The 72,089-nt window shown below is 43.6% G+C and overlaps 1 protein-coding gene across 1 annotated transcript; it reads left to right on the top strand.

The window, feature by feature from the left end:
• Positions 1 to 27,957: 27,957 nt before the first annotated feature.
• On the top strand, positions 27,958 to 49,124 carry RGCC (regulator of cell cycle). The gene is made up of 5 exons (XM_063952876.1): positions 27,958 to 28,120; positions 31,046 to 31,219; positions 46,598 to 46,705; positions 47,815 to 47,877; positions 48,789 to 49,124. The coding sequence occupies exons 1-5, from the start codon at positions 28,087 to 28,089 to the stop codon at positions 48,794 to 48,796; spliced, it is 387 nt and encodes a 128-aa protein (XP_063808946.1). The 5' UTR covers positions 27,958 to 28,086; the 3' UTR covers positions 48,797 to 49,124.
• The last annotated feature ends 22,965 nt before the right edge of the window (positions 49,125 to 72,089 follow it).

Below are 72,089 nucleotides of genomic sequence, written 5' to 3'. Positions count from 1 at the left end.
CTTTTTTTTCATTTATATGAATATTTTCAATTTTGCTTTTTCCTTCACTTTTAATGTGTCTACAAGCCATGCAGTTGCCGCATCTGTAAAACCCCTGGGACACAATTCTAGACTGGGGTTTCATTGAGGGCATGGCACTGGAGACCAATTTATTTTTTAAATTGGGAGCCCTGCGATAGATATGAATGGGTCTATTTGGAACAAGGGGTCCAATCACTGGATCCTTCTTTAACAGACTCCAATGTCTCTTGAAGATTCTCTCGATTTCCTGATGACTATGATTGAACTGAGTAATAAAGGCCCATTCATATTTGTTGTCTGTAGTGGTCTTGGTCATGTTGTCATTCAGGAGATCCTTACGTGTAATGTTACTTACTTCAGAATGTGCCTTTTCAATGGTGTCCTTATTGTAACCACATGCCCTGAATTTTTCGTTCATTTCTTTTGCCTGAGCCTCAAAAACATTGTCCTCCGTACAATTCCTCCTGACCCTTTTCAGTTGGCTGGTGGGGATGGAATCCAGCCAGTTGTTGTGGTGGCAACTACTGGCTGCTATATATGATCTTGAATCGGTAGGTTTGGAATAGGTCATGGTGTGTAACTGACCCTCTTTAATATAGACAGTGATGTCAAGGAAATTTATAGATTTCCCACTTTTTTCAAATGACAAGACGATGTTCTTATCATTCGTATTGAGCAAAGTGCAGAAAGAGTTGAGTGTTTCGACTCCACCTCTCCATAAAAAGAAAATGTTGTCGATATACCGGGCATAGGACACCAGATTCGCTCCATAGTCATTATTTGACCAAACCGTGTTGAGTTCCCATAGACCAAGGAACAGGTTAGCATAACTAGGAGCGAATCTGGTGCCCATAGCTGTGCCCGTTTTCTGGATGTAGAATTGATTCTGAAATAAAAAGAAATTATTATTAAGGATAAACTTAATTCCCTCAACAACAAACTCCTTCAGATCCTTTGTGTGACTAGACTGATCCAGGAAATGGGTGACTGCCTCCACACCGTCATCATGATTGATAACGGTGTAGAGGGAGCTGACGTCTGCTGTCACTAGGATGTCTCCTTCCTCCCACTGTACAGATTCCAACAATTTAAGAAAATCCTTGGTATCTTTTAAGTGCGATTTATTTCCGGATACCAGGGGTTGCAAGATGTAGTCAATGAATTTTGACAAATTTGATGTCAAGGATTGAACTCCCGATATAATCGGCCTACCCGGGGGATCAGTTACACTTTTATGGACTTTGGGTAGTACATAAATTACAGGTATAGTTGAGTCTTCTATGATGATAAATTTGGCCTCCTTGGTACTAATAGTTCCCTTTTTCTCATATTTGTCTACAAGATTTTTTAGTTTGATTAAAGTGGTGTCAGATGGATCGTTCCTAAGTTTTTTATACGTTTCAGTGTCATTTAACTGTCTTAGGACCTCATTTACATAGTTTGCCAGATCCATTACAACAACTCCTCCCCCTTTATCGGAGGGTTTAATTACGATCTCCGTAAGTTGTTTTAGATTTTTTAGGGCGTTCCTTTCCTTGAAAGTGAGGTTCTGGGTTTTCCTTGGTTTTAATTGAAGTTTTTCTAAGTCCTCAAGTACCATAACCCCAAAGGTTTCAATTAATGGCCCCTGTATGTGTTTTGGGAAGAAAAGGGATTTAGGTTTAAATGGGGTGACTGCTGATACACATGAAAGTGCATCAGTTGTGACCGTGTCCTCCCTATTAGCAAAAAACTTCTTTATGGTTAGTTTTCTTATATATCGTTGTACATCTAAATATATTTCAAATGGATCGATTGAATTTGTGGGGGCATATTTCAGGCCCTTACACAGAACAGAAGTCTCACTCTCTGACAAAATATGGGAACTTAAATTGAAAATCTTCGTAGTAGGGATAATTTTTTCTACATTTTTTGAGGAACTGCTAGGTGTGGGGTTAACAGTTTCAGGGCTTATTAATCTCTTTTTACGTCTCCTTTTGCATTTACCTCTGTGGGATTTATGCACACCACCCCTCTTACCCCTCCGAGATCTTTTTAAAATTACCGGTGCCTGTTGGGGTAATATCTGTTCTCTAAAAAATGATGATTCTGTTCCGATTCATTCCCCCTTCTCAAAGGAGAGTAGCGATTCCTCGACCTTATCGGAATATTGTCATCATAGGAGTGCTTGTGTTTGGGGTTTCTCGGAGAGGCCCCCCTCCATTCGGGTGTTTTATCTCTATACCTTCTGTCTATCCTTCCAGTTTGTGAAAATCTGGCATGGTCATAGACAGATGTATAGTCCCTTTCATTCCTTTTAGTAGATTCCAAAGTCCGGTTGTTAAACGGTCTCCTCCTTTGAGGCTTACTGTGCTGAATGGTTTCATTATGTCGGGGAGGGGGATTGGTGTGACTGCCTGAAGCTTCCCCTACTGCTACCTCGTGATTTTTTGATTTGATCTGTTCAGATCTGTCCCTATTGAATTTCCGTAATTTTTTTTCTATAAGTAGCTTTTGGGTTCGTTTGAGTTTTATTTCAATCTCCTTTTCCAAAGTTCTGTATTCCTCAGACTCCGAAAAAGGAGCAGAAAGTGATTTATATTCTGAAATCTCTATATCCAGTCTGTTGAGTTCCTTTTTTCTTTCCTTAATGACCAATTTCATCAAAGACTGGGAGCAATGATTAATTGTATTGTCCCAGTCTTTTTTGAAATCCTCACTTGCCGTATTAAAAGAAGAATTTTTGTTGATTTTGAGCCCTCGTGGCACTAGTTCGAAAGAGGCATATTTTTCAAGTGTGGCTATCTCCCACCACACTTTACACTCTTTTAAGAGTGAATTTTCCAATTTCTGCATAGTTTCTTCTAGGTCAAAATCAACAAGGTCAGGATGTTCCTTATTTCCGCCAAAAGCCTTTTCAAACATATTCAAGCGTTCATCCCTTAGTGAAAACATTGCTATAAAAATACAATGCAGCCAATTATGAAACAACCTCCCAAATGGTGATATAGACTAGATAGAGAAAAAAAAGAGTAGGGAGGGTCTACAAATTTGGTGCACAGCAGCCCGTCAACTGATAGAATACCTATGTAAAAATCACAGATTTTACCAAAACAATATATGGAAGACACAAGGAATGGTATACATCTATGGCCAGGGCGCATAAAAAACTTAATAAAAATAATAATAAAACTTAACACTAGAGATGAGCGGGTTCGGTTTTACTCGGTTTTACTCGGTTCTCAAAACAGCATCTAATTGGCTCACGGATGTCACGTGTTTTGGATAGCCAATAAGATTCGGTTTTGAGAACCGAATAAAACCGAGTAAAACCGAATCCGCTCATCTCTACTTAACACATCCCTTATCAATAAACGTGAGAAATCTTCTTCAAATGGTGTTGGTCTATGGATTCTTTCATTCAGGCGAATCTTCTCAAAATAACTCCCAGTTCATATTGAAATAAAAAGGAAAAAAAGAGAAGAAATGTGTAACACCGTTTTCAACCGTCAGAATCGAAATTCCACACAATGAGAGTTTTAAGGGCGTACCCCACTCACACAATAACAGGTAAGTGGGTTCTCATAAAGGTATCTTTATTGCTTTTCCTTCCCAATCCCCTCGTAATTAGGCGTGCCTGAATCTCACCCCAGATGGGGTACCATACACATGTAAGGGTAGCGTCTAGGGCAATTTCAATGCGTACCCTAACTTACACAGAGCCAAGCTGGAACATTCATATAACGGTATCTTTATATTAAATAAGATTCCTCAGGTGCGTACCCCAACTCACTCAGTAAGAGATGATTAACTCCTATAAAGGTTTCTTTGCCCAGATTCACCGGTATCCCTCTGGTGGATCAGAAAGAGAAGGAAACACTCTTTCTCCACAATGCCAAGCCAAAATAGAGACAAAGTTCCTTCTTTCCAAAACGAGTGTTTTATTCCAGACACAGTCCAAATAATACAAAAAAATCACCACACTTGGCGACCACAAAAAATAAAATATTAAAAAACCAAATAAAAAAAAAAATTATTTTTCCACAAAAAAATCCAGAGCTAAAATTTGAAATGATAATCAGCGTGATTATCCTCCTGAACAAGAACTACTCACAGTACAGTCGTCCGACGCGTTTCGGTCTTAAATAGACCTTTATCGAGAACTGTCTGTACTGTGAGGAGTAAGCATATTTATGCTATGAATCTCCAATGAGTGAGTAGCCGGAAATGACATCATTAATTATATTGAATATTGATTTCGTCTAAAAATATGATTATTCATCACACAAATTGCAATGTACATGTACATAAAAACTAATGTGAAGTCTAGTAAGACATGCAGGCAGAAAAAACGCTATAAAACATGTTTAATTCCATAATTATAAAAGCGGAACTAGACTTCTGGGTATTGTAGTTTCCAAAATGAACTACTGTGTGCCCATATAAGGTGTTTCCGCCGGATGTTACGCAGCTCATAATGCTTTCCCCGAAGATATCCCTGGAAATCAGTTCCGTTCGAAATGAACCATGGCGGAAGTGACGTGTCGCCGCCTTCTGTTTCCGTTCTCGGGGATTCTGGGGTTTGTAGTGTAGAAGAAAGTCCGGCGCGGCCGTTTTTCATTGGCTAGGTGGCGCTCTGGGACGGTCACCATGGTAACCAGCCGTCTTTTTAGTTTGCATTCCATTTGTACATGCTTTGAATGACTAGTGCAAACATAATACAGAAAAAACAAGGATTAATACAGGATGGACTTTCTAAACAGATCCAATTAGTAGAAAAATTACATTAATCAAAGGGACCAGTAAAAAAACTCAGATATAGATTAGCACATTTAAACAACTCAGACATAAATTAGCATATTTAAAAAAAGAATGCATCAGTCAAGGAACCATTTCAGTTCAAAGTCACAGTTTAGACCCCCTGGACTTAAAGTGTTATACATGAAAATACATTTCATTTCTGACTTTGCTAGAAATGTATTTAGATCTTTCTTTCTTCCATTTCCTTTAACCTGTCTGATCCCATAAAAACCTAATATTTCTGTAACCAAACAATTATGTTTGCTTTTAAAGTGAGCAGACAAGGAATGGGTTAGGAGGCCTTTTTTTTATGTTCCTAATGTGCTCCCCCAGGCGAACCTTTAGGGGTCTAGAGGTCCGACCAATATAAAATAAATTGCAGCTGCATTTGATGGCATAGATGACATTTTTGCTGTCACAAGTAATGAAATCTGTAATATTCACTTTTTTTTCATTTATATGAATATTTTCAATTTTGCTTTTTCCTTCACTTTTAATGTGTCTACAAGCCATGCAGTTGCCGCATCTGTAAAACCCCTGGGACACAATTCTAGACTGGGGTTTCATTGAGGGCATGGCACTGGAGACCAATTTATTTTTTTAAATTGGGAGCCCTGCGATAGATATGAATGGGTCTATTTGGAACAAGGGGTCCAATCACTGGATCCTTCTTTAACAGACTCCAATGTCTCTTGAAGATTCTCTCGATTTCCTGATGACTATGATTGAACTGAGTAATAAAGGCCCATTCATATTTGTTGTCTGTAGTGGTCTTGGTCATGTTGTCATTCAGGAGATCCTTACGTGTAATGTTACTTACTTCAGAATGTGCCTTTTCAATGGTGTCCTTATTGTAACCACATGCCCTGAATTTTTCGTTCATTTCTTTTGCCTGAGCCTCAAAAACATTGTCCTCCGTACAATTCCTCCTGACCCTTTTCAGTTGGCTGGTGGGGATGGAATCCAGCCAGTTGTTGTGGTGGCAACTACTGGCTGCTATATATGATCTTGAATCGGTAGGTTTGGAATAGGTCATGGTGTGTAACTGACCCTCTTTAATATAGACAGTGATGTCAAGGAAATTTATAGATTTCCCACTTTTTTCAAATGACAAGACGATGTTCTTATCATTCGTATTGAGCAAAGTGCAGAAAGAGTTGAGTGTTTCGACTCCACCTCTCCATAAAAAGAAAATGTTGTCGATATACCGGGCATAGGACACCAGATTCGCTCCATAGTCATTATTTGACCAAACCGTGTTGAGTTCCCATAGACCAAGGAACAGGTTAGCATAACTAGGAGCGAATCTGGTGCCCATAGCTGTGCCCGTTTTCTGGATGTAGAATTGATTCTGAAATAAAAAGAAATTATTATTAAGGATAAACTTAATTCCCTCAACAACAAACTCCTTCAGATCCTTTGTGTGACTAGACTGATCCAGGAAATGGGTGACTGCCTCCACACCGTCATCATGATTGATAACGGTGTAGAGGGAGCTGACGTCTGCTGTCACTAGGATGTCTCCTTCCTCCCACTGTACAGATTCCAACAATTTAAGAAAATCCTTGGTATCTTTTAAGTGCGATTTATTTCCGGATACCAGGGGTTGCAAGATGTAGTCAATGAATTTTGACAAATTTGATGTCAAGGATTGAACTCCCGATATAATCGGCCTACCCGGGGGATCAGTTACACTTTTATGGACTTTGGGTAGTACATAAATTACAGGTATAGTTGAGTCTTCTATGATGATAAATTTGGCCTCCTTGGTACTAATAGTTCCCTTTTTCTCATATTTGTCTACAAGATTTTTTAGTTTGATTAAAGTGGTGTCAGATGGATCGTTCCTAAGTTTTTTATACGTTTCAGTGTCATTTAACTGTCTTAGGACCTCATTTACATAGTTTGCCAGATCCATTACAACAACTCCTCCCCCTTTATCGGAGGGTTTAATTACGATCTCCGTAAGTTGTTTTAGATTTTTTAGGGCGTTCCTTTCCTTGAAAGTGAGGTTCTGGGTTTTCCTTGGTTTTAATTGAAGTTTTTCTAAGTCCTCAAGTACCATAACCCCAAAGGTTTCAATTAATGGCCCCTGTATGTGTTTTGGGAAGAAAAGGGATTTAGGTTTAAATGGGGTGACTGCTGATACACATGAAAGTGCATCAGTTGTGACCGTGTCCTCCCTATTAGCAAAAAACTTCTTTATGGTTAGTTTTCTTATATATCGTTGTACATCTAAATATATTTCAAATGGATCGATTGAATTTGTGGGGGCATATTTCAGGCCCTTACACAGAACAGAAGTCTCACTCTCTGACAAAATATGGGAACTTAAATTGAAAATCTTCGTAGTAGGGATAATTTTTTCTACATTTTTTGAGGAACTGCTAGGTGTGGGGTTAACAGTTTCAGGGCTTATTAATCTCTTTTTACGTCTCCTTTTGCATTTACCTCTGTGGGATTTATGCACACCACCCCTCTTACCCCTCCGAGATCTTTTTAAAATTACCGGTGCCTGTTGGGGTAATATCTGTTCTCTAAAAAATGATGATTCTGTTCCGATTCATTCCCCCTTCTCAAAGGAGAGTAGCGATTCCTCGACCTTATCGGAATATTGTCATCATAGGAGTGCTTGTGTTTGGGGTTTCTCGGAGAGGCCCCCCTCCATTCGGGTGTTTTATCTCTATACCTTCTGTCTATCCTTCCAGTTTGTGAAAATCTGGCATGGTCATAGACAGATGTATAGTCCCTTTCATTCCTTTTAGTAGATTCCAAAGTCCGGTTGTTAAACGGTCTCCTCCTTTGAGGCTTACTGTGCTGAATGGTTTCATTATGTCGGGGAGGGGGATTGGTGTGACTGCCTGAAGCTTCCCCTACTGCTACCTCGTGATTTTTTGATTTGATCTGTTCAGATCTGTCCCTATTGAATTTCCGTAATTTTTTTTCTATAAGTAGCTTTTGGGTTCGTTTGAGTTTTATTTCAATCTCCTTTTCCAAAGTTCTGTATTCCTCAGACTCCGAAAAAGGAGCAGAAAGTGATTTATATTCTGAAATCTCTATATCCAGTCTGTTGAGTTCCTTTTTTCTTTCCTTAATGACCAATTTCATCAAAGACTGGGAGCAATGATTAATTGTATTGTCCCAGTCTTTTTTGAAATCCTCACTTGCCGTATTAAAAGAAGAATTTTTGTTGATTTTGAGCCCTCGTGGCACTAGTTCGAAAGAGGCATATTTTTCAAGTGTGGCTATCTCCCACCACACTTTACACTCTTTTAAGAGTGAATTTTCCAATTTCTGCATAGTTTCTTCTAGGTCAAAATCAACAAGGTCAGGATGTTCCTTATTTCCGCCAAAAGCCTTTTCAAACATATTCAAGCGTTCATCCCTTAGTGAAAACATTGCTATAAAAATACAATGCAGCCAATTATGAAACAACCTCCCAAATGGTGATATAGACTAGATAGAGAAAAAAAAGAGTAGGGAGGGTCTACAAATTTGGCGCACAGCAGCCCGTCAACTGATAGAATACCTATGTAAAAATCACCGATTTTACCAAAACAATATATGGAAGACACAAGGAATGGTATACATCTATGGCCAGGGCGCATAAAAAACTTAATAAAAATAATAATAAAACTTAACACATCCCTTATCAATAAACGTGAGGCACCGGTAATTTTAAAAAGATCTCGGAGGGGTAAGAGGGGTGGTGTGCATAAATCCCACAGAGGTAAATGCAAAAGGAGACGTAAAAAGAGATTAATAAGCCCTGAAACTGTTAACCCCACACCTAGCAGTTCCTCAAAAAATGTAGAAAAAATTATCCCTACTACGAAGATTTTCAATTTAAGTTCCCATATTTTGTCAGAGAGTGAGACTTCTGTTCTGTGTAAGGGCCTGAAATATGCCCCCACAAATTCAATCGATCCATTTGAAATATATTTAGATGTACAACGATATATAAGAAAACTAACCATAAAGAAGTTTTTTGCTAATAGGGAGGACACGGTCACAACTGATGCACTTTCATGTGTATCAGCAGTCACCCCATTTAAACCTAAATCCCTTTTCTTCCCAAAACACATACAGGGGCCATTAATTGAAACCTTTGGGGTTATGGTACTTGAGGACTTAGAAAAACTTCAATTTAAACCAAGGAAAACCCAGAACCTCACTTTCAAGGAAAGGAACGCCCTAAAAAATCTAAAACAACTTACGGAGATCGTAATTAAACCCTCCGATAAAGGGGGAGGAGTTGTTGTAATGGATCTGGCAAACTATGTAAATGAGGTCCTAAGACAGTTAAATGACACTGAAACGTATAAAAAAACTTAGGAACGATCCATCTGACACCACTTTAATCAAACTAAAAAATCTTGTAGACAAATATGAGAAAAAGGGAACTATTAGTACCAAGGAGGCCAAATTTATCATCATAGAAGACTCAACTATACCTGTAATTTATGTACTACCCAAAGTCCATAAAAGTGTAACTGATCCCCCGGGTAGGCCGATTATATCGGGAGTTCAATCCTTGACATCAAATTTGTCAAAATTCATTGACTACATCTTGCAACCCCTGGTATCCGGAAATATATCGCACTTAAAAGATACCAAGGATTTTCTTAAATTGTTGGAATCTGTACAGTGGGAGGAAGGAGACATCCTAGTGACAGCAGACGTCAGCTCCCTCTACACCGTTATCAATCATGATGACGGTGTGGAGGCAGTCACCCATTTCCTGGATCAGTCTAGTCACACAAAGGATCTGAAGGAGTTTGTTGTTGAGGGAATTAAGTTTATCCTTAATAATAATTTCTTTTTATTTCAGACTCAATTCTACATCCAGAAAACGGGCACAGCTATGGGCACCAGATTCGCTCCTAGTTATGCTAACCTGTTCCTTGGTCTATGGGAACTCAACACGGTTTGGTCAAATAATGACTATGGAGCGAATCTGGTGTCCTATGCCCGGTATATCGACGACATTTTCTTTTTATGGAGAGGTGGAGTCGAAACACTCAACTCTTTCTGCACTTTGCTCAATACGAATGATAAGAACATCGTCTTGTCATTTGAAAAAAGTGGGAAATCTATAAATTTCCTTGACATCACTGTCTATATTAAAGAGGGTCAGTTACACACCATGACCTATTCCAAACCTACCGATTCAAGATCATATATAGCAGCCAGTAGTTGCCACCACAACAACTGGCTGTATTCCATCCCCACCAGCCAACTGAAAAGGGTCAGGAGGAATTGTACGGAGGACAATGTTTTTGAGGCTCAGGCAAAAGAAATGAACGAAAAATTCAGGGCATGTGGTTACAATAAGGACACCATTGAAAAGGCACATTCTGAAGTAAGTAACACTACACGTAAGGATCTCCTGAATGACAACATGACCAAGACCACTACAGACAACAAATATGAATGGGCCTTTATTACTCAGTTCAATCATAGTCATCAGGAAATCGAGAGAATCTTCAAGAGACATTGGAGTCTGTTAAAGAAGGATCCAGTGATTGGACCCCTTGTTCCAAATAGACCCATTCATATCTATCGCAGGGCTCCCAATTTAAAAAATAAATTGGTCTCCAGTGCCATGCCCTCAATGAAACCCCAGTCTAGAATTGTGTCCCAGGGGTTTTACAGATGCGGCAACTGCATGGCTTGTAGACACATTAAAAGTGAAGGAAAAAGCAAAATTGAAAATATTCATATAAATGAAAAAAAAGTGAATATTACAGATTTCATTACTTGTGACAGCAAAAATGTCATCTATGCCATCAAATGCAGCTGCAATTTATTTTATATTGGATGGACCTCTAGACCCCTAAAGGTTCGCCTGGGGGAGCACATTAGGAACATAAAAAAAGGCCTCCTAACCCATTCCTTGTCTGCTCACTTTAAAAGCAAACATAATTGTTTGGTTACAGAAATATTAGGTTTTTATGGGATCAGACAGGTTAAAGGAAATGGAAGAAAGAAAGATCTAAATACATTTCTAGCAAAGTCAGAAATGAAATGTATTTTCATGTATAACACTTTAAGTCCAGGGGGTCTAAACTGTGACTTTGAACTGAAATGGTTCCTTGACTGATGCATTCTTTTTTTAAATATGCTAATTTATGTCTGAGTTGTTTAAATGTGCTAATCTATATCTGAGTTTTTTTACTGGTCCCTTTGATTAATGTAATTTTTCTACTAATTGGATCTGTTTAGAAAGTCCATTCTGTATTAATCCTTGTTTTTTCTGTATTATGTTTGCACTAGTCATTCAAAGCATGTACAAATGGAATGCAAACTAAAAAGACGGCTGGTTACCATGGTGACCGTCCCAGAGCGCCACCTAGCCAATGAAAAACGGCCGCGCCGGACTTTCTTCTACACTACAAACCCCAGAATCCCCGAGAACAGAAACAGAAGGCGGCGACACGTCACTTCCGCCATGGTTAATTTCGAACGGAACTGATTTCCAGGGATATCTTCGGGGAAAGCATTATGAGCTGCGTAACATCCGGCGGAAACACCTTATATGGGCACACAGTAGTTCATTTTGGAAACTACAATACCCAGAAGTCTAGTTCCGCTTTTATAATTATGGAATTAAACATGTTTTATAGCGTTTTTTCTGCCTGTATGTCTTACTAGACTTCACATTAGTTTTTATGTACATGTACATTGCAATTTGTGTGATGAATAATCATATTTTTAGACGAAATCAATATTCAATATAATTAATGATGTCATTTCCGGCTACTCACTCATTGGAGATTCATAGCATAAATATGCTTACTCCTCACAGTACAGACAGTTCTCGATAAAGGTCTATTTAAGACCGAAACGCGTCGGACGACTGTACTGTGAGTAGTTCTTGTTCAGGAGGATAATCACGCTGATTATCATTTCAAATTTTAGCTCTGGATTTTTTTGTGGAAAAATAATTTTTTTTTTATTTGGTTTTTTAATATTTTATTTTTTGTGGTCGCCAAGTGTGGTGATTTTTTTGTATTATTTGGACTGTGTCTGGAATAAAACACTCGTTTTGGAAAGAAGGAACTTTGTCTCTATTTTGGCTTGGCATTGTGGAGAAAGAGTGTTTCCTTCTCTTTCTGATCCACCAGAGGGATACCGGTGAATCTGGGCAAAGAAACCTTTATAGGAGTTAATCATCTCTTACTGAGTGAGTTGGGGTACGCACCTGAGGAATCTTATTTAATATAAAGATACCGTTATATGAATGTTCCAGCTTGGCTCTGTGTAAGTTAGGGTACGCATTGAAATTGCCCTAGACGCTACCCTTACATGTGTATGGTACCCCATCTGGGGTGAGATTCAGGCACGCCTAATTACGAGGGGATTGGGAAGGAAAAGCAATAAAGATACCTTTATGAGAACCCACTTACCTGTTATTGTGTGAGTGGGGTACGCCCTTAAAACTCTCATTGTGTGGAATTTCGATTCTGACGGTTGAAAACGGTGTTACACATTTCTTCTCTTTTTTTCCTTTTTATTTCAATATGAACTGGGAGTTATTTTGAGAAGATTCGCCTGAATGAAAGAATCCATAGACCAACACCATTTGAAGAAGATTTCTCACGTTTATTGATAAGGGATGTGTTAAGTTTTATTATTATTTTTATTAAGTTTTTTATGCGCCCTGGCCATAGATGTATACCATTCCTTGTGTCTTCCATATATTGTTTTGGTAAAATCGGTGATTTTTACATAGGTATTCTATCAGTTGACGGGCTGCTGTGCGCCAAATTTGTAGACCCTCCCTACTCTTTTTTTTTTTTCTCTTTTTTTTTTTCTCTATTAAATATTGCTGCCCAGGGCGCCCCCAGCAGCGCCCTGCACCCTCCGTGACCGCTTGGTGTGAAGTGTGTGACAACAATGGCGCACAGCTGCAGTGCTGTGCGCTACCTTCATGAAGACTGAAGAGCCTTCTGCCGCCTGTTTCCGGACCTTCAATCTTCAGCATCTGTAAGGGGGGTCGGCGGCGTGGCTCCGGGACGAACCCCAGGGTGAGACCTGTGTTCCGACTCCCTCTGGAGCTAATGGTGTCCAGTAGCCTAAGAATCCAATCCATCCTCACCACGCAGGTGAGTTGAAATTCTCTCCCCTAAGTCCCTCGATGCAGTGAGCCTGTTGCCAGCAGGACTCACTGAAAATAAAAAACCTAAAAACTTTTTCTAAGCAGCTCTTTAGGAGAGCCACCTAGATTGCACCCTGCTCGGACGGGCACAAAAACCTAACTGAGGCTTGGAGGGGGGTCATGGGGGGAGGAGCCAGTGCACACCACCTAATCCTAAAGCTTTATTTTTGTGCCCTGTCTCCTGCGGAGCCGCTGTTCCCCATGGTCCTGACGGAGTCCCCAGCATCCACTTAGGACGTTAGAGAAATAACTACGTGCTGTGTTCTGGTGGGGACTATGGCTATGTGCTTGGGGTACTACGGTTATTGCTTGGGGAGGTGGGGGCTATGGCTATTTACTGGGAGGGGACTTTGGCTATGTGCTGGGAGGGGGATGGGGACTATGACTATGTGCTGGGAGGGGAGAAATAACTACATGCTGTGTTCTGGTGGGGGCTATGGCTATGTGCTGAGGGGGGACTACAGCTATGTACATTTGAATAGGAGAGTTACGTAGTGCCAGTGCTGCAAGTATGGCGGTACTGCGTATCGGTAAGAAATTCCCAGCCGATACGAATTACCACCGGGCCGCCACTTTGCAGACACCGTGGAGAGAGGAGAGCGCAGCATGCGCCTCTCCTCACCTGCCCCCTTCAGTTCGTAGACCAGCGTTTTCTCCCCCCTTTGAGTCCAGCGGCTGTGGTAGCGTGTAGTCAAATGCCAGTTCGTAAGCCAAACAGAGCTTGGGGACCGGCAGCCAATTAGGAGCCGCGCTGCCGGACCACAAGCTCTGATTGGCTCGCGGACTGGCACCAGAATCTGAGCTACAGGACGCCGACGCAGGAGGAGACCGGACTGAGGGCGGGAGAGGCATGTGCTGCGCTCTCCTCTCCCCGACAGCAGCAGCAGACAGTGCCAGCCCCAGGCAGCAGCATCAACAACGGTGAGTTGCGCTGCTGGGAGCATATCTGGCACTGTGGAGCATATTTGGCACTGTGGGGGCATGTGTATCTGGCAATGTGGGGGCATATCTGGCAACATGCGGGGCATATCTGGCAATGTGGGGGAATATGTGTATCTGGCACCGTGGGAGCATATCTAGGACTGTGGGGCATGTGTTTCTGGCAATGTGAGGGCATATCTGGCACTGTGGGGGCATATGTATATCTGGCACTGTGGGGGCATATCTAGCACTGTGGAGGCATATCTGGCACTGTGGGGGCATATGTGTATCTGGCATTGTGGGGGCATATGTGTATGTGGCACCATTGGGGGCAGATGTGTATCTGGCACTGCACTATTGGGGTCATATGTGTATCATGCCCCCATTTTCATTGGCAACGCCCCATGTGGCTTGTGGCCACACCCAGATTTTTGCATGAGCGCGCTGAAGGCGCACGCACACAATGCAACTAAGAATTCTTTTCTACTTGCACCACTGGGTAGTGCGCTTCACTGCACTTCTTTGCACTACTATTTGATTATACTACCTGGCCTTGGGTGGCATTGCCTCCTCGGCCAGGCCAGGTACTGCTGATGTCTCCTCAGTGTTATAAGAATTACTGTGTGGGCATAATGTGTAAAGGGAACTGCTACTGTGTGGACATGATGTGTATAAGGGTTACTACTGTGTAGTGTAATTTGAATTGGGGGAACTATTGTATGGTCATGCCCCTCTCCCACAAGATCATATCCCTTTTTTGCACATGCACCTTACCTATTTCAAATATGGGGGGCGCCAGTCCCTTACTTTGCCAGGAGCGCCCGGACCCCTAGATACATCCCTGGTAGAGAGCATTATGTCCCTCCTGGAATGGGATGTATGGATTGTGTATATTAAATATAAACCAATGGTGTATATTAGATTTAAACTAAGTTTAATATGGCCTGGGTACTGTTTACATATGTTTTCCTGTAGTGGAACAAAGACAATCTAAACATCCTTAAAAGACACATAGAAAAATAAAATCTATAATTTATCTTGCTAAAATGCAGTAGCAGCAGTCTCTGTACTATTAACACACTGGAACAGGACTCAGGAGGATGCTCTGTGTGTGTCGTGACTGCTCTCATTAGATAACAGGTTACACAGGACCCTGACACTCAGGCGGGAGGAGGAGAAGCTGGGATCCCTGGGTCACTTACAGCTCTCTCCCCTCTGCTATCTCTCCTCTGGTCAGGAAGCTCCGTTGGTATCTCATGAAACCTGATACTCCTGTGTCTCTGCCTGAAATGCATACTGTCCTGCTCACATTCTGGCAGCCTGGTTCTGCTGCTGCATAAGAGGCAGAGGGGGGCCTAGGGTACAGTATGCCCTAAATCCCCCCCTTAATCTAGCTATTCCTGGTGCTAACTGCTTAGCAAAGGGATGCAGTGCAGGGAGGCGCCAGGCTGGAGAGGCGATCTCCCTGCTCTGCATCCCTTATGTCCTTGTCCCTACTCTCCCCTCCCCTCCCCTGTCACAGACTCACAGAGTGCAGTGCTCGGACCTAAAAGGAGGCGGATCTAAATGTGGGAAATGGGCGGAGCTACACAGGCCAGGCTGCAGCCTGCAACACATGAGGATGAGCTGGCAGACTTTCTTATGTAAGTGGCTGGAAAGAGAGTGAGTGAGTGAGTGAGTGAGTGAAAGTGTGTGTGTGTGTGTGTGTGTGTGTGTGTGTGTGTGTGTGTGTGTGTGTGTGTGTATGTGTGTGTATGTATACAGTATCTGTGTCTACGTATGTGTGTATGTATACAGTATCTGTGAAAATGTATTTGTGTGTATATGCGACTGTGTATGTGTGTACACATATATGTATATGTGTGATGTATGTACAGTATGTGTGTGTCTGTGTATGAGGTGTGTGTGTATGTGGTGTGTGTGTATGTGTGACCATGAGGCATATGTGTAAGCGTCACTGCTACAGGGGTGTCTTGTATAACCGTCACTGCTACAGGGGGTGTTACGTGTAAGCGTCACTGGTACAGGGGGCGTTACGTGTGCAAGCTTCACTGGTACAGGGGGTGTTACATCTGCAAGTGTCACTACTACAGGGGGCGTTACATGTGCAAGCATCACTACTACAGGGGGGCGTTACATGTGCAAACTTCACTACTAAAGGGGGCGTTACATTTGCAAACGTCACTACTACAGGGGGCGTTACGTGTTTAAGCGTCACTGGTACAGGTGCGTTATGTGAGTAAGCGTCACTGGTACAGGGTGCGTTACGTGTATAAGCGTCACTGGTACAGGGGGCGTTGCATATGTAAGTGTCACTGGTAGAGGGGGCGTTACGTGTGTAAGTGTCACTACTACAGGGGGCGTTACGTATGTAAGCGTTACTACAGGTTGCATTACATGTGTAAGTGTCACTGCTATTGGTGGCGTTACATATGCAAGTGTCTCTGCTACAGGGGGCAAGCGTCGCTACTACAGGGGGCGTTACACGTATAAGCGTCACTACTACAGGGTTTATTGCGTGTATAAGCAGCACTACTACAGGGAGCATTATGTGTATAAGCACCACTGGTACAGGGGGCGTTACATGTGCAAGCGTAACTGAAACAGGGGGTGTTATGTGTGTAAGCGTCACTGGTACAGGGGTCGTTACATGTGTAAGCGTCACTGCTACAAGGGGTATCTTGTATAAGCGTCACTGCTACAGGGGGTGTTACGTGTGTAAGCATCATGGTTACAGGGTGCGTTAAGTGTGTAAGCATCACTGCATCTTGTATAAGTGTCACAGGTACAGGGGCATTACGTGTGTAAACATCACTACTGCAGGGGGCATTACGTGTATAGGCGCCACTACTACAGGGGGCAGTGTGTATAAGTGGCACTACCACAGGGGGCAATGGGCCTAATTCAGACCTGATCGCAGCAGCAAATTGGAAAAACCTTGTGCACTGCAGGGGGGGGGGGGGGGGGCAGGCAGATATAACATTTGCAGGGAGAGTTAGGTTTGGGTGGGTTATATTGTTTCTGTGCAGGGTAAATACTGGCTGCTTTATTTTTACACCGCAATTTAGATTTCACCCCACTCAAATCTAACTCTCTCTGCACGTGTTATATCTGCCCCCCTGCAGTGCGCATGGTTTTGCCCATCTGCTAACAAATTTGCTGCTACGATCAGGTCTAAATTAGGCCCTTTGTGTGTAAGCGGCACTACTAGGGAGCATTATGTGTATAAGTGTCACTACAGGGGGATTTATATGCGCTGTCCCTTTGTAAAGTATGGGAGGGCGCAAATGTATAGTTTGCAGGGGGGCGCGGAACATCCTAGCACCGGCCCTAGTTGTACGCAAACACGTTTTTTGCAGTTGTAGGATTAATGGCCAGATGTGCATGCGTCTTAAGCCCCGTACACACTGGGTGACTTCAGCCCCATACACGACTAGCGCTATATCACAGAACGCTATGTCGTTCAGTAGTATAGTGCATACACACTGAACGATATCACTGATCGATATTGTTCAGTGATGTCATCACCCACACTCCCCAAACATGCAGCTCAACGATATAGATAAAGTTGAGCTGCATGTTCAGTAGATAATGCCTGAATGAGAATGACCCGCGGGTGCGCGCATCGTTCATCGTTCAGGCATACACACTAGACAGTATGAACAATATATCTTTAAAAAAGTTCATTATCGTTCATATCGTCTAGTGTATCACCCAGTGTGTATGGGGCTTAAATCGCACATATATACCACAATGGTCTGTGATTGGGATTCCTTACTCGGTAGAAAGGGCTCCAGCGTCTTACTGCCTGCAGCCGTGCTGCATGACCACAGGTATATATATATATATATATATATATATCAGTTTCTGCATATGACATAATTGGAAGGTATGAAACCAGGACTTCCCGCTGACAGTGTAAGCAGGCATCTGACCTCAGAACATCTACGGTATACAACAATCAATTTCTGATACTCTGTTGATGCACTTTGTCTGAAATGCATAAATGAGACATGCTATAGTTGCTGTATAAATGTTAGTGAATGGATCTGAACACACACGTGCAGCACGTGCTGACAAGTGTTGGTGTCTTGCCTGTGTCTTTAACACAACTGAGTCCCATGAGGATTGTTCACTAAGGTACACAGTATGTTATCAGTTTGATAAGTGTTAATTATGCACATCTAATGCTTTGTGAAGGACAAGGTTTATCTATGCTTATCTAGCTGTTCCATCGCCCATGTGCACAGGCCAAGGAAGATCTACTGAAAGTGTAAATGAACATGAGTACATGACATGTATAGTGTTTGGGTGGGGAGACTTTTATAGGTTTACACCCTCTTTATTTGAATGTCTTCATTGTTATAATTGTGGACAGGCAACAGTCAAAGGAACAGTTACAACAGATCTTCATTGACTTGTTAACTACAGGGAAATAAATTCCTAAACACATCGTCTATAATTGACTATGCTGAATTTAAATAGACTCTTACTATTAGCACAGTGCTAAGTGTTATCTAAATGTTTCTGTAACATGAAGCAGTGTTTCATATAGACCGGGCTACTGCCATTCAATACAGTCATCTACATGACTCTCAGGGCTAGGAGACAGATGTTTCTTATAGACCAGATTAATACTTTTCCAACATATATAGGCTTATGATAATTACCATACAATTAATGTGTTGTCTCTCCCCCCCCCCCCCCCCCCAATTCCTATCAAACTAATTGGGATACATCTACAGTACATAAGTATTACATTACATTATGCACTGCAGGTTTCTTTCACAAATCCTATTATACCCTTAGCAAAACAAACTGTACATAGAGTTTAAAGTGACTTATGCAGTATAATTACATGTTGTGATGTCATAGTTGGCTATTGCCAATTTTGAGCAATTTTTGCAACATAGTTATAGTATTTTAAAATACCAAATGTATAAAAATAAGCATATGCCTAGTGTCATCAAAGCCTACATAATGAAAAGTGATGTAGCTAGAGAGTGCAGAGAGTGTATGGTAATTTGATAAAAACTGCTAATGATGCCTTGCCAATTATATAATAATCTAACAAATTCCCCCAGCATACTATAATGGACCAGAAAAATAGAAATACACCCTACATGATAATAGTGATGCAGAGATCTCAGTTACATATATTTGCAAACATATGGCAAGACACCAGCCACAGCAAGGTGTCTCTGCTCTGGTGGGCCAACACTACATCATAATAGCTAATACAGGTTGAGTATCCCATATCCAAATATTCCGAAATACGGAATATTCCGAAATACGGACTTTTTTGAGTGAGAGTGAGATAGTGAAACCTTTGTTTTTTGATGGCTCAATGTACACAAACTTTGTTTAATGCACAAAGTTATTAAACATATTGTATTAAATGACCTTCAGGCTGTGTGTATAATGTGTATATCAAACATAAATGAATTGTGTGAATGTACACACACTTTGTTTAATGCACAAAGTTATAAAAAATATTGGCTAAAATGACCTTCAGGCTGTGTGTATAAGGTGTATATGGAACATAAATGCATTCTGTGCTTAGATTTAGGTCCCATCGCCATGATAACTCATTATGGTATGCAATTATTCCAAAATACAGAAAAATCCCATATCCAAAATACCTCTGGTCCCAAGCATTTTGGATAAGGGATACTCAACCTGTAACTGCAACTAGTAGCATCTCTAAATTCAAATAGGGGAGCCACACCAACTGCCAGTGAGTCCCGGTCAGTGATGTTTGGCAGCGCTTGGGGTGGCAGTTGGTGTGGCTCCCCTATTTGAATTTTGGACTGTGCTGCAGACCCACCTCTGGAGCCACCACTGATTGCAACAATATTGGCCAAATATATATGAGCAATAATGCGATTATTGCTAAATAGACCCCATGGAATATTTAAAGAATGTCATAGTGCTAGTCATGTGACATAGGGGGTCATTCCGAGTTGATCCCTCGCTAGCAGTTTTTAGCAGCCGTGCAAACGCATTGTTGCCGCCCACTGGGGAGTGTATTTTCGCTTTGCAGAAGGGCAAACGCTTGTACAGCAGAGCGCCTGCAAAATCTTTTTGTGCAAAACAAGACCAGCCCCGTAGTTACTCTTCTTGTGCATTGATTCTAACGATGGAGGGGCGGCTTTTGATGTCACACACCCGCCCAGCGAACGCCCAGCCACGCCTGCGTTTTTTCTGCCACACCTGCGTTTTTTCTGCCACGCCTGCATTTTTTTAAGCACTCCCTGAAAACGGTCAGTTGACACCCAGAAACGCCCACTTCATGTCAATCTTCCTGTGTTCGGCCGTGCAACTGGAATGTTCGTTACACTCTGTGAAAACCCACAATGCTCTTTGTACCCGTACTACGCGCCTGCGAATTGCGGTGCATACGCATGCGCAGAAAAGCAGATTTTTAGCCTGATCGCTGCATTACGAACAACGGCAGCTAGCGATCAACTCGGAATGACCGCCATAATCCAATGATTGCTGGGATTTCAGTGACAGAAGGGGGAATTCAATTGGGAGCAAGCTTTTGGTTGAGGTAAAAAAAAAACCTTGCTTACTTCGTGCCAAATTTTGGATTTCCATGGGTATGTGCTCTCCTGATACCCGTGGTATCTCCCCCAAAACATGGTTGCAGGGTTTCAGAGCTGTAAACCCTGTGGCGTGTAAAAAAAATAATTAACAAAAAATTGCACTCACCTGTCTGGAGGTCTTCAGCGGTCTCCCCTCCACTTTCTGACTGGGGAGGGGGCTGCTGGGAATGCCAGGGGCTGCTGGGAGCAGCAAGGGTTGCTTGGAGATGTAGTGGCCGGTTCCGGGGGGAGGGGTCAGACACACACAGGAAGTCACACACACACACACACACACACACACACACACACACACACACCGGTGTCACACTCATGCACACACACTCACACATACTTACATATGCTCACTCATACGCACTCACACAACACTACATACTCACCACTTTTGCAGAAGACCCTGAGTAAGTTCTGGTGATTTTTCCTTAAATTTGAGGAAATCTAAGAATTGCTCTGGAGGTTCGAGAAAAAAGAAGTGGTGATTTCACTGCATCTCATTTTCAGTTCTGTAATTGAATATCAAAACCCCGCAGCTGAGGGAAATCCCCCCCTCTGCGGGGTTTTATAAATTTCCCGCTGGCAGTTGAATTCCCCTGTAAGGGACTCTTACATGAAATACAACACATCAGGATGACACAGGAGTGATCAGCAGAATTGAGCTGTTCAGTGCTGAAAACACTACAGATTTTTTTCAATGTTTTATGGATAATTTTTGTAAATACATTCATCCTGAAAGCTATAACAGTAAAGAGTGTTCATTGATTAAATATAATTAAGCCTAATTTGTTTGACAGACCTTGAAATTAATGTCCTTAACCCTGTGCAGGCTTGTAGAACAATGAACTTACTATTTGGGACTACATATGCTCCTCAGTGTGCACTATATATTTTCTGGCCATCATATTGCCGCTATTATCAGTGGCATACACTGACCTTACATCATTCCTAATCTTTACGTTACATGCATAAGATGAATAAATGCTTATCACTCCTCAAGATAAACTGAATGTGTGTTTTATCAAGCTAAAGAAATTCATGTGTTCAAAGTATCAGACATCAAAGGATTATTTGGGTGGGATGAATAATATTCTGCAACTCATTAGCACCAAGTCATCATTTACATAGCTGCTTTATCATGTAATGGAATCTTTTAAATGTGTTGTCATTGTCTATTTCTATTTTGCTTTGGGGAATATAGGCATTTGAATGTACTTTAATGCATACTGTCAGTGTGTGTGTTATTTATATCAATAAAGATTTGTCTATTTTAATTATGCAAATAAAATATAATGTCATAAATATTTAGGATGATAGGAATATGGTAGAGAGTCAGAATTTGCTGTTGGTCTGAGGGAAAATCTGTGGGATTACTTTGAAAACAGATCTATAGATGATAAAAACTGATGATTTGCCATGTCATTAAGAATGGGTCAACATGATCATATTTTTGTAATGTAAAGTGGACTGACAAATGTTAAACTACTCTCAATATTGCAATATTATTATTTTAAATTTCCTTAATTATAAATTAATAACAACCATATGTGTAGACAATGATAAAAGACTTATAAAGAAAAGACTATATAATATAAAATCAAATAATTGAGCAGCTGAATATTTCTATGCTAAAGCCTGGAAGTTATCCACAGTTGATGCATCAGAAGTCAAACATTGGATGAACTGGATCATTATTAATGAAATGACTCAACAATTCAAACAATGGGGGTCATTCCGAGTTGTTTGCTCGCAAGCTGCTTTTAGCAGCTTTGCACACGCTAAGCCGCCGCCTACTGGGAGTGAATCTTAGCTTATCAAAATTGCGAACGAAAGATTAGCAGAATTGCGAATAGACACTTCTTAGCAGTTTCTGAGTAGCTCCAGACTTACTCGGCATCTGCGATCAGTTCAGTGCTTGTCGTTCCTGGTTTGACGTCACAAACACACCCAGCGTTCGCCCAGACACTCCTCCGTTTCTCCAGCCACTCCCACGTTTTTCCCAGAAATGGTAGCGTTTTCTCACACACTCCCATAAAACGGCCTGTTTCTGCCCAGAAACACCCACTTCCTGTCAATCACACTCCGATCACCAGAACTAAGAAAAAACCTCGTAATGCCATGAGTAAAATTCCTAACTGCATAGCAAATTTACTTGGCGCAGTCGCACTGCGGACATTGCGCATGCGCATTAGCGACTAATCGCTCCGTTGCGAGAAAAAAATAACGAGCGAACAACTCGGAATGACCCCCATTAATCTCTGGCTTAGATGCAAGTATTGTTTAATGTTTCCCAGTCTCAAAATGATTCAAGGCTCCCTCACCATTTCCCCTTATCCAGCTTCCTTTCTCCCCTCTTCTCGCTAGGTAAACCTCTGGAATCTTATCTATAAATTAAACAAACATAGTTTCTCTAACCTATGTTTATAAATAAGCTTTCCATCTCCTTATTTAAGGAGGTTATATATATCTTAATCTTGCCTTCTTATATTTGCCCAAGGTATGATTGTAAAGTAGAAAAATGAGGTTTGGATGAGAGGCATTTGCTGCATATCCCAGGATGTTACTCACATTTGATGCTGCTGCTTGGTACTGTGTGCTACTGCACGGCTTTCTATCGCTATCTACTAAGGGGCAGATGCAGTTACATGTGAGCAGTGTCACTTGTTGTGCGCTGCACACATAACAGCTATTATGGTAGCTCATTACTGCTCGCATGTTCAAGGGCTGTGAGAAGAAATGAAAGAGAGACGCATCCTGCATAGGCGTTCTGGTGGCAGTTAATAATTACATAATGTGTAATTAGCATTATTATTGCAATGTCCAAGTTGCATAACCTCAAATTTATCCTGAATAGACTTTACGGCATTGCATGTCCCAGTTTGATAGTTTGTGTAAATCTGTGTGTAGCAAGTAAGTAACTTTCCTGCTTTATATCAACCCTACATCGCTTAGTGTCATCAGTAAACATGGACACATTACCTTCTAAACTATCTATAAGGTCATTATTACTAAGGGCAGTATTCTATTAGCTGAAGTAATTTACTATGGCTAATTACTGTCCCCCAGGGCTATCCAATTAGCCCCAATGCTGGCACTTATCGGGGATTTGGATTCCCCACGATAAGCATGCTTTTTTTGCCAATCACAGCCGAGAAATTCCATAGGTACACAACTTTTCAGATAGAAAAAACAAGGGCTAATTGGATAGCCCGAAAATAAATTGGTGCAAAACCAAAAATGTTCAGGTCTAAATGGATGGATGCGCCCCTAAGACTGAAAATAACAGGGTATGATACTGTTCACAGGAATGCTGTACTACGACTTTAAGCCCCGTACACATGGGGAGAGATGTGTGCTGAGCGAAGGGAAGGGGGGGGGGGGGGGGGCGCTCATTTCACCCAGCGGGTGAAATGAGCGATGTGCTATATTGAGCCTGCATGCAGGCCAATCTAGCACCGACGATAGCGACATGCGGGGCTACGCATCGCTATCGCTGTAGGGCATACACATAAGAGATCCATGCTTATAATCTAAGCAATGTAGTCAGATTGCTTAGATTTTAAGAACGGATCTCTTCCTGTGTACCCCCCTTTAACCTCATCTTAAACTGTTCTGTTTTTTACTACCATTTGACATTTACCCTTTAAATAGATCACTACTTAGTTTTCTCCCCTATATCCAATATTCTCTTTCCATGTACCAGACGCTGTGCTGAGCTGTTTAAGGGATTTCCTAAAATCCTCATATTCCACATATCATTTATATTATTTCCTCATAAAAGCATATTTCTATTTCTTTCTGACATGACCAGTCCTTCATGAAACTATGCTGACTCTTTGTTATAAAATTCTTTTCTACAAAATATTTTAAAATCTCATTCCCTAGAACACCCTTACCAGGCTTACTGACATGTGAAGTTTGGCTTGCGGTGTACAGTGTTCCCCATGTTGTGGCTCCTTTTAAATATTAGTTCCATATCTGCATTTGCCAATCTTGTGACACTGATTTGACTATTAAGGAGCCCAAAAATGTAATAGGAGTGCACATAGGATGATGCAACCTGGGGTAGGTGCTTTATTGATTTCATCTTTGTGTGTGAGACATGTAACGGATTCAGTATCAGATCCCGACGGTCGGGATCCTGGAACTTCGGGCCCGGTAGTGAGCTTCGTGACCCGGTCGGGATTCCGACTGCCGGGATTCCCTTGGCTGTCTGGATTCCGGCGTCGGTATCCTGACCGCTGGGATCCCGACAGCCGGTAAAATAACTGCTTCCCCATGTAACATTTAATAAGATGCTTAGGCCAATAGATCTCAAACTGGGTGTTATTGGGCACTTGCAGGGGTGCCACGGGTCCGGGGTCCAAGACCATATCAAATTATTTCTAGTCAGTGAGATAGGAAAAACCAGGGCTGGTGACTGCCAATCATAAAATATGTAGACAGATGTGGCACCCTGTCCCCCCACCACATAACTCACTATCAGGATTACAGTAAAGAATCATTTACTTAATTTAACTTTTACAAATAAGAAACGTGTGCCCTAGGAGTGCCATGGAAAAAATGCTAGTACTCTAGGGCACCGTAATTCAAGAGAGTTTGGAACAAACTGGTTTCAGCTGTTCCTATTATTTTTCTTCCTTTGTGAAATATAAATATCCAACATATTTATTTTTTATTTTCCTTCTTAGATCTTCATGAATATTATTTTTTTCCTTTATTATAAATTATACATTTCTTATTTAAATGACCTCAGATTTTTTATTGAACTCCATGAGGCAGGAGAAATCTTCCAGCATTCCTGAAACGTGTGATAATTGCTGCTTGGATATGACAGCAGATATAGGGCCTAATTCAGATCTGATCGCTGCTGCGCCTGGGCAGTGCCGTAACTAGGCATTTTAGCGCTGTGTGCAAGAAACGGCATTGGCGCCCCCCCCATGCAAGATAGGGGCAGTGCGCGCCGTAGGCGTGCAAAAATATATAGGGGGCGTGGCTTCATGGGGAAGGGGCCGTGGTCACAAAATAATACCAATCCATACTATGGTGCACAGTAGTCTCCATTATTCAAATTACGCTGCACAGTAGCCACCACTACACCAGGTAGAGACCCTTTTTACACATTACAGCAGACAGCGTCCTCTTTTTACACATTACGGCAGACAGCGTCCCCTTTTTACACATTACGGCAGACAGCATCCCCTTTTTTACACATTACGGCAGACAGCGTCCCCCTTTTTTACACATTACGGCAGACAGCATGCACTTTTTTACACGTTACGGCAGACAGCATCCCCTTTTTACACATTACGGCAGACAGCGTCCCCCTTTTTACACATTACGGCAGGCACAGTCCCCCTTTTTACACATAACGGCAGCCAGTCCTCCTTTTTACACATTGCGGCAGACAGCGTCCCCCTTTTTACACATAACGGCAGCCCAGTCCCCCTTTTTACACATTGCAGCAGGCACAGTCCCACTTTTTACACATAACGGCAGCCAGTCCCCCTTTTTACACATTGCGGCAGACAGCGTCCCCCTTTTTACACATAATGGCAGCCAGTCCCCCTTTTACACATTGCGGCAGGCACAGTCCCCCTTTTTACACATAACGGCAGACAAGATAGAGACACAGAGAGAGAGAGAAAGACAGAAAGAGAGAGAGAGAGAGAGAGAGACTTACCATCTCTCCCGCTGGCAGTCAGGCTCCTCGTGCTGGCAGCTCCGGAGGCAGGGGAGAAGGAGGAGGAGTGAGGAGGACTGAAGCCGCAGCAGCGCTATTTAATTGGTAGTAAGCACCGCTGCAGCTGTCCCCTCTCCTTCCGTATTGGCTGCCCGTCGCTGCTGTGGATGCTGGAATGAAGGGACCGCATCCCAGCATCCACAGCAGCGCGTGGCAGCCAATACGGAAGGAGAGGGGATAGCTGCAGCGGCGCTTTACTACCCAATGACAGAGCGCTGCTGCGGTTCTAGTCCCCATCCCTCCTCCTCCTTCTCCGCTGCCTCCAGTGCTGCTCTCTCCTCCACAGCACGGTGCACACAGCAGAGGCGGCATGTAATGAGTCAATTTGACTCATTACATGCCGGCTGGCCGTTACGCCCTCAGGGCAACTGTGCTGTTGTGTCAGGCACATAGTTACGCCCTCAGGGCAACTGTGCTGTGTGTCAGGCACACCTGGCACACAGGTAGTTACGACCCTGGGCGCATGAACTGCACATGTGTATGCACCGCAATGCGCCAGCACGTCGTACAACAGCAACAGACATCGGCACCTAACGACCGGATGGTGCGAAATATCCGAACGCACGGGCGTTCGCAAGGTGATTAACAGGAAGTGTTTTCAGGGAGGGTGTCTGATGTCAGTTCCGGCCCCGATCAGCAGGAATCAATCACACGGGAAGAGTAAGTTCTGTGCTGCGCAGAGACTGTAGAAAATCAGTTTGTGCAGCTCTGCTACACATGCGATCGCACACTTGCACAGTGATTTAACCTTTCCCCTGTAGGCGGTGACTATCTGAATGCAGGGCAGCAAAAAACGCAGGCCAGCGATCAGATCTGAATTAGGCCCATACTCGCCATCAGACAGATAGACCGATTACTGAGTTTGATCCGACTGTGTATGGCCAGCATAAGACTATACACTGGGCGGTATTCAATTTTTCTAATAGACAGGACAAAAACAGAAACCCAACCGACTTTTCAAATTGAATATCCCCCACTGAATCTTCTAGATGCAGCTGTGTTCTGCACACACGGGTCGCCCATTTATTGCCACTGCAACCTCCCCAAACGTTCCTCCTCCCTGCCATGGTAGTGGTACAGAAGAGCCATCTAATAGGATCACTCACCCACAGCTGCAGAAGGACAATCTTCCTGCAGCCCAAGCTCAGTCACTGGCAGGTGGGCCTGGAATGTGCAACAGTGCTGTACCAGGGTGGCACTACACCCTGTAACCCGCACCACCCCGTGAGCGCATGATATGATGATGTAGGGATGAGCATGCGGTGCACCCAGCACCAGGAAGTACGCCAGTAGTTGTTTTCAACTGTATGAAAGTTGTTGTTTTTTTCAAAATGTCCCCAAAATTGGGGATTTTTCAAATGATCAAATTATGAGAATGACTGCATGTCTGTTAAAAAAAATTATACTGAAACAGGTTTAAAACTTTAGTTATTATTTACAATACTGGAGCATTAAAAAATCGTCAATTTTGGAGACATTTTGGGAAAAGAATATTAGCCAGTTAAATGGTTAAAACTAAAGACCACAAGTGAACTATATTATTCTATATTGCAAAGTGTGGGAGACACCTGACAGCAATGCTTCTATGCGATTCGCGCCCTCTAGCGGCACATAGGAAGATCACACGACCTCCTAGCTGTCTTCTTACTACTGACATCAATGAATAGTACTTTTCTGCCCCGCCCATCGTGACGTCAGCGCCCTGTGGAGGGCAGCACATAAAGCATCAGCGGCAGTGCTCAGCATTAGACAGAGCTGTACCCGGGGTATACGGTGCAGGGAGACTATAGTGTGGCAGCGCATCTACTGAGGGACTCCCGGGCTGCATCCTTTACTATTTCTTATTTTATTGACTTAGAGCCATGAAGTCCCCGACAGTGAAGACATCCAGAAGAGGTAAGAGGGGATCCCAAGTGCAACTTTTCCAATGCACTGTGCCGTACTGGTTGCTGCTATGCTGGAGCCTGTGGATCAGTGGTTAGCCTTATTGTCGCACGCAGTACCACCTGCAACACATCACTAGTGTAACTCGCTGTACTGTCCCAGTATTCACTCCACCTGACTGTGTGATATGTAACTGGACTGGTCCTGCTGGGTGCATGATATGTGTGGGTCTGGTCACCTGGGTGCGTGATATGTAAATAACTGGGTCACCTGGCCATGTGATATGACATGGGTCCTGTCACCTGACCGAGTGATATGTAAGCGGTTTGATCACCTGTAATATGTAACTGGTCTGGTAATCTAACTGTGATATGTAATGGATTCGGTCACCTGGGTGCGTGATACAGGTATGTGACAGGACCGGTCACCTGGCTGTGGGATATGGGACCTGACCAGTCACCTGGCGGCATGATCTGTGATGGTTCTGGTTACTTGGCTGTTTAATATGTGATAAGACCACTCACCTGGCTGCGTGATATGTAAATGTAATGGGTCCGGTCACTTGGCTGCATGATATGCAATGGGTCTGGTCCACGTGTACCTGACTGTTATATGTAATGAGTCTGGTCACCTGTTTGCTATGAAATGGTTTGGTCCATGTACAAGTGGTTGTGTGATATGTAATGGGTCTTGTCACCTGGATGTGTGCTATGTAACAGGCCTGGTCCACATATGTAACTGGTTCAGCCACCTGTCTGTATGATTTGTATCTGGTCTGGTCCACGTCCAACAGACTGTGATATATAACTGGTCCTGTTATCTGGCTGTGTGATATGTAACTGCTTCAGTCACAGACTGTTCCAAAACCTGCACAAATCTTATTAACTTCAGTGCCAGCAGGACTGCTGTTACTGGTTCATAGATTGGTGTACTATTCACAGGCAATGAGCATGAGGCCTCTTATTATTATTCTTGATGAAATGGTTTGCATTTGTATGTGCGTAGGGTAATATTTGGTTCTTCTGTAGTGGTAAAACTAAAGTTGCAGTGATTTGCCATCTTGTGGCTGAGATTTGTAGTCCTACAACAAGCTGCAACCTGCAGTCTCCTAAAGCTGCTGAAAAACTACTGTTATGGCATTCTGGCACTTGTAGTGCTAACACTTTGCATTTTCATTTGGTACAGGGGAGCCATGGGATACTAAGCTTTGCTCTTTCTTTCTTTATTAAATGATTTGGAATAATTGTATAGCTGTAGCCTGTGCACTCCATATCTCTGCATGTTGCTGTCATAGCAGATGTGCTATTCAGTGTCTCTTCTGCTGTTCCTGGGGAGTTGTGTTTTGCTAAAGAGGCTTTCTCTGTCTTTTGTTCCCAGCCTCCTGCTAATGCTTTTATTGTGAGCAAGTACCCACATTGGAAGAGACTGGTGCTGCCAGCTTAGTTACAGTTCTGTGCCAGTCTGGTGGCTGTTTGAGTGAGGGGGCAGCTAAGGGAAAGTCTTGAAAACTAATCATGGTCTTAAAATGACATGAGCACATCTTTGCAGAATTACCAAACCCTGTAATAGACCGTGACTCATTCAGTGGTTTTATGCTCACATCATTTTCAGGATGATGTTTCTTTATACAAATCAGATTGCCATGGTGTGCTGGCTGATATTATTCAAGTGACCCTATACATTGCTCCAGTCATCGTTTTAAGCAGCACACATTGATGTTTATACAATATTACGGACCTAAAGCATAACTATGACACAAGAGCGAGCATGTCATTTGGCTGGTTGTATCAAAGATGTGGAAGTATTTCCCAAAGGCAGCAATGGGTGGTGAAAGTGTAAGGGATTGGTATGAGAGTTTGGCCATCAAAATGCAGACACTGAGAGGGGGAACCTGTAACTCCGACCTGTAAATAATGCAATTTAAAGCATGTTAACAGCGTCTGCTTTAAAGCTTCAAATGTAATGGTAATTGGACCTACACACTTGGCGATGTTTCCGATTTGGTCGATTTTCGTTTTCAACGATTAACGTTCATCGTCCAAATAGGCTTGCTCTGCTAAACGAGGGAAAGCCAACGATGAAGGGACGCGCATCGTTGGTGCCTACACACTAAACGACATGAACGATATATAGTTCACTTATGAGAGATGTCGTTCATATCGCCCGTGTATGTCGCCAAGTGTGTAGGGCCCATAAGGCATCATGTTTGATGTTGTCAAGTTAGCACTGTTAAATTGCATTATTCACAGGACTACAACCTCACACTGGGCCCGATTCCGATGTGGTCGCTAATGCAATTGCAGCTGCGTTCTTTAAAGCAGTTATCATGCTATAATATGCTAATGTCACAGCTGCACTGGAAATGTACTGGGACCCCAAGCAACTATGTACAAACACGCAGCGGCGGTCGCAGATCCTTCCATAAGTGTAAACCCTGTGGTTGCGCAGAATGCAGTGGTACTAAGACACAGGTGCCATGTTTTCTGCATACGGGGTCACAGATGTAGGCTAGGGACAAACGCACTGAAAATGGTTGTTACCTGCGTTTTTGGTGCACACTCCCCATTACATCCCCTAAATAGTCCCTGACTGTCAATCACTTTGCGACTAAATCTCACTGCAAGCGGCAACGCTAGGGTACCTTGGCGCAGTGCGATTGTGGTGATTTCACAGTTCGGACGATAATAGCTCAGCTCTGTAATTATCGGCATTCTTAGTGACAGCATTTTGATTGTCGAGTGGTTCATTGGTAAACCGAAAGAAATACGTAGTTGTTGTTCTGCTGAAACTGATCTAATCTGTCTCTAAGACTGGGCCTGTTAGGGTTGTTAACGACAAGTGGTGGTCAGTGTTCTGTGTGAGATGTGACAGGCGTACACGTGGATGTGTTGTAATAGTGGAGTAATACGTAACTGTTTCTTACTGTTCTGTTCTCAGCTGCCTTCCTTGAAGACGATGATTTAAATGCTGTGTTGTGTGAGTTTGATGCGGTGTTAGAAGATTTCTCCTCTCCTTTCAACAAGAGGCGATTCCGATATGATGAGCACCTGCGGACCATGAAGAGGAGGAGCAGTGCTAGTATCAGTGACAGTGGAATCTCCGACTCAGAAAGTGAGCAACTATGGCGGCTGTTCTAGTCCTCCGTGCCCTAAAAGCAGGTTTTTTCACTTCAGAAGTTTTGTCCAATTTGTTGTTGTTGTCCATAAAACTGCCGTCTTTAGTTGGTGTCCTCCTTCACCATCTACAAGGGCTGGACACACCCTATAGATTCAGTGGGATAGGACAAGAAGGGGGTGAATATGGCAAGTGAGGGGATGCAACTATATAGTATTAATTAATTAAATTGCTGCATCAGAACAGCGTCATGGTAACTTATATAGAGATTGTAACTCTGTAGTCTATTTATCATAGGAATAAAGATGGCTCTTTTGCCAAGCCCCAAACCAGGCAGAACCTACAGTATCCGGTGGGTACTGGTAATAACTTCCCAAAGCAAAATATGGGGAAACTTATTTAGGTAGGATTGAGGAGGACCCAATACTGTAGTAACCCTCAGTTCACTATAGCAGTCTTAGAAGATGACTGTGGCGATAAACGGAATAAATACTTAATTAAAGCATTTTTTCATGTTATGTTACTATCAAATAATTTTTTAATGATCTAAATATTGAAGAATCTGCACTAGAAGGCTGGCATGGCTGGGCATGTAGAACTCTACTATACTGGGTCAGGTATCCAGGTGACCAGCGGAGGAGACCTCTGAGCTTACAGCTGCTGGGCCAGTACCCCCACCGGCGAGAGGAGCATAGCTCGGCGACTCTGATACCTTTTTAAGGTGATGGGACATTTTCTGTTGCTGTGATATGCAGATGTAGAAAATCTTCTATTGGTGCTTTTTGTTAAACCCCCAAAGCACTTAAATGAACAGTGGGGGTAATTCCAAGTTGATCGCAGCAGGATTTTTGTTAGCAATTGGGCAAAACCATGTGCACTGCAGGGGAGGCAGATATAACGTGCAGAGAGTTAGATTTGGGTGGGGTGTGTTCAATCTGCAATCTAATTTGCAGTGTAAAAATAAAGCAGCCAGTATTTACCCTGCACAGAAACAAAATAACCTACCCAAATCTAACTCTTTCTGCACATGTTATATCTGCCCCCCCTGCAGTGCACATGGTTTTGCCCAATTGCTATCAAAAATCCTGCTGCGATCAACTTGGAATTACCCCCAGTGTCCTGTTAAATCTCCTTTGCGTGATTGAAATCACAATGGAACCTGATAACTAAAATGCAAGTAGCTATTTTAGAAAGACAGATTTTACGTATGAATTATTTCATATTAAATGTGCTTGACATTCTGTATAATAAAAGGGTAATGCTGCTGCTCACCTCTATGGGCGGAATTCATGTGTTGTGTGCGATGGCGCCCGACAGAGCAATTCAAGTGTTTTTCTATTTGGGCACACACAGCCACTGGCTCTGCCAATACTGTTATGATGGTCTGTCATTTTGACAGGCTAGTAACTAATTTGAAATAAGTTTTATCATAAAGTATGTAAGATTGCATTCACAGGTCTCTATGATTTGGCATATCTGACTTACATCCTAAGTAATGTTTAGTTGATGATCTGTTAACTGCATATTAAATGCCAATTCCTGGTATATCTGTTAAAGGAATTAAGTAATACAAAATAAAGTACAGAAGCTTAGTTACCTGAAATATATTTATATGACAATACAATACACTGGGTCAGATTCAAATGCCCCCTCCCGCCTGTGATCGTGCCGCCGGCAGCTATTCTAATGTTGCTGCCGACGGGCACGACAAGTTAATTTCAGCTCTCTACCACCGGGGCCGCCCAAACGGGTCTTCTCATGCTCTCGCCCATTACTTTAGTCGTGTTTAGGTGCTTTGCGTGCCTAAACCCAAGTGTAATGGGTGCAATAAGTGGAGGTATTTGAATATCGCCCTGCTATCTCCCGTCACTTTAGATGGGAGATCAGGGGTGTGATAACATTTGAATTCCCCCCCCCCCCCCCCCCCCCCCATTGACTGGTCTTGTGCAGGAGAACAATTTTCCTGCATAGACAAACCTTGTTAACATGAATGTGAGTCACTCCCATCAACACAGAGACATACTCAGGGAGGAGCTTTGACAATGCCAAGGTGGATATGAGGTAATTGCGCGACATTGTCATCCAATCTCGGGGCACCCTCTGCTCTGAGCTGTACTCTTCTGCTATGGAGGCCCTTAGCTAATCATAGAAATTTGCATGAGGTTCTATGCCCTTTAATAAAGAAATCAAGCTGATGTAGGACAGCTAACATTTTGGAAGTGGCTTATACAATGGATAGGATACAAAATAGTGGTTTTATTGTGTAATTGACTCTTACCTTTCCCATATTACTGTTGGTTTGTGACTAAATGAATAACTCTGGAGACATTTCTCATAGACATGAGCTGTTATATCTGCAGTCATTATTATAGGCTCTAGAATTTCTTTTCGCCATTGCGGCTTTCTCAGGAAAGTCCTTCTGGTTTAGAATCTTGTTAATGGCCTTTTATGCTCAGGTTGACCACTACCCTATGTCTTCAGTACGCTGGATGAACTCATGTCCTTTTCTCTTACGTCCTAGAGGATGCTGGGAACTCCGTAAGGACCATAGGGTATAGACGAGCTCTGCAGGAGACATGGGCACTATAAAGAACTTTATAATGGGTGTGCACTGGCTCCTCCCTCTATGCCCTACCTCCAGACCTCAGTTAGATCCTGTGCCCAGAGGAGATTGGGTGCACTACAGGGGAGCTCTCCTGAGTTTCAGGGAGCACTGCTGGCAACAGGCTCCCTGCATCGTGGGACTGAGGAGAGAGAAGCAGACCTACTTAAGTGATAGGCTCTGCTTCTTAGAAATATAAGTAGGCGCTGGTGTACTGGCTATGAGACACTGATGATATTAATACTGACTGCAGCTTCACTTATTTGAGGTGCTGAGCCTCAAAAAACAAAAATTAATAAAAACCACAGAGAGAAGCGCTGTCACTAAAGTATTAATATATTTTATTAAAAATGACCTTATTCATATATAAAAATTATGATAAAGCCTAAACATCCTGTGACTTTAAAAAATCTTTTAGCAGCAACACATCAAAACATGTAACAATTTGTATTCCTCACTAAGGTCTCCTTTGGAACAATGTATCAATCTACCCTTTATATAATGTATGGTAACTCTTGTGATTAACAGGAATTCCTTAGAGTAAGCTCCACGCGTGGGCTGATTGAAACACTTGAAACCATATATTGGTAGAGGGTTTAAAAGTTCGTCCGTGATGTATATAGGGGATTATTCACATTGATGTCATCCGCTCCATTATTTGTGAAATCCCTATTTAGCTCTTATTTCTCAATAATGCCGTCCAGAATTGATCAGCTTTTCTTATGAAGCTTATAATTGCACAATAACAGATTAAGCATGTGACGCTATTTTGGAGTCTGTTATTATACTTAACACAATTGTTGCCCATTGCATAAATTGTGTTATGTCCGTAGGGCGCCGGCTGCCCGCTCTGGGACACTGCAATAGAATGTGCAGGGCTTGTGAGAAATAATAGATAAAACGCTCAGTCTCATTCAGATCGGCATAAAAATTCAAAGGCTATAATGCTCTCACCACTTTCCATCAAGCTTCACCTGGAGCATACTGCTAGCTGTCATAAGCTGAATCTCCGTTTGGTGCGGTGAGCCAAATGCCGAACAGATGCTGGGTGAGGCGCTGAGCGGCGGATGCTGTCTGGGACGTGCTGCAGAAATCAGTCTCTGTTCGTGATGGTTAGCTGGATGCCAAGCAGAATGTCGAGCAATGTAATCAGACGGATTGCTTGACGCGTTTCTCAGCCTCAATCCTGGGGCTGTTTCCTCAGAAGTACCGCCTCTAGAGCCCCTGGTCTCCTTTATACTCCTCTGCTTCCTTAATTGGCAATACACCTGTACAGTGCAGCAGCGGTCAGAAGACGCTTCGGGCCCGGTGGCAGGATTATATTCCGCTTTGGGTGGTTGCTTGGACCACCAGCCGAGTGGGGAATCTGTGCGTCGGTCGGGGTTCCAACCTCGAAGTATCTGATTGGCTCCAAATGTATTCTGCAGCAGGACAACAGCTACAAACATACAGCCAATGTCATTAAGTATCTTTTGATGCTGTTTTGAAGGAGCCAATCATGTTGCCGGCTGCCAGGATCCCAGAGGTCAGGATACAGATGCCAGAATCCCAACACCCGGTGAAATAGAGGAGGTTGGAACCCCGACCGACGCACAGATTCCCCACTCGGCTGGTGGTCCAAGCAACCACCCAAAGCGGAATATAATCCTGCCACCGGGCCCGAATCGTCTTCTGACCGCCGCTGCACTGTACAGGTGTATTGCCAATTAAGGAAGCAGAGGAGTATAAAGGAGACCAGGGGCTCTAGAGGCGGTACTTCTGAGGAAACAGCCCCAGGATTGAGGCTGAGAAACGCGTCAAGCAATCCGTCTGATTACATTGCTTGACATTCTGCTTGGCATCCAGCTAACCATCACGAACAGAGACTGATTTCTGCAGCACGTCCCCGACAGCATCCGCCGCTCAGCGCCTCACCCAGCATCTGTTCGGCATTTGGCTCCAGAGAAGCTGGCTCCCCGGACTCTCCCCTGCTGAAAACGGTGACACAGCGCTGAAAAGACGGAAGAGGGGGGGGCACTTGTAAGGCGCAGTGAGTGTATTACACGATTTATTATATATAAAAGCGCTATTATCTGGGAATTCTGTTTCCAGTGTCAGTTGGCGCTGGGTGTGTGCTGGCATTCTCTCTCTCTCTCTCTCTCTCTCTCTCTCTCTCTCTCTCTCCCTCTCCCTCTCCCTCTCCCTCTCCCTCTCCCTCTCCCTCTCCCTCTCCCTCTCCCTCTCCCTCTCCCTCTCCCTCTCCCAAGGGCCTTAGTGGGGAACTGGTTTAATGTTCAATAAAAAACATTAAAGGAGCGCTGGTATCAAATAAAAAAGCATTTAATAGTAAATATGGTGGAAACAACCACTTTGAGTAATTATTGGAAGTTTAAAAACAAAAATAGTGCATATACAAGTATATTTCACATTCACAGTGGATGAGTTTAGCTAAAAAACGGCTTATGAGCCCATTATGTAGTTGCAGTCCACAATCATAGAATAAGCTGGTTGCTTTCCGTACTGTTGGGGGGTGTAAAAATAGTCTCAACAATTTAATTTGAAATCTGTTAGGTTTAGAACGAAAAGTTGGATTGCAATTGCTCACCCCCTGGTGATAGGATCCGTTCTCACCCGTTATTATAAGCGCTGGTTCCCGTCGATAGCAATCAGCGGAGGTAGCTCTCAGCATCTGACGATGGCTGTGTCCACTGCTGGAGATCTCCATAGACTTTCCGTCTCTGAGACTGGGGATCCCTGGACGTTCTCTTATCACCCAACTGGAATAATTCTCTGCCAAATAAACCCCCGCTGTGCTTGAAAAGGCCCCGTTCTGCCGAGGTATTACGCTGTCTGCATGACTCTCCTTTCTGGACATCCTGACACAGCCATCGTCAGATGCTGAGAGCTACCTCCGCTGATTGCTATCGACGGGAACCAGCGCTTATAATAACGGGTGAGAACGGATCCTATCACCAGGGGTGAGCAATTGCAATCCAACTTTTCGTTCTAAACCTAACAACAGATTTCAAATTAAATTGTTGAGACTATTTTTACACCCCCCAACAGTACGGAAAGCAACCAGCTTATTCTATGATTGTGGACTGCAACTACATAATGGGCTCATAAGCCGTTTTTTAGCTAAATTCATCCACTGTGAATGTGAAATATACTTATATATGTATATGTATTTGCACTATTTTTGTTTTTAAACTTCCAATAATTACTCAAAGTGGTTGTTTCCACCATATTTACTATTAAATGCTTTTTTATTTGATACCAGCGCTCCTTTAATGTTTTTTTATTGAACATTAAACCATATACCTTTGATTAAGGCACCCAGTTGCCCGTTAGGAGCTGCTATTACAAGATATATATATATATATATATATATATATATATATATATATATATATATATATATATATATATATATATATATATATATATATATATATATTTTAATATATTCTTTATCAGGTGTTTTTTAAATATACTTTACTAGCGCCCGATTTAACGGGGTACACACTCCCCGTAACCTTTTTTTTTTTTCTTAGTGGGGAACTGTCTCCTTATAGATATATCCCTGTGTATGTGGGGGTGTCGGCATGTCTGAAGCGGAAGGCTCATCTAAGGAGGAGGTGGAGCAGATGATTGTGGTGTCTCCGTCGGCAACGCCGACTCATGATTGGGGAGTCCAGGGAAAAGGCAGGGAGTCAATCCACGGATTGGACTGTGTCTCAGGGCACTTCCGGGTCTCAAAAGCGTCCCCTATCCCAAATGGCAGACACTGATACCGACACGGATTCTGACTCCAGTGTTGACTATATGAGGCGAGGTTACACCCAAGGGTGGCCAAAAGTATTCATTATATGATTATTGCAATAAAAGACGTTTTGCATATCACTGAGGACCCCTCTGTCCCTGACACGAGGGTGCGCATGTATAAGGAAAAGAAACATGAGGTAATCTTTCCCCCGTCTCATGAGCTAAATGAGTTATTTGAAAAAGCTTGGGAAACTCCGGACAAAAAACTGCAGATTCCCAAGAGGATTCTTATGGCGTATCCTTTCCCAGCACAGGACAGGGTACGCTGGGAATCCTCACCCAGGGTGGACAAGGCTTTAACGCGCCTGTCTAAGAAGGTGGCGCTACCGTCTCCAGACACGGCAGCCCTCAAGGATCCTGCTGATCGCAGACAGGAAACTACCTTAAAATCTATTTATACACATACGGGTGCTTTACTCAGACCGGCTATAGCATGAGCATGGGTATGTAGCGCAGTTGCAGCTTGGACAGATACCTTGTCAGCTGACCTTGATACCATTTTATTGACCTTAGGGCACATTAAAGACGCAGTCTTATATATGAGAGACGCTCAAAGAGACGTTGGGCTGCTAGGTTCGAGAGCCAACGCCATGGCGACTTCTGCTAGGCGAGCCCTGTGGACCCGCCAATGGACGGGTGATGCAGATTCAAAGAAGCATATGGAGGTTTTACTATACAAAGGTGAAGTTTTATTTGGGGAAGGTCTTGCGGACCTGGTTGCCACAGCTACCGTGGGTAAATCTACTTTTTTGCCTTTTGTTCCCCCCACAGCAAAAGAAAACTCCACAATATCAGATGCAGTCATTTCAGTCGCATAAGTCCAGAAGAGGTCGAAGCTCATCCTTCCTCGCCAGAGGTAAGGGTAGAGGGAAGAGAACACCTGCTTCGGCTAGTTCCTAGGAGCAGAAGTCCTCCCCGGCTTCTACTAAATCCACCGCATGACGCTGGGGCTCCACTGAGGGAGTCCGCACCGGTGGGGGCACGTCTTCGACTCTTCAGCCAGGTCTGGGGATACAAACTGGAATTCGAAGAGGTGCCCCCTTGCCGATTTTTCAAGTCGGCCTTGCCAGCTTCTTCCCCAGAGAGGGAAGTAGTGTTGGCTGCAATTCAAAGGCTTTGTCAACAGCAAGTGATTGTCAAGGTTCCCCTAGTCCAACAAGGGAAAGGGTACTATTCGACCCTGTTCGTGGTCCCAAAGCCAGATGGCTCGGTCAGACCTGTTTTAAATCTAAAATCCCTAAACCTGTACTTAAAAAAAAAAAAAAAAAAAAAGTTCAAATTCCAAATGGAATTGCTCAGGGCTGAGATCTCCAGTCTGGAAGGGGGGGATTTTATGGTGTCAGTCGACATAAAGGATGCATACCTTCATGTCCCCATATATCCTCCTCATCAGGCGTACCTGAGATGTACAGGACTGTCATTACCAGTTTCAGACGTTGCTGTTTTGGCTTTCCACGGCCCAGAGGATTTTCACCAAGGTAATGGCGGAAATGATGGTGCTCCTCCACGGGCAGGGAGTCACAATTATCCCGTACTTGGGCGATCTCCTGATAAAAGCAAGATCGGGAGATCAATTGCAGATGAGCGTGTCGCTCTCCCTGAGAGTGCTACAACAACACGGTTGGGTTCTCAATCTGACAAAGTCACAATTGATTCCAACGACTCGACTATCATTCCTAGGCATGATTCTGGACATGGAACAGAAGAGGGTTTTCTCCCGATGGAAAAAGCCCAGGCCCTCCAGAACATGGTCAGAGACTTGCTAAAACCAAAAAGAGTGTCTGTTCATCAATGCACTCGAGTTCTGGGAAAAATGGTGGCAGCCTACGAGGCCATCCCCTTCGGCAGGTTTCATGCAAGGACGTTTCAGTGGGACCTCCTGGACAAGTGGTCCGGGTCCCATCTACTAATACATCAGAAGATAAGCCTGTCCCCCAGGGCCAGGGTGTCTCTCTTGTGGTGGCTGCAAAGTGCTCACCTTCTAGAGGGTCGCAGGTTCGGCATTCAGGACTGGGTTCTGGTGACCACGGACGCGAGCCTCCGAGGATGGGGGGCAGTCACATGAGGGCAAAATTTTCAGGGGCTATGGTCAAGCCAGGAGGCTTGTCTACACATCAACATACTGGAATTAAGGGCCATATACAACGGCCTACGACAAGCGGAGGATCTTCTCCGCCACCTACCGGTTCTGATTCAATCAGACAACGTCACAGCCGTGGCTCATGTAAACCGCCAAGGCGGGACAAGGAGCAGAGTGGCAATGGCGGAAGCCACCAGGATTCTTCGCTGGGCGGAAAATCACGTAAGCGCTCTGTCAGCGGTCTTCATTCCGGGAGTGGACAATTGGGAAGCAGACTCCATCCAGGAGAGTGGGGACTTCATCAAGAAGTTTTTACAGAGATAACAAGTCTTTAGGGAATTCCTCACATAGACATGATGGCGTCACGCCTCAACAAGAAGCTTCGGAGGTATTGTGCCAGGTCAAGGGACCCTCAGGCAGTAGCGGTGGACGCCCTGGTGACATCTTGGGTGTTTCAATCGGTCTAGGTGTTCCCCCCTCTTCCTCTCATCTCAAAAATATTGAGAATCATACGACAAAAAAAAGAGTAAAAGCAATACTCATTGTTCCAGATTGGCCTCGAAGGGCCTGGTATTCAGATCTTCAGGAGATGCTCACAGAAGATCCCTGGCCTCTTCCTCTCAGGGAGGACCTGTTACAACAGGGGCCCTGCATGTGGCAAGACTTACCGCGGTTATGTTTGACGGCATGGCGGTTGAACACCGAATCCTAGCTGGGGAAGGTATTCCGGAGGAAGTCATCCCTACTCTGATAAAGGCTAGGAAGGAGGTGACGGCAAAACATTATCACCGTGTCTGGAGGAAGTATGTTTCTTGGTGTGAAGCCAAGAATGCTCCTACGGAAGATTTCCATCTGGACCGTTTTCTCCACTTTCTACAGACAGGAGTGGATATGGGCCTAAAATTAGGCTCCATTGAGGTACAGATTTCGGCCCTGTCTATTTTCTTTCAGAAGGAATTGGCTTTTCTCCCAGAAGTCCAGACTTTTGTAAAGGGAGTGCTGCACAACCAGCCTCCTTTTGTGCCTCCAGTGGCACCTTGGGACCGTAACGTGGTGTTACGGTTCCTGAAGTCTCACTGGTTTGAACCTCTTCAAACTGTTGAATTGAAATTTCTCACTTGCAAGGTGGTCATGTTGTTGGCCTTGGCATCTGCAAGGCGGGTGTCCAAATTGGCGGCCTTGTCTCACAAGAGCCCCTATTTGACCTTTCATGTGGATAGAGCAGAGTTGAGGACTCGTCCTCAATTTTTGCCTAAGGTGGTTTCTTCGTTTCATATGAACCAACCTATTGTGGTGCCTGTGGCTACGACTGACTTGGAGGATTCCAAGTCCCTGGATGTAGTCAGGGCCTTAATCTATGTAGCCAGGACGGCTCGAGTTAGGAGAACAGAAGCACTGTTTGTCCTGTATGCTGCCAACAAAGTTGGCGCTCCTGCTTCAAAGCAGACTATTGGTCGCTGGATCTGTAACACGATCCAGCAGGCTCATTCTACGGCAGGATTGCCGTTAACAAATTCTGTAAAGGCCCATTCCACTAGGAAGGTGGCCTCTTCTTGGGCGGCTTCCCGAGGCGTCTCTGCTTTACAGAGCTGCTACCTGGTCGGGTTCAAACACTTTTGCAAAGTTCTATAAGTTTGATACCCTGGCTGATGAGGACCTTGCGTTTGCTCAGTTGGTGCTGCAGAGTCGTCCGCACTCTCCCATCCTGTCTGGAGCTTTGGTATAAACACCATAGTCCTTACGGAGTCCCCAGCATCCTCTAGGACGTAAGAGAAAATAAGATTTTAAACCTACCGGTAAATCTTTTTCTCCTAGTCCGTAGAGGATATTGGGCGCCCGTCTCAGTTCGGACAAAATCTGCAAGGCTTGTATATAGTTGTTGCTTACATAAGGGTTATGTTACAGTTGAGATCAGTCTTTAGCTGATACTGTTTTGTGTTCATACTGTTAACTGGTTGCGTATATTCCAGGCTGTATGGTGTGGGCTGGTATGAATCTTGCCCTTAGATTTACAAAATCCTTTCCTCGTATTGTCCATCTCCTCTGGGCACAGTTTCTCTAACTGAGGTCTGGAGGAGGGGCATAGAGGGAAGAGCCAGTGCACACCCATTTTAAACTTCTTTATAGTGCCCATGTCTCCTGCGGAGCCCGTCTATACCCCATGGTCCTTATGGAGTCCCCAGCATCCTCTACGGACTAGGAGAAGAAAAAGATTTACCGGTAGGTTTAAAATCTTTTATTTTCTATTAATAGGTAGAAAATAATGAGTTGAATGACCACAATAAATTAGCCAGGTAAAGCTCTAAGTATTCTGCTGTCTTTAGAGAATTTGGCTAGTAGATGGCACTACTACTGTACCAAATCTCTGTGGATACTTACCGTTTATACTCGAGTCAGTGCAGGGAAGGAGGGACACGGAGGGCACAGCGCGCGCCTCTCCTGTGTCCCTCCTGCGTCTCCGGCTGGTCTATTAAATGAAGTATCCGTTCGTGAGCTCTGATTGGCTCACGAACCGGCACTTCATTTAACAGACGCGCCGCGGCTGCTGGAGACGCATGAGGGACACAGGAGAGACGCGCGCTGTGCCCTCCGTGTCCCTCCTTCAAAAGACAGCGCGGGAACGGCGGAGGGTAAGTTACCGTAGACCTGGCACTGGGGGAGCATAATTGGCACTTGGGGGAAGTGGAGGGGGGGCATATCTGGCAGTATGAGGGCTGTGTACGGCTAGAGCTGCATTTCCCACCCCAGGCTTATATTCAAATCAATAAGTTTTCCCAGGTTTTTGTGGTAAAATTAGGTGCATCGGCTTATATTCGGGTCGACTTATACCACACTTACCGATATTCTGGCTGCTCTCTGCGGGAGAGAGCAGCCAGGTCGGCTCAGCGGGCGGGCAGGGGAGGCTGTGCTGCAAAGGAGGGGGTGACCGGAGGCGGGACAGGGGTGGAGCAAGGGCGGGATGGGGCGGAGCAAGGGCAGGGTCACAGTGACACCTCTAAGCCACGCCCCGCTCTGTAATGCCGCGATCACCGGCATTACACTGCAGGGGGCGTGGCTATGATGACGCGATTCAGCAAGAATCGCGTCATCGACTGCCCGGACCGCCCACTTTACACACTAAGTGGGTGGACGGGCAGGGGGGACCTCGCAAATCGGGAGACTTGCCTGCTCTTCCGGAGGGCCGGGAGGGTCACCCGATTTTCGGGAGCCTCCCGGCCATTCCGGGAGAGTAGGCAAGTATGACTTATACTCGAGTATATACTGTTTTCTGTCTCCAAACTACAATTAATAGGAGCACTTTTAGCTGATGTTTCACATTCCTGAAGATGTATTTCATCATTAATGCTGTAGCTTACCTCTGTGTCTGACCTGTAATTCAGCCTGGGGTGGTCTTGTAATCAGCGATCTCAATGTATAACTAGTCTTATTCTAACTACTGTGTCATACTGAAAGATAATGTCTGAGTTGTGCACCAGAGTATGACCTCATCCATTAGCCACAGAGAGGTCTGTCATTCTGATTGGAGATTCCACTGCACAAATATGCCATTATGTGCTGCCTGCCAAGGCTGATGGAATTATTAGGGGTGGGGTTCAGTGCTCCTGCTGGCCCTATTGTTGTCTTTGAGCTGTGACATGTAGGTGATCAGATGAGTACATGTATTATTTAATTCTGTCTCTGAAAAAGAAGATATCCCAGTAGAGCTTAAATTAGAATATCATGCACCAGGAATGAGTACAGCAGTGTGAACCAGACACGCAAATCCCCCCCCCCCCCCCCCAGGTTTAGAGGATACATGAACGCAGCCTATAACTTGCAGGTGTTTTAAACTGTTACAAGTGTGTCTCTCTCTGTGACCTTAGCGGTCATGTTAAGATACACAATGACATTTTAACCACCTTTTATATCCTGTGCCTGGCTGCTGAACCAAGCATGGTTGCAGAGACAGGAAATATGTGGTTTATAGCAGTCTCAAGATGTTTTGTTCTAGTTGTCATAGTAATTCTGCAGTTTTCAAGTAAATTGCACTTTTTCAGAGAGATTATTTGATATTATCTTCTTCCTAACCCATTTAAGGTAATTTATCTTGCTTCTTGCAACAGTGTTATCTCCCATCTGATGATAGACCAATTGTAGACCATGTATGATACAATTTGTTAATATACTTTGTATTGGAACTCCAAAGTGGGTGAGCAGTAAATACAAAGCAAAATATTGTTTACTTAGAACATTGCTGTCTAACAAGTAGCTTAACAAATATTCATTAATTGATGTTGTGCCATAAGTTTGTTGAAGCAGAAAATGCTTCCAATTCTTAGCAAGGGGTTTTATTTTTTTATTTTTTTTTATTCATAATGGTTCATGAAAACCTATTGGCATAAACCTGATTTGTGAAGGGAATCAAATTATTTTCATTCTTTAATGTAAGTTCGAAGGTGGCTTCTGTGTGATACCCACACAGAATTTAGACTGTAAGCTTCAATGACAAGGTACTGGTGCAAATACATATTCGCTGTACAGCACTGCATAATATTGTGGTGCCTTGTTGTTGTTGTTATTTAACTAGTTGGTGCTGACAGCGGTTGGTCAGCTGTGCCCCCAGTGACCAAAACTATAAATGGCCAGGAAGGGGTGGGACCTAGAACCAATGTTTCTCAGCTGGGGCATTACTAACTGATTAATCTGTAATGGGCCCTACACATTGGCCGAGCTGCCCGACGGCGGATACGGCCGACGGGCGACCCGGCGGCGGGGGGGCAGTGACGGGGGGAGTGAACTTACTTCACTCCCCCCGTCACACGGCTCCATAGACCTGCAGGCAAATATGGATGAGATCGTCCATATAGGCCTGTATGCACAGCCGACGGGGCACCAGCGATGAACGAGCGCGGGGCCGCGCATCGTTCATCGCTGGTGCCTCCACACTGCACGATATGAACGTTATCTCATTCATTAATGAACGAGATCGTTCATATCGTGCAGTGATGTCAGCCAGTGTGTAGGGCCTTCATGTTTTAGCTTCTGAATATGTTGCCCAAGTTCTGACAAACTAACAAATCCAGATCTTCAACACATTCCCTATATTAAGGTTCCAATAATAAGTTTGATATGATGCTACTTTATGAATAACATTTAGTATAAGTCCATGACAATATAAAGTTTTATATTCTAGCAAATTGACATTAAAAAATCTTCTCTGGATTTCAGAGTCCAGCTTAATTTGTGTGTTTTATGTCACAGGAAATTGTTCTACAGCTGTAATTATATTTATTTTAACTTATGGCTAACCTTTTTCATTCAATTTTAAGTATAACTGTCTGCCTCTGTGGCTTCCTTTAATTTAAATGTTCCTTCTTTACTTTGCCAAGTTAACTTCAAAATAAGCATATGTCTCACAAGACACTTAAAGGAGGACAAGTTCGTTAAGAGTAAAGAGCTTAGGTGAACTCACAGTTCCTGCTGAAATTATTACATTTCAGGTTGAATTTGAACTACTTTCACCATCTGTACTACTAGAATATTACATAAGTAATAATAATTGGTTCAGTATGATTTACCGACTGTCATAATCCCGACAGGCATTGGCCTACGGTCACTATACCGACATGTTCAAAATGCCGACCTAGTCAGAATACCAACATTTGCAATGCCGGCATGTCAAAATACCAACATGAGTCATTATGTGGTTTTTTTTGTGTGTGTGTGTGGGGGGGGGGGGGATGTATGTATGTATGTATGTATGTATGTATGTGTGTGTCAGTGTTGACATATGTCGACATGGACACTGTCTAGGTGTACCATGTCCCCTCGCATGGCTCGCTGCACTTGCCATGCTTCAGCCCAGTGCTTTGCTGTCCTCGGCACACTATTATATTCCCTCTCCAGGTCCACTGAGATGGTAAAGTATGAACAAGTCTGTTTTGGGGCAAACATTCCTTAAAACGCATGTCTGAATTTCAGATGAACATGTCTGCATAATGAATGTCGGTATTTTGACTGTCGGTCAATGGCTGTCAGGATTATGACCTTGAGTATTGTGTCCGTCGGTAAATCAACTGCTACCCTTAATAATAATAATAATAATAATAATAATAATAATAATAATACACTGGTATTAATAATAAAAACTTTCAATGAAAACCTAAAACATTTCTATGGCTTAGAACTGTTTCTATGGGGTGCCCTACTCCTGGCAGTCTCTGACAAGTAATTTTGCTCTTGTTCTGGTAATGTGTCTTGGCTGTACTGGACTAGAGAAACAAGGGCAGCGACTGAACAGTGGGTATAGAGAGTGTTTGCAGACATCAGTTGTGGAACAGTCTCCTAACCTTTAGCCACGCTCACAGTGCAATACTGTGCTATAACTGTCCTTTCACACAGGTGGCAATCTTGTGGGTTATACCAAAATTTAGGCTACCAATTCACTAAGAACTACTGTAATCACCCAGGCACGAATGAAGAAGTGCCTCAGTTACGTCCTTAGTTTCTAGTGAATTGGTGGGTTTCCTATTAATAATTGTATCACCAACATAAAACTGTCTCTGCTGTAGTCAGGCAGCAGGCACAGCTTGTTCCAGATTGATAACTCTGCAGCAACAAAATGTGAGATTCTGAAATATGCTTACTGCAGTCCAGAGAGTGCTGTACTCTGTATCTGCCTATTGTAATATTTACATCATTATTTAATGTTTTTTGTTTTATTTTTATTTTTTTTCTTATTCAAATTTTGTTAGAAAATATATATATATTGTTATGGACTGTGGGCAGTTTAAGTTGTTTGGCTATTGTGGCATGTTTGGTGGTTTCTGAACTGTAGTACATAACACAACTGTGTAACCTGAATAGAAGCACCTGGTTTATACTCACCATTCTTCTTTTTTTGTTTTAGGTGCAGAATCACTTTGTAGAAACAGCTTTAGTTTCAGTGATGAAAAACTCAACTCGCCAACACTCTCTTCTCCATCACACTCCTCACCAGTAGAGACTCCACGTAAAGGTATAATCTGAGATTATTACATCTTTTGTTACCTTTTTTAAAATTCTATCTGCCAATCATAGAAACCCATTGTTTAGCTGAACACTTTGCAAACGGTAGCATATTTAGATTACAGTAGCCAGCAGGCTGATCTAAATGACAGATCTTTCAATGGGTCCTAGAAACTCTTATGATGCAGTATTGTGGTTACTCTTGTCCCCACTAAAACACACAGAAAAACAGAAACTGTTTCTTTTTAACAACTCTTCAAAAAAATGTTTTTTTTTTTGTAAGTGAAACTATGATCTCTGTAACCCTAAACTATGTAATGTACAGATGTGTCCTCGTATATCTTTGCTGCCGTCACGCCAAATAACCCTCTTGGCATGCCAGGTCGCATGAGAATCTCCTAGTGTCTGGCATCTTTTTTGCCAAAAAAATGCGTCTTTGGAACATGGGTAGGACGCATGAGGAGACTGTGCTGATTTATTTGGTATGACACTTGCATATCTGTGTGCGACTGAGCCTCTGAATCTGTACACAAAGTGCTACAGTGTAGCAGCCATAGCTTTTTTCCAATACAAGTTCTGTTCTGCTCTGTATACAGACTTAGTCACACATAACATACAAGTGTCGTATATCAAATTATTCCGCACAGTCTCCTTGTGTGTACTAGTCACATTGTATTGCGTCTAAGGTGTATTTTCAGCAAAGAAAGAAGCCTGATGCTAGCGGAGCAGTACGGGACCTGGAGGCTCCCTCACGTCGGGCATATTACGGTGCTTCAAATATTGAGGCGTGATGTATGAGGACACATCTAACTGAGGTAGCAGTGTTTTATACATGACCAGATGTGTCTGGATAATCTCTGACATCCCTGGGTGGACCGTTCTCTTTAGGAAAGGGGAGCTTCTCTGTAGTGTGTCAATTTAGGACACTGCAAAGTCTCTGTGATTGGCTTGCAGTGTCCTAAGTAACTTATGGTCTGAGTAAACCTAATTATGGATTTAAACAAAGCTTATGGTCAATGATGGAATAACCATTATAAAGGAGTGTGTGCTTTGCCATTTTGCTAATATCAGCACCCTTGATGCTTTGAAAAGGTGTAATATGTATTTTTATATCCACAGCTAAACTTGGAGATACAAAAGAACTGGAAGATTTTATTGCAGATCTTGACAGGACACTTGCAAGTAAGTCTTTTAATATAAAATAATTTCCTCCGGTAGTATATGGTTTATTATGCAATTCACTCTGATTGTTTAGTAGCCAGAAACCATAAAATCTATGCAACATTATATGCCATTACATTAACCACTTAACTGACAATTTTTGCTATATACTTTAATAAGTATATTTTTAAATATTATATTATCTGTATATTATATTATCTGTAGAATGGATATCCTCGTCAAAAACTGGGGGACACAGTGGGGCGGCGCGGTCGCATGTGATCTGACCAAGCCAGTCAAGTGGTTAATTCTGTTTTAGTGACCCTGGGTCCATGAGGTTTCTGGCAGTACATGTACAGTAAGAGTGGTCACATCACACATACATAGAACAAATCTGTTACTAAAACTGAGGGTAGAAAAGACGGACCTGAGGGTTATTTTCTGCTGTGTGTATGTTACATGATATATAAGGAAAATGCCCTCTCTTACCCTAAGTACCCCCTACTTTTAATGTGGCTCCTTAAATTTCTCCATATTAATCTACTTAGTAATATTCCAGACTTATCCATGCAGGATGCTTACCCTGTTCTCTTCCATTAGCCTAGCCTAGCAGTCCTGTAGAATGTAGTGATGCAAGTACATCATGTCTGGGTGTATTTCCTGTTTAATTATCTTGAATGTCCCTGCATTGTTCATAAACTGCATCATCTGTACAGGTGTCTCATTTCCACAATCCCCATCCAATAATAGCTCCTACATCTAAGCGTCAACTTATTTCAATAGCTTTTGTACTGCACCTGTTGCTTTCACTTGTATTCTCGTGTGTTCCACAACTAGAGCGCACCTCAGCGTTCACTGCAATATACATTCCTGCTCTGTGCATCACATTCCATCCACACTTTGCTAACCTCTGTATCTCTCCTCCCTGCCAGGCATGTGAAGCACTGTACAGCTGGTCACCCAGTGTGATCTCTGAAATGACTTATGAAGTATCGTTACAGTACGGCAGACGTTTCCAGCTGCAGACCATACCTAATAACGCTCTGATCTCAGCATATGAACCTGCTGCACCGTGTTAGAAAGCCTGATATGTCTTTATATTACTTTGAAGATACAGTGGACTGTATTTTTTTACATAAATACTGCTTGTAATTTAAAATGCTTTTTATGGAGAATTTGTAATATTATAGTTGAAACAAATGTAATGAAGCTTCTCCCCCCCAATATAATATATTTTTGTACACAAATAAAACATTGTCTGGATTTTATTTATTTTTCTGTCCAGGACAGTTCTTAGTTCCCTAACATACTGTACGTTTAGTTCTAGCCTGGCTCCAGCACTGCCCTTTGGTTAGAGATGTGACCACAACTAACCCTGTATTTGTACAATGTCCGTCCCCTCTGAACTGTCCCTCTGGGATCCCTGCTGCTTAGATTAGTGCTGCCCTGCTGACAGCAGCTATGCGTCATGACCACATTGTGGTTACTGTAGAATTCCTATTAATGGTTTAGGAGGATCATTTACACCTGTTAGAAATATATTTGGATGCTTCTTTCTACATGCAACCATAATATTTATCAGTGCTGGGAGGTTTGGTAGTGGGCCTGTGCTAATTTGGGAGAATGGTCTCCTGTAGTCCTGCAGTCTGTCCAGAAGGGAATAGAGGCCACAAAGATGAATAATGCTTGTTGATATTCAAACTTTCACATAAAGTAACCAAACCGGCAGCATGAGTGTTCAGATGACTTTTCAAAGGCTGAAGGGACTTGTCAGCTAGACAGAGGAAGATTAACAGACATTCAACCTACTTCTCTGGCAGAATCCACTAGAAACACGTGGCTTTAGATTACATGGCATCAGGCCATATTTGTCATCTGTCAAATAGACCTAGATTTTACTGCCATATTGTTCCAGCAGATTTATGCAAAATGTACATATGCTCTTCTATTACAAAAGTTGCTGCATTTACCTGTGGTCAGACCACCTCTTATTAGTCCTCATCTCCTGCACTTCTGTAGGTATCTGGTTTCATGTGGTTGGGGTTAAAACTATCTGTATCCAATCAGATCATCAGACACAAGTATTTCAGGAGCTGAATGTGCTGTTGATGTGAGTGGCAATAAACCATTCTCTCAGTTATAATACTGAGGAGAAAGACATGTATGATAGAGATATAAGATATGCATATGACTGATGTGAGATGGCAAATTAAGTCAAGCTGGACGCACAGACTGAAAGTTCATGGAAAGAGCAGAATCTGCCTTCATCAGCACAGTATAAATGTGAAGAGCCTACACAACTGATTCAGGCAGATTGTGATTGTGAATGTAAATGAAATGACATTTATACAGATTATACCCCTCCTGATCTAAATGCTGCACCATGCCAGCTATCATGGCTTCACAATGTACATTCTGTTACAATACATTACAAGATCTTGTACACAAACACTACCTCCTGTAACGTGTACACTGGATAACATCCCTAGTGGCCTAAACTACTTGACATTAGGCAGAAGTGCTAAGCAGCTGCGGTATTATCAAGGAGAAACTAACCTGAAGGAAAAAAAAACAAACATTTAAAGTAAAATATGATTAAATTATGCAGAACAAAATAGTGAAAATTTTTTAACTAGTTGGTGTATAACCATCTACACATCAACATATTAAGTACACTGCATATATAAGGTCTGATCATTTGGATGTTACTCTGCAGTAGTACTTTAGCAATCTATCAGTAATTAAGATTAACAAACCAAGGGGGAATTGTAATTACTTGGCAAAATTAACCTGGTTTTGCCAAGTAAATAATTGTCACTTTAAAAAACAAACAGGAGAACTCTCACAAAATCTTACATCCTGATTCCCACACCCTATTACACTTCCCCTCCATGTGTTTGATAGCTCTTGGTTAGGGAACTAGGCACATTTAAGGTGCCTACACACTTGGCAATATAGTAAACTATATTGCTTCTTTTCTCCTCTCGTGAGCGCTATAGTTTACTATATCGTCCAGTGTGTATGCAGCCGAGGACGAGCGATGCGTGGCCCCGTAGGTCGTTTATGACCCTCTGTCTCTGATGTGCATGCAGCTCAAATTGGACTCCTCGTCCAAAGCTGCATGCTCCGGCCGGCTAGCCGCGGCATGACATCACTGTGAGATATTGCTAGTACAGTGTGTATGCCCGCCGTCAGATGGCCGAGCCACGGAGGGGAAACACTAGGCGATGTCTCTCACCGAGCTCATCACCTAATGTGTACCCAAGCTTGACACTTTTGTTAATACCCCTTAAAGTTTCTAGAGACGTGGATTTCACTGCAAATCTTTCTTTGATGAAACTTGATGGGGCCCTTAAACTTTGTCCCTCATCATCCCTGGAAGCTCCATAGCCAGTTGCATGACATTTGTTTATAACAACATTATGGAAATAGCTGGGCAGGACTGCCCAAGAAAACAGAAGTGTCCTGTTGATTACAGAGTTGGATAAAGGAGGTTTTTCCATTCTACAGCCTGGATGAACCGTACTTATAATAAGCATCCTTGTAGGGGAGCCGCCATGTTTGAGTCATGAAGCTGCCATGGCATGGAGTATTTCTTTCCACATACTTTGCTGCTGTTTCCCAGGCTAGAAGAACAATACAGATATTTGTGCCTATGACTGAGAAGACACCCTTTGTTCAGTTATGGGATATCGCTGCCATATGCCCTGACATTTTGACTTTTATTACAAGTTCATGTAAAAATAATTCCTACTACACATTATTTTGAACATTTCTATTATTTTGTGTTTCTGCACTAAAAGTCTCACGGTGGTTCAGAGAAAAGGACACTGATTCAAAAAAATGTCACTTGGAACATTTAATTGCCATAGAAACTGCTACACATCCACTAAAACAAAAACAGACTGATTCTTGCAGTGTTCAGAAAAGGCTTATCAATGAGAAAACTAGCCTAGATTTTTTTTCTTCAAATAAAATTATTTTAATTTATAGGAAAAAAAATTACACATCTTTATCTTATTGGTGCTAATTGCCCACATGTCAACACATTAATTAGTTGCATATCGCTGTTGCTACTTATGAGTTTGTCATTGACTATATTTCCATAATATCTCATCATGGTGCTTTATGCAATATTATTTTGGAGTACTGCAGGAAGAGCCCTACAACCTTTCTGATACTCAGAGGTGATCGGCCATATTACTGTAGATTCTTGTTAGTGCTTATAGCAAAATTCATGTGAACTAGGAATTTTAACAACTGAAGTTATGGTCCAGATGCAGAGCTCCGTAATTGGCGCAAGGAAATATTCTGTTCCTGCACTTCAAAGACTAATACATAACTGAAAATAAATATTATATAGGAAAAGAGTAAAGTAGTATTATTCACACAAACTAATTTATGTGAATAATAACATAGTGCTCATTAAATCCAAAACATCCATTTTTAAAATTGAGTACATCATTTTAAAACTAAATTTAGTGCATAATTTAAATTCTATATGTATGTGTGTATATATATATATATATATATATATATATATATATATATATATATTCACTCACTCTGTGACCTGCACTGAGAACACAAGTGCAGGAGATTTTCACATTGGATTTTATGATTCAAATCTGTTAGGACCGATTTTGGAAGGAAGCGTTCATATCTTTAGAGATGTTGGACACTAACAATGACTATTTGTCATATCCACCAGCATTCAAGACTGATCTAGTCTAGTCCTTGATGGAGAACAGGGGCAGGCTGTAAATCCACCATCAATCTCTGACCCTACGGGAAACAAAAGCTTTCCATTCCTGTCCATCTTTGATTTTTAAAGTTCACATCAATGCTCAAAGCTGTGTCTTAATCAACATCGAAGTCCTGTAATAGGAAACACAGCGGCAGATTGCAAGTTTAACTGTACTTCACACAAGAGAGGAATTCTCAATCCTTATAACCATTCTTCTATAATCAAGATACCCCTGAGGAAGTTGGGAACGATGAAACGCATTGGTGGATTATTGTTAATTCATTTGGATGTTTCAAGTATAACCAAAGTCCCCAGAAATGGGTTGCTCATAAGGTTAAATCTTGTAAAAGAGAATATTTTCTCATGTTTTTCAATGTGAAGATTTTAAAAGAAATGTAAATACTCTATATGTGTTTTCATAAATTTCGCTATTATCACATCCAGTGTACCTTCAGACATCATCTGTCTATCTCATATCTTTAAAACTGATATCAAGTACAGCTCAATATTGAGTACACCCCCAGCCTATCGCCTGGCCAGCCTGTCCAGCATCAGGAGCATTATCCCTGTTTATTGAAGGCATTTTTAAGGCTAGCTAACAGGTGCTACTAATCATCTTGCTGCAGTTCCATCTGTGACCTCACAGAAAACCTGGACTGGACTCATGTTCAACTGCAGTTACACAGTTAAACAGGTCAACTCCTGCTGTCCCTGCCATGTATGCATATTCTGTATATATAATATATAATATATCCTTCAGCTTCTAGTACAAACAGAACAGACGTTCCTGAAGGATACCAACACCTTTTTGGATAAACTTTCTAACTTACACAATCTTCCGGAACACCTTCCGCTATGCACCATTGATGTGGTAGCATTATATACAAGCATCCCCCACATACAGGGATTAGAATACATGCAACTATTTTTGGTCAGATTATTCCCTTTAACAGTGCAGCTGGATATACTTTATACAATGGTGACAGCAGTGATTGATTGCAATGTATGACACCCCAGATGGGGTATGATTAACTGAGAAAACTGCAGAAATGGTTAATCTATAATGATGAGAACAGGAGCTATATATATTTTTTCCACACTTAACTAAGATCATTTATCCTATTGTCCTATACTGATAAATATAGTTTTACATGTATCCTTTAGGACATTCTTAGTTTCAGGTGTATATTCTGAATAACAATTACCAAGACATACAAAACAATATTGTTAAGAACAAGAGCGGTTATGTTATTCCTTAGCTCATTATGTTCTTCTATCGTATTGTCCTCCAGTAATTGTTACAATCTATGGTATCCAATTGGATATACTTAGTATTTGGTGTATCTCTCATATAACCACTATTTGTATATATTTGGTATTTGATGCATTTTCCATATAACAAATCATTTGGCTACATCGGGTCACTACCTGCTAAATGCCTTTTGGCAAACATTTCCTTTGATACCCCTGCCTTCCCCACTGAAAACAGAGACGGTGCGCGCCAAAGGCGCACAACAGACATATAGAGGCGTGGCTTCATGGGAAGGGGTGTGGCCACATAATAGTACCAATTCACATTACACCACACAGTAGTACCGCTTATGCACACCAGGAAGACCCCCTTACACACACTGCACCAGGTAGAGCCCCTTTTATACATGTTACGCCAGATAGAGCCCCTTATACACATTGCACCAGGCAGAGCCCCTTACACACACTGCGCCAGGTACAGCCTCTTATACACATTGTGCCAGGTATAGCCTCTGTGTGTGTGTCACTCACCACAATCCATGCCAGCTCCTGTCCCTGGGCTCCTGGCTCTTCCTGCCCAACGTCAATTAAGAAGCTGTAGGCAGAGGGATGTGGGGGAAGGATGCGGGCAGCGGGAGACTGAACAGCGTAATGTTGGGTGCTGCCAGCAGGCGGGAGCTGATAGTGCTGGCGGAGTGACTGCCCACCCTGCCAGCCCCGCCGCACTTAAAACCACCACGAGGATGGGGGAGGACTGCTGTGCAGCTCCTCTGGTTTGAGAGGACTGCTGTGCCGCCCTCAGAAGGTGCCGCATCTATGCACGTGCCTCACGTGCCTAGTGGGAAATCCAGCACTGACAATAGCACATCACCACCTCACTGCCAGCAGCACATCACTGCCTCATTGAGAAAAGCACATCATTGCCTCACTGACAGCCGCACATCACCGCCTCACTGACAGCAGCACTTCCCCGCCTCACTGACAGCAGCACATCCCCGCCTCACTGACAGCAGCACATCCCCACCTCACTGACAGCAGCACGTTACCGCCGCACTGACAGCAGCACATCACCGCCGCACTGACAGCAGCACATCACTGCCTTATTGACAGCAGCACTTCACTACCATACTGACAGCAGCATATCGCAGCCTCACTGACAGCAGCACATCCCTGCCTCACTGACAGCAGAACATCCCTGCCTCATTTACAGCAGTACATCACTGCCCTACTGACAGCAGCACATCCCTGCCTCACCTACAGCAGCACATCATTGTCCTACTGACAGCATCACATCACTACCCTACTGACAGCAGCAAATCATTGTCCTACTGACAGCAGCACATTGCATCCTCACTGACAGTTTTATTTGAACACACTGGGCCTTGGCATCATATAATTTAGCTTGAATAAGAATCACAGTGATTTGAAAAGTTGCTGTTTGCACAATAAACACATTGGTTTATTGCATCTAATTTTGACTAACTAATCCTTATTAACAATAATGGACATTAGCATCTGGACTTTATTTTTTTTAATTTTTTTATTTATTTATATTTTGAGTGACTGACAAGACACATATTTTAAAACACAAAAAGAAGTAACAATAGCGCTATGCATATATGTAAATATATTCAATGATGCACAGTATCACACAGCGGCAGAGAATATACTCAATCCCAGTTCCGTTTCTCACTGCAAGATCCATGTTTTTAATTATCTTTCCTATCAGAAAGACACTTATATCAGGATTCTCAACCGCTGGCATCAAAAGGTTTCTTTGTCTCAGTGTTCAACAGATTACACATACATGGACTTCTAGACTCACATATTCTGAGTTTCTACTGTGTCTATTCTGCTATTTCTCTTTATGTACTGCTCAATTGTTATTTTGTGTATGTATATATCATGTCATTGTTTATGTTTCATTCGATACATGTCACCACCGTCTTTCGTGTTCCACTATATTGGAAACCTCAATAAATTGTTTATATATAAAAAAAGAACAATTAGAAGCCATAGTAGTCTAAACTAAAGTCATTAAATTGATTTCAATAATTCCAATAGTAATGGTATCATTTAAAGATAATCAAAAAATGTTTTGAGTCACTGGAATCACAGGTTACCTCTTTCGTTTTCCCCCAGCTCTGTACACGGTGTGAACAAATATTTGAAACAATGTTTCTCTTCATTATACTATAATATAATAAAAAGCTATTACTGCTCCTCACCTCTGTTATGTGTGCCTAACGGACCAAATGACTCTTTTGTGTGCTGCAAGCTGTAACAGGTGAAAGTGATACTGCAGGGAGATGTTACAGCCTCCAAACCTGCTGCTGCTAATACTAATAATACATATCATCTCTGAGGAAGCCACTGACTTGCTAAGAGGCGGAGAAACGCGTAAGACATCCATCATTTTGTCCGGGACCGGCACTTTTATACGGCAAACTCACCTTCTTTAAGCCCCCATTTTGGACACTCAGGTTATGGCACCAGCAATGTGTTGAAGGCACCAGGAGCCGGGAGAAATTTCCATATGCCTTGTTGGGAGCTGGGCTAATGAAATAGGTGATTTAAAAACCGTTTGTGCTATATTGCTTTAAAACCATTTATTGCAAGACTTTTACCAACTAATTTACTAACACCAACCTAACATTCAGTTGGACTAAGCAATTGAATAGTACTAGTGCACTGAAAATGCTATTAAAACAGCTGACTAAAACTGCATGAAGTCCACAAGCAATAGGACTAGTGAACTAACTGTGCATGATCATTAATTATCAGCTGCTACAAATTAGCAGTTTTTCAATGTGTGTGTCTATGCATGATCTTGCATGTGTATTTAATTTGTGTTCTTATTATTGGCTGGTACCTGTGCATGAATTTTCTAATGATTTTTAATTGTTTTTTATTAACATTTATACACATCTTTATTAGCGCTGTTGGTAGTATCTGTACCAATAATACTGATCTGACTGTTTCACACTTGCTGCGTACGGAGAGAGGGGTCTGGGGAGAAAGAGAGTGGGGTTAGGGGCAGATAGAGACTGGGGGGAAGGAAAGTGGGGTAGGACAGATAGAGAATGGGGGAGTAAGAGAGGGCAGGAGGGGTGGAGCAGATAGGGACAGGGGAGGGGTTGGGGTGGAAAAGAGTGGAGTGGTAGGGGCAGATAGGGACGGAGAAGAGAGAGATGCAGATTTTTCAATATAGTATTGCATTAATCTCTATATATAAAAGGCAAAAAAGGAGATTGACTCACTGATTGACTCATCACGAAATCTCTTAGACCACAAGGCCTACAATCTGGAAACTTGGCAGGTAGCTTCTCCTTAGGTCCCAGGTGCTTGCTAAGAACTGGTTTTACAAATGTCACTGCTCATCAGGGGTTAAAGTGAGCCGAAACGGGGTGGACTGCGTTCCATCAGTTCCACTTGGAGACGGAATGCAGTTCCGCCTCCTCCGGCTCACCTCACCCGATGTTAGCATGGCGCTGCAGGGAGATGCCGGGCGCCCACTGAGATTGTTTTACCAGCGGGAGCCCGGCTCCCTTTCCACAGCGTCAGCCGGAGGCAGGAGCTCACTACTGAGCTCCGGCTTCCGGCTCTGTCAGTGCGCGCTATGGGAGAGACCCCACAGTGCTGAGGAGCGGATGCCAACAGGACTGCAGCGGTTGGACGCGGGAGCGGGGCACGGTGAGTATGGTGTGTTTTGTTTTTTTTCATATGTGTAGTAGCGCGTCTACTGGGGAGCATTACTACTGGGGGGCTTTAATACTAGGGGCAACCTACTGGGGGCATAACTACAGGGGCATTACTACAAGGGGGCATTACTATAAGGGGGCTAAACTACAGGGGGGAAACTGCAAGGGGTCAAGCTACTGGGGGCAACCTACAAGTGGGCAAGCTACTGGGGGGCATTACTACTGGGGGCATAACTACAGGGGCATTACTACAAGGGGGCTAAACTAATGGGGGGCTAAACTACTGGGGGCATAACTACAGTGGCTTAACTACTGGTGGCATTACTACTTGGGGGCATTACTACTGGGGGCTAAACTACAAGGGGGCAAACTACAAGGGGGCATAACTACAGGGTCTAAACTACAAGGGGGCAAACTACTGGGGGCTAAACTAACGTGGGCTAACTACTGGGGGCAAACTACATGGCGGCTAAACTACAGGGGCCAAACTATATGAGGGCTAAACTACTGGGGGCATTACCACTGGGTGGCTAAACTAAAGGAGGGGTAAACTACTGGGGTCATAACTGCAGGGGCATTACCACTGGGGGATAATAAAGCCAGCATGGTCCCAGATCCGCTGCAGCCGCCCTCAGCCTCCTTTGCCGCCCTCAGACCTCTGCACACCCACAGCCTCCTCCTCTGCAGTATCTTTGAGGCCTCCTCCACCCCACACCTACCACAGACTCCTCATCCACCGCACTGCAGACCACCGCCGCTGCTAAACAGGTAATCTTACCCTGCTGCCTTTCTCTCTCCCTAGTCCCTACTGTATGCTCTTGCTGTCCCTCTCTTTGTCACTCTTCCTGTCCCTGCTGTCATTTTCCATGTCCCTGCTGTCACTCTATAATGTGAATTTCGGCTCATACCATGTGCTATAATGTGAGCTTCGGTTCATACTGTTTGCTATAATGTGAATTTAGGCTCATACCGTGTGCTACAATGTGAATTTAGGCTCATACCGTTTGCTATAATGTGAATTTTGGCTCATACTGTGTGCTATAATGTGAATTTTGGCTCATACTGTGTTCTATAATGCGAATTTTGGCTCATAGTGTGTTCTATAATGTGAATTTTGGCTCATACTGTGTGCTATAATGTGAATTTCAGCTCATACCGTGTGCTATAATGTGAATTTTGGCACTGACATGATGTGAGGAGGGGAATGGAAGCATCAAGAAGCCACAGACTGAAAGTTGTATAGTGGGAAGAGCAGGGTCCCTTGGGGGACCAAAAAGGGGTCCAGCCACTACACAAAGTGGGTCAGGGAAGCAAGATATTCCTATATACTAGATCTCCAACCAACGTAAATTAACAAACTATAATTCGAATTTACCATCCTCATCCCGTAGCGAAGCACGGGTATTCAGCTAGTTATCTATATACAGTACTGTGCAAAAGTTTTAGGCAGGTGTGGAAAAAATGTTGCAAAGTAAGAAAGCTTTCAAAATAGAAGTGTTAATAGTTTATTTTTTATCAATTAAGAAAATGCAAACTGAATGAACAGAAGAGAAATCTAAATCAAATCCATATTTGATGTAACCACCCTTTGCCTTCAAAACAGCATCAATTCTTCTAGGTACACTTGCACACAGTTTTTAAAGGTACTTGGCAGGGAGGTTATTCTAACCATCTTGGAGAACAAACCACAGATCTTGATGAAGTTGAGATCGGGGCAGTATATTGAAATGTGTTATTTAATGAGAGGTAGTATGGCTGAATGGAGGCAAGTTTTCGGATTGAGTGCATTAATGTGGTATAAAGATGACTGTGTTCAAATCAATTTTCTTTCTTTTCAGTGTTTCAGAAATGTGTGATATATATATATATATATATATACCTCCAATTCGCACCGGCACTCCGCTGTATCCCAAAAGACTATGCCCGGGTGCCCTCCAACAAGAACCCAGTGTGGGTCTTACACAAACTTATTGTAGCAACAGGCGGCACTCTCAGGACTATAATAATAGCAACCACGGACAAGACAAGAAAACTACTCCATAGATCTGTAGATCAACGTTTCGATTTATCAAACAACCGTCATCAGGATCATATAACAAATATTACATACATGACATACTTACATACCCTCGTCTCCCCCCCGTCAGGAAGCCGCCGGCGCCGCGCCGTCTCCCGGCTCAGTGACGTCACTGACGTCACCACATGTGCGCCGCGCGCCCACCGGCGCGCCCAGATGACAGCCCGGCGTCATGACAACCCGGCACAACAACTCCCCTGTGAAAACATAGTGAAAAACATAAAAAACAAGCTTCCACATGGTTACAGATTTCAAACACGGACATGTTATCAATCACTACACTAATGCTAAACAATCAATGGCTGTCTGGCCAAATTAGAATTCGCTAGTACAGTCATAGCACCTAAATCCCGTCAAAACTATATTGTAAAATACGATCATATTACAAAAAGCAATTCAATGGTAACATTTCATTTAAACCGCGGGGGGAGACCGTATCCAAACGGTGAATCCACTGCGATTCTTTCTGCAACAATACTCTATGGCGATCACCCCCCCGCATTCTCTTAGGTGCTTGATCGATAATCTTGTATCGCAGGGTACTCAGCCCATGATTGAAGACTTTAAAGTGCCGAGCAACTGGCTGACTGTGTATCCCAGTGTTTTCCAACGCTTGTCTAATCGCAGACCTGTGAAGAGCCATTCTTTCTTTAAATTGCCTTGTGGTCTTCCCCACATAGAGGAGACCACAAGGACAATGAATGATGTAAACCACAAATGTGCTGGAGCACGTCAAAACCTGTCGGATGGCACATCTAGCTCCCGTGTGTGGGTGCGGGAAAGAACTCCCCGTCTCCATAAAGCTACACGTGGTACACCCAGTGCACCTGTAACAACCAGGTTTTTTGGTCAGAAAATTGGTCGGAACCAACTCCTGAAAGGAAGAAATGTCATTCTTCACCAACCAATCTTTCAGATTACGATCCCTGGCAAAACTGGGCATCACAGTAGCATTACGGAGACACGGCAAGTCCCTGTCCGTAGTCACAATGGGCCACAATCTTTTGGCACATTTGGCGATCTCTCTACTAGAGGAGTGAAACTTCTGAACAAAAGGGACAACCTCTCTGCCCCCCCTCCTGCCCGGACTCTTCATAAGCGTCTTGGCCCTGGGAATTTTAAGCACTTTCTCCTTCGCTTCAATCAAGGCATCATATTTGTACCCCCTCAACATAAATTGACGTACCATGAGGTCAATCTCTCTCTCAGTTTCCACAGGATCATCCGAAATCCGATGAACCCTTAGAAACTGAGAGTAAGGTAACCCCTTCTTGGTCGCATCAGGGTGCTGACTGGCAAAATGCAACATGGTGTTTCTGTCGGTAATTTTCTTATGTAATCCTGTGTGAATCTGACCCTCACACAGGGAAATACATATATCCAGATAATTAACACTAACATCACTGATTTCATATGTATACTTAATGGTGGTATCTCGAGAATTAACCTGAAACATTAAATCAATAAAGTCCTGCTTGGGACCAGTCCAGATCAGCAGCAAATCGTTTATATACCTAACAAAAAATAGAATTTTCTTTGCAACACCTGGATCAACAAAGAAGGCATCACGTTCTAGGTCAAACATATAGCAGTTGGCAAACGCAGGGGCCACGCATGACCCCATCGCGCATCCCTGCCGCTGTATGTACAACCCCTTGTCGAACAGAAAGTAATTACGTTTCAGCGTAAGTTCCAGTAATACTAGAAAGAAAGAAACATCCGGACCATTATATTGAGGACTCGTGGACAGCAGCCTCCTTGCTGCTTCTAACCCTTCCTGGTGGGGTATGTCCGTATATAAGCTTACTATGTCCATCGTACATAGAAAGCTACCCACTGGTACCTCTTTGATCGCCTGTAGCTTCAAAATCAACGCAGTCGTATCCTTCAAGTAGGTGGACTGGACCTGGATCACGGGTTGGAGATAGTTGTCCAAATATTTGGAGACTTTATAGTAGATAGAGTCTCTGGCGGCGATGATCGGCCGACCAGGCGGCTCCGTCGGGTGCTTATGCACTTTAGGCAGCGTGTATAATACTGGTGCCACAGGATGTTCCTCAAATAAGGCCAACTGAGTGCCTTTAGTGATAATGCCATCCCTGACTGCTGATTCCAAAATATTCCCCAATTCTTGGTTGTACATCATAGTCGGATCAACACTCAATTTAGCATAGACAGCTGTATCCCCCAGCTGCCGATAGATTTCCTTTCTGTATTGCGCCAAATCTTGTACAACAATTCCACCCCCCTTGTCGGCACGGCGGATGATGATGGACTGGTCCTTGCTCAGAACCTTCAATGCCTCCATCTCACTTTTGGATAAATTGGGTCTAAAATGTCCATCCAGTTTAGTGATCTCCTGAACCTGTTGATCCAGTGTTCTATTAAAGCACTTGAGTGAAGTATTCATACTAAGTGATCAAATTTAGATTTACTGCGAATAACTGAACTGGTCTCAGCCGTGATGGGTGTCGGCATTTTAGAAAAATGTTCCTTAAGTCGGAGCTTCCGATCAAATTTGTAATGATCCAGTTTCCACTGGAAATCATCAAAGCCACTGGATGGCAAAAACGACAGTCCTTTATTCAGAACCCGTAATTCAGCATCCGACAAAGTCCGACTGGACAAATTGAATACTATTTGTTTTTCTTCTTGGCAGCAGCTTTTGAACGTCCTTTGCCACTGCCTCCCTCGTCGGGTAACCGGTCTCCTTTTGTGTCGCGCTGAGCGCGCGTACTCACCCCTAAAGGGGGTTTATTCGCTGCACCTCTTTTCTGTGTCTCCGACTCGCTAACGGAGGAATTACCTCCACTTGAGGACTCCGTGTCTCCAGGAAAGCGTCTAAACCGATGTTGTCGAGATCTGAACTGTCTTTGTCCATCTGGGTGTTGGGCCCAAGAATAGACCTTACATTCAGCATAATCTTTTTGTACCAACTGAGAGGGATAAATTACAGTTGGTACAAAAAGATTATGCTGAATGTAAGGTCTATTCTTGGGCCCAACACCCAGATGGACAAAGACAGTTCAGATCTCGACAACATCGGTTTAGACGCTTTCCTGGAGACACGGAGTCCTCAAGTGGAGGTAATTCCTCCGTTAGCGAGTCGGAGACACAGAAAAGAGGTGCAGCGAATAAACCCCCTTTAGGGGTGAGTACGCGCGCTCAGCGCGACACAAAAGGAGACCGGTTACTCGACGAGGGAGGCAGTGGCAAAGGACGTTCAAAAGCTGCTGCCAAGAAGAAAAACAAATAGTATTCAATTTGTCCAGTCGGACTTTGTCGGATGCTGAATTACGGGTTCTGAATAAAGGACTGTCGTTTGTGCCATCCAGTGGCTTTGATGATTTCCAGTGGAAACTGGATCATTACAAATTTGATCGGAAGCTCCGACTCAAGGAACATTTTTCTAAAATGCCGACACCCATCACGGCTGAGACCAGTTCAGTTATTCGCAGTAAATCTAAATTTGATCCACTTAGTATGAATACTTCACTCAAGTGCTTTAATAGAACACTGGATCAACAGGTTCAGGAGATCACTAAACGGGATGGACATTTTAGACCCAATTTATCCAAAAGTGAGATGGAGGCATTGAAGGTTCTGAGCAAGGACCAGTCCATCATCATCCGCCCTGCCGACAAGGGGGGTGGAATTGTTGTACAAGATTTGGCGCAATACAGAAAGGAAATCTATCGGCAGCTGGGGGATACAGCTGTCTATGCTAAATTGAGTGTTGATCCGACTATGATGTACAACCAAAAATTGGGGAATATTTTGGAATCAGCAGTCAGGGATGGCATCATCACTAAAGGCACTCAGTTGGCCTTATTTGAGGAACATCCTGTGGCACCAGTATTATACACGCTGCCTAAAGTGCATAAGCACCCGACGGAGCCGCCTGGTCGGCCGATCATCGCCGCCAGAGACTCTATCTACTATAAAGTCTCCAAATATTTGGACAACTATCTCCAACCCGTGATCCAGGTCCAGTCCACCTACTTGAAGGATACGACTGCGTTGATTTTGAAGCTACAGGCGATCAAAGAGGTACCAGTGGGTAGCTTTCTATGTATGATGGACATAGTAAGCTTATATACGAACATACCCCACCAGGAAGGGTTAGAAACAGCAAGGAGGCTGCTGTCCACGAGTCCTCAATATAATGGTCCGGATGTTTCTTTCTTTCTAGTATTACTGGAACTTACGCTGAAACGTAATTACTTTCTATTCGACAAGGGGTGGTACAAACAGCGGCAGGGATGCGCGATGGGGTCATGCGTGGCCCCTGCGTTTGCCAACTGCTATATGTTTGACCTAGAATGTGATGCCTTCTTTGTTGATCCAGGTGTTGCAAAGAAAATTCTATTTTTTGTTAGGTATATAGACGATTTGCTGCTGATCTGGACTGGTCCCAAGCAGGACTTTATTGATTTAATGTTTCAGGTTAATTCTCGAGATACCACCATTAAGTATACATATGAGATCAGTGATGTTAGTGTTAATTATCTGGATGTATGTATTTCCCTGTGTGAGGGTCAGATTCACACAGGATTACATAAGAAAATTACCGACAGAAACACCATGTTGCATTTTGCCAGTCAGCACCCTGATGCGACCAAGAAGGGGTTACCTTACTCTCAGTTTCTAAGGGTTCATCGGATTTCGGATGATCCTGTGGAAACTGAGAGAGAGATTGACCTCATGGTACGTCAATTTATGTTGAGGGGGTACAAATATAATGCCTTGATTGAAGCGAAGGAGAAAGTGCTTAAAATTCCCAGGGCCAAGACGCTTATGAAGAGTCCGGGCAGGAGGGGGGGCAGAGAGGTTGTCCCTTTTGTTCAGAAGTTTCACTCCTCTAGTAGAGAGATCGCCAAATGTGCCAAAAGATTGTGGCCCATTGTGACTACGGACAGGGACTTGCCGTGTCTCCGTAACGCTACCGTGATGCCCAGTTTTGCCAGGGATCGTAATCTGAAAGATTGGTTGGTGAAGAATGACATTTCTTCCTTTCAGGAGTTGGTTCCGACCAATTTTCTGACCAAAAAACCTGGTTGTTACAGGTGCACTGGGTGTATCACGTGTAGCTTTATGGAGACGGGGAGTTCTTTCCCGCACCCACACACGGGAGCTAGATGTGCCATCCGACAGGTTTTGACGTGCTCCAGCACATTTGTGGTTTACATCATTCGTTGTCCTTGTGGTCTCCTCTATGTGGGGAAGACCGCAAGGCAATTTAAAGAAAGAATGGCTCTTCAAAGGTCTGCGATTAGACAGGCGTTGGAAAACACTGGGATACACAGTCAGCCAGTTGCTCGGCACTTTAAAGTCTTCAATCATGGGCTGAGTACCCTGCGATACAAGATTATCGATCAAGCACCTAAGAGAATGCGGGGGGGTGATCGCCATAGAGTATTGTTGCAGAAAGAATCGCGATGGATTCACCGTTTGGATACGGTCTCCCCCCGCGGTTTAAATGAAATGTTACCATTGAATTGCTTTTTGTAATATGATCGTATTTTACAATATAGTTTTGACGGGATTTAGGTGCTATGACTGTACTAGCGAATTCTAATTTGGCAAGACATCCATTGATTGTTTAGCATTAGTGTAGTGATTGATAACATGTCCGTGTTTGAAATCTGTAACCATGTGGAAGCTTGTTTTTTATGTTTTTCACTATGTTTTCACAGGGGGGTTGTTGTGCCGGGTTGTCATGACGCCGGGCTGTCATCTGGGCGCGCCGGTGGGCACGCGGCGCACATGTGGTGACGTCAGTGACGTCACTGACCCGGGAGACGGCGCGGCGCCGGCGGCTTCCTGACAGGGGGGAGACGAGGGTATGTAAGTATGTCATGTATGTAATATTTGTTATATGATCCTGATGACGGTTTTTAAATAAATCGAAACGTTGATCTACAGATCTATGGAGTAGTTTTCTTGTCTTGTCCGTGGTTGCTATTATTATAGTCCTGAGAGTGCCGCCTGTTGCTACAATAAGTTTATATATATATATATATACATACATACACTGCTCAAAAAAATAAAGGGAACGCTAAAATAACACATCCTAGATCTGAATGAATGAAATATTCTTATTAAATACTCTGTTCTTTACATAGTTGAATGTGCTGACAACAAAATCACACAAAAATGATCAATGGAAATCAAATTTATTAACCCATGGAGGTCTAGATTTGGAGTCACACTCAAAATGATAGTAAAAAAACACACTACAGACTGATCCAACTTTGATGTAATGTCCTTAAAACAAGTCAAAATGAGGCTCAGTAGTGTGCGGCCTCCACGTGCCTGTATGACCTCCCTACAATGCCTGGGCATGCTCCTGATGAGGTGGCGGATGGTCTCCTAAGGGATCTACTCCCAGACCTGGACTAAAGCATCCGCCAACTCCTGGACAGTCTGTGGTGCAACGTGGCGTTGGTGGATGGAGCGAGACATGATGTCCCAGATGTGCTCAATTGGATTCAGGTCTGGGGAACGGGCGGGCCAGTCCATAGCATCAATGCCTTCGTCTTGCAGGAACTGCTGACACACTCCAGCCACATGAGATCTAGCATTGTCTTGCATTAGGAGGAACCCAGGGCCAACTGCACCAGCATATGGTCTCACAAGGGGTCTGAGGATCCCACCAAAGAAATGCCACCCCACACCATTACTGACCCACTGCCAAACCGGTCATGCTGGAGGATGTTGCAGGCAGCAGAACGTTCTCCTTGGCATCTCCAGACTCTGTCACGTCTATCACATGTGCTCAGTGAGAACCTGCTTTCATCTGTGAAGAGCACAGGGCTCCAGTGGCGAATTTGCCAATCTTGGTGTTCTCTGGCAAATGTCAAACGTCCTGCACGGTGTTGGGCTGTAAGCACAACCCCCACCTGTGGACGTCAGGCCCTCATACCACCCTCATGGAGTCTGTTTCTGATCGTTTGAGTAGACACATGCACATTTGTGGCTTGCTGGAGGTCATTTTGCAGGGCTCTGGCAGTGCTCCTCCTGTTCCTCCTTGCACAAAGGCGGAGGTAGCGGTCCTGCTGCTGGATCGTTGCCCTCCTACGGCCTCCTCCACGTCTCCTGATGTACTGGCCTGTCTCCTGGTAGCGCCTCCATGCTCTGGACACTACGCTGACAGACACAGCAAACCTTCTTGCCACAGCTCGCATTGATGTGCCATCCTGGATGAGCTGCACTACCTGAGCCACTTGTGTGGGTTGTAGACTCCGTCTCATGCTACCACTAGAGTGAAAGCAACGCCAGCTTTCAAAAGTGACCAAAACATCAGCCAGAAAGCATAGGAGCTGAGAAGTGGTCTGTGGTCATCACCTGCAGACCAACTCCTTTATTGGGGGTGTCTTGCTAATTGCCTATAATTTCCACCTGTTGTCTATTCCATTTGCACAACAGCATGTGAAATTAATTGTCAATCAGTGTTGCTTCCTAAGTGGACAGTTTGATTTCACAGAAGTGTGATTGACTTGGAGTTACATTGTGTTGTTTAAGTGTTCCCTTTATTTTTTTGAGCAGTGTATATAGTTAGTATCAGTATGACCAGGCACTCGCAGTCCCTTGGTAATGCGTACCTTGCTCACGGTGCCTTCCCACGGGGTTGCAGCCCAGTAGTACAGAAGAACAGACGGGCGGCACTCAGAGCGTTTGTTTAGAAAGTAAAGTGCAGTGACTTTATTGTCAGCAAAGACATCAACGTTTCGGGGTCACAGCCCCGTCGTCAGGATAAGTGACAGTGAACAATAACAGTGTATAAATACCTTACTCTGGAGTGACTCCTCCCGCCAATTCAGACTACGCCGCCCGGATTCCGGCCGTGCCGACCGGGCCCTCCGGAAATGACACTGCGCCGGTCCGACCAGCTGACGCGCTGACGCTGTGGATGAGATCACCATGGTTACATGTAAACAGTAACTGTGCTTGAAAAAGAGGAAACGTTCCTTCCATTAATGTATTATAGTGCAAAACATGCTCAACATGGAGACAAATGAGGAGGAAGGCAAGGTCCCAGGGCAAACTCCAAGCCGCCGAAGAGGGGTCGCAATTAATTTTCAATCTGTCCACAAAGGACTTAACACCGATGGAAAACAAGGTGTTAAGTAAGGGACTAGGCTTTATACCAACCAGTTCAATTGACCCCATGCAATGGGAGATTGATACGTTTAAATTGACACGATCCCTTAAATTAAAGGAACTCTTTAATAGACAACCGTCTGGACACGGGGTTCCATGAACATCAGATACCCCCAACCAGGTGAGTAGACTGAATAAATCCACGTTTGAGCCCACTTCACTTAATCCATCAAGTAGAACATTTAATAGAATGGACGGTGAACCATGCAATAAACCACATCCTAACATGTCTTGAGAGGAATTCATGGCCCTTAAAGAACTGAGTAAAAGACGTGACATTATAATAAGGAACGCTGATAAAGGGGGCGGGATTGTGGTCTTAGATACGGCTAACTACAAATCTGAATGTATACGTTTATTATCTGATTCAAATACCTATGGATGTTTACAACATGATCCAACAAGTATTTTTAAACATGAATTAGATCTTATACTAACTAAGGCAGTAACTGAAGGCATAATTTCTGTCTCCCTGTCTAAGGCCTTATCAAGGGATTAGCCTATTGTACCTATTTTCTACAGCATTCCTAAACTACATAAGGACCCACTTAATCCCCCGGGTAGACCGATTATCTCGGCCCGGGGGTCTTTATGTGAGCCCTTGGCTGTATATTGTGATACATATTTACAACCTTGTATCCAACAGACAAGTACCCACTTGAAGGATACTTCAATGTTACTAAGGAAGTTGGATACATTAGGTACACTGCCCCCACATACTATCCTGGCCACAATAGACGTTACTAGTCTATACACATGTATACCACATGAGGCAGGTATAACAGCAATCAGACGACTCATTACCAACAATCCGCTGTATAAGGGTCCAGAAATTGTTTTTTTTCTGCAACTGTTCCACTTTACTTTGACCCATAACTACTTCCTATATGATAGAAAGTACTACATCCAAAGTACAGGGTGTGCAGTGGGGTCCGCTGTGGCCCCAGCTTTTGTGAACACATACATGTGGGAAGTAGAAAAGGATCTGTTTTTGCAGGATCATCTGATTTCATGTCATCTGAACCTTTACCTCAGGTATATAGATGATATACTTATATTTTGGACTGGGACACAGGCACAGCTGGTAAATGTCATTGAATTACACAATCACTCGTCTAGTCCAGTGAAATTTACATCGACAATTGACACAAGTACCATTAACTTTCTGGATGTGAAAATTGTTATACATGCAGGAGTTGTTAGTACGTCACTTTATGTTAAGCCAACAGATAGAAACAGTCTCCTTAAACATGATAGCTTTCACCCAAGATCAACTATTAAAAGTCTCCCATTTTCCCAGTTTCTTCGGGTACAGATGTAGCCACCGTTATCTTGACTGGCTGAGGCATTTGTCCTGATCAGGCATACACAGCGTACCGGGATGCAGGGAGGCGCGCCTAGTCACAAAGAGGCGTGCCCAATCACACTGAGGTAGACAGAACGTTTGGTGTTACCTTTACATGTAATACCTGCGATCATCCACCAGGTGTCGCTTTTTACAATCACTACTGCGCATGCGTGTGGTCTCCCGTAAAATACAATACTGAAATATATAGTAAGGACTACTTTACTAAGGCGTCTCATTACGCTGCATACAGTAAATACTCATTACGCTGCATTATTTAATACAGTATATACGGTACAGACGCAAATAGTACAGCATACAGTATATGATCCATTTACAGTACTTTATGAATATGTGAGCGTCCAAGTCCCGCAGACAAAACAACATAAAACCAGTAGTGTACACTGTCGCAAATGGGCGCGTTAGAAGTTCACTATTGCCTATTGAGATTAGGATTATTGTACAGTATGTTAGCGTCCTAATCCCGTAGCCATTACAGCATAATCAAAACCGATGGATTTATTCATCTGTCTGCGGCGAAGTGGTGAAGTGTTCCGCTTCCAATACTCAGAGTCCCGGGTTCAATTCCTAAAGTACGAATGCATGTTAGTTTTTTCCAGACACTTTTTTTATTTTATTTTTAATTCACATAAACCAGGGCAAAACTGCAGGAGTGGTTCTACTGTTAAGGTTTTGTATGCACCATACAGTACACATACAATTATGTAGCAGGGCAGACTCAATAGAAATGGCTACCACCTGTGACTCCTTGCCCCATGGAGGCCCTAAGCTACGGAGCACGTAACAGCCCAGATTTTGCAGGCTACGGGGCAATGCTGAAGGAGCGTCATAATCCCCTAGCTAAAATACTGTACACAGGTGCGATAGGGATAAGCGAGGTCTATGCACATTACGGTATACCGGACTCGATCGCACAGCACACTGGCAAAATGTCCGCCGTCCCTGAACCCCCACCACGTGGCAGGCAGTGCTCGGATATAGAGTGAGAGATGGCATAAATTTTGCAGGCTACGGGGCAATGCTGAAGGAGCGTCACATTCCCCTAGCTAACATACTGTACACAGGGGCGATAGGGATAAGTGAGGTCTATGCACATTACGGTACACCGGACTCGATCGCATAGCACACTTGCAAAATGTCCGCCGCCCCTGAACCCCCACCACGTGGCAGGCAGCGCTCGGATATGGAGTGAGAGATGGCATACATTTTGCAGGCTACGAGGCAATCCTGAAGGAGCGTCACAACCCCCTAGCTAAAATACTGTACACAGGGGCTATAGCAGGGGTGGGGAACCTTTTTTCTACCGAGGGCCATTTGGATATTTATAAAAATCCTTCGGGGGCCATACAAAAATTCTCAACTTAAAATGCCCCCACAGTGCCAGGTATATAAATGCCCCTCACAGTGCCAGGTATACAGATGTCCCCACAGTGCCAGGTATACAGATGTCCCCACAGTGCCAGGTATACAGATGTCCCCACAGTGCCAGGTATACAAATGCCCCTCACAGTGCCAGGTATACAAATGCCCCTCACAGTGCCAGGTATACAGATGTCCCCACAGTGCCAGGTATACAGATGCCCCCACAGTGCCAGGTATACAGATGTCCCCACAGTGCCAGGTATACAGATGTCCCCACAGTGCCAGGTATACAGATGCCCCCACAGTGCCAGGTATACAAATGCCCCTCACAGTGCCAGGTATACAGATGCCCCCACAGTGCCAGGTTACAGATGCCCCTCATAGTGCCAGGTATACAGATGTCCCCACAGTGCCAGGTATACAGATGCCCCCCACAGTGCCAGGTATACAGATGCCCCCCACAGTGCCAGGTATAAAGATGCCCTGCCCCCCCCCTCCCCTCCGTGCTGCTTACCGCACTGCTTTCGGCGGGACACGGATGAGAGCGCGGCTATGTTGGGCGGCAGTGGCATGTAGGACTTGAAACCAGCCGCCGGTTCGAGAGCCAATCAGAGCTCGCGGACCGGCAGCCGCGGCTTCTGATTGGCTGCCGGTCCGCGAGCTCTGATTGGCTCACGAACCGGCGGCTGGTTTCAAGTCATACACGCCTCCGCTCCCACCCGACAGCCGTGCTCTCCTCCCTGTTCTGACAGCTGAGACACGCTGCCGCCGGACTGAGCGGCAGCGTGTCTCACTGACACAAGCTGGTGGGCCGGACCAAACGGCTTCGCGGGCCTTATACGGCCCGCGGGACGGAGGTTCCCCACCCCTGGGCTATAGGGATAAGTGATGTCTATGCACATTATGGTACACCGGACTTGATCGCATAGCACACTGGCAAAATGTCGGCTGCCCCTGAACCCCCACCACGTGGCAGGCAGCGCTCGGATATGGAGTGAGAGATGGCATAAATTTTGCAGGCTACAGGGCAATGCTGAAGGAGCGTCACAATCCCCTAGCTAAAATAACAGTACACAGAGGCAATGATGTCCCGTAGACTGATCAAATAATAAATGCTGTATAATGTACAGTATACAGACCCAAAACATGGAGTTTAAGCAACAGTGTGGTTTATTAAAGTCAGGGATATCGTACAGTACAGTGAGTTAGCGGACAAGTCCCCTAGCCATTAGGGCTTAATATCACTGCTTACTGTACATTTAGACATGAGCTTGTGTACAGTATCTGTCATGAGGTGTTTTTTTCACTGACACTATTATTTTTTCTATTGTAATATACAGAGCCGGGAAACTAGCCAAATGGGGCACAAGCAGCTTCTGCTGAATAGAATGAGATGCTACATGCCTATATTCTGTGTGTGACTGCAGCTCTATGAAATGAAATATGAAAATTAAAATATGAAATGCATTACTAATGTGCGGCATTATGTGTATAAGGTGTACTACAATATTTTCTGGCGTAACACAAAGAAAGGGCACTACTGCATGGTCTAATGTGAATAAAGAT

The sequence above is a fragment of the Pseudophryne corroboree genome, chromosome 2 (assembly GCF_028390025.1).
Source record: "Pseudophryne corroboree isolate aPseCor3 chromosome 2, aPseCor3.hap2, whole genome shotgun sequence".
NCBI classification, from domain to species: domain Eukaryota; kingdom Metazoa; phylum Chordata; class Amphibia; order Anura; family Myobatrachidae; genus Pseudophryne; species Pseudophryne corroboree.
Note: the sequence above shows the minus strand (reverse complement) of the source record. Positions and strands in the feature narration are given on the sequence as shown.

Excerpts from the sequence above, each read along its gene's own strand:
- RGCC (XM_063952876.1), top strand. The coding sequence starts at position 28,087 with ATGAAGTCCCCGACAGTGAAGACATCCAGAAGAG. Across the intron at positions 28,121-31,045 it reads AGTGAAGACATCCAGAAGAG|CTGCCTTCCTTGAAGACGAT; the intron begins GTAAGAGGGGAT and ends TTCTGTTCTCAG. Across the intron at positions 31,220-46,597 it reads TGGAATCTCCGACTCAGAAA|GTGCAGAATCACTTTGTAGA; the intron begins GTGAGCAACTAT and ends TTTTTGTTTTAG.